This window comes from Megalopta genalis, chromosome 4 (genome assembly GCF_051020955.1).
Source record: "Megalopta genalis isolate 19385.01 chromosome 4, iyMegGena1_principal, whole genome shotgun sequence".
NCBI classification, from domain to species: Eukaryota; Metazoa; Arthropoda; class Insecta; order Hymenoptera; family Halictidae; genus Megalopta; species Megalopta genalis.
This window is the reverse complement of record NC_135016.1, coordinates 1795837-1867156: the sequence shown is the minus strand read 5'-3', so window position 1 is coordinate 1867156 and position 71320 is coordinate 1795837. Positions and strand designations below refer to the sequence as shown.

The following is a 71320-nucleotide window of genomic DNA, read 5'->3' as shown; positions in this document are numbered from 1 at the left end:
TAATGTTATAATCTGAATCAGAAATAGAAATTAATTCGATGAACCAGCGATTTTTCGAAATGTATATAACATTCCTTGAAAAGAAACCGTCCTGTAGGGATAAAATTTATATGCAAGAGCACGTTGCAATATATTTTAGCAATTTTAACGAAACAAACATTCGAACGATTCACTGAAATATGCACGCGCAGTTCCCATAACGTATGCTCGATCCTCTGAAATTAATACCTTCGAAAACACATGTCGCTGCTAACAAGTACAAGAAATAATGAACCGGACTTGCACCTGTGCGTCGAGTATATTCATTAGAAACGTTACTGCTTGGAAGGGACGTTCCAGCCCGATAAAACGTCTCCCGGAATATTGGAATTGACACGGGCTCGTGAATGCATGTTGGCTTGATGGCGTCGGTAGTGGGCAGCATAACCGTGGGACACGTTGTAACATCACACCGTTCGATAACAGGCTGAGAAGGCTCGCTCTCTTCGAGAGAGGTTTCTCTCGCCGGCGTCTTCGAGCCTGCATTTCGAATCGAAAAGTTTTCGCGCCCCGAGGAACGCGGCTCCGCGCGGTGCGGTGCGACGCGTCGTCGCGAACGATTCCCGCGTGTTTAACGCCATCGGTTCGGACGTAGCACGCGATTCCTCGATATTTACGCGAGATGATCGTAAAGTTAGGGTCGGCGCGGGTTTGGACGTGCGTGTAGGCAGGGCCAATTACACTGTCGCCTGGAAGGTGTACAATTCCGACACGAGACGCGAAACGCGAAACGCCGAACGCCGGACGCCGGACGTCGGATAATTTCCGTGCGAAGGATGCGGGCCTGTCGGGGTGGGAGGCTGTTAAGAAGGAGCGAAAAGAAGAGCGGGGGGGTGGAGGGGGAGAAGGAAGGGTGCCGTTCTCGCGAAGGGCTCGGCCAGGCGGTGGCTCGCCGACGTCAAACCGGACGATAAAAAAGTCTCGTATTTTATCGCGAGTTATGATTGCTGTTACAAGAAAATCGAGCCACAATTTATCGGGCCGGCCGAGACTGTCGAAGCTAAATCATTTTTGCCCGATCCCGTACGCTGCCGTTCTTTGCACAGCTGGACGTGAGAACCAGCATGCGAAATCACTGAATATATTCTCGCGGATACGAAAGATAAATTACGCCCGGCGTCACACTTGTATGTCCGAGTTATAGTTTATGGTTATCGATTAACGTAATTTCAATATCAGCTTTTCAATGCTGCACCCCCGTTACTCTCCCATGCCGCTCCTACGACCGTTTCCTCTCTCTCTCTCTCTCTCCTCCTACTCCTTCGCCTCCGCCGCCGCCGACGCCGCCACCCCTTTTTTTCTGCTCCTCTCTTTTTCGGTGGACCAAAAAGAGGAGGACGATGTATATTCGCGTGCTCTTATTGCCTACCATTCTTGATACTTCGGACAAAATGAATGCGATCCGGGCGAGGGACGCTCGCGTTTCATCGTAAACGGTTTCGTTTCGCTCGGTCCTGGCTGAATGGCGCGACAAGTGGCAGCTTTCTTGCGAAAGCTCGTCTTTTCGTTCGAGCAGCATAAATCCTGCGCGTAAAAATAATTCTCACGGAATCGTTGCGTCGGAAAAAAGTGATCGCGGCCGACCAGATGTTGCAATATTTTGTCGGACACCGGGCTCGAGTTAAGAATATTCGTTAAAGTGCCATCGAATTGTTTAAATTAGTTACCGAAGCGTCCATAAAATCAATGCCATTTCTCCCGTTAGATTTTCCAGATCCCGAAACCAAAATTCTCCAACGTTGAACTCCCGTTTCTTGCTAATTTCCGACCAAGAAAAATTCGTACAGACGAAAGATCCGAAGCGCTCGCGTAACGTTAAATATCGAGAAACAGAGCTGGTAGCCGGTAGCAATGATACTACTCCCCTTGCATTTCGAATTACACATCCATAAATTAGTCTCGGGCAAATTCCTGAGTGGTGCACGCATGTCGAAGTGCACACGGGCACCGGGCAGGACGGGACGCGACGGGACGCGACGGCGAGCAACGGCACGCTGACAATGACTGAGGGAACCGGGTTGCTCAATGGCGCTGGTCCATTGTCAGCGCGCTGGATGCTCGCCGAACAAGGGGTTACCATGTCCCGGAGACTGTCAGTTAATTGGTGAAAGTATAAGGCCGCAAGTCGAACCCTGTAGTTACACGAGATTATTATTTACAGCGTCGTCGATACGATTCCTTGTAAAGTAGAAGCCCTCGAAAAAGCAATAGCCAATGGAATGCCAGGCCGGGGCTGCGGCAGCAGCTGGCCGATGCGCCGCCAAAGTGCTCCCGTTATTGATTTACGTTGATAGCTTCTTGGATCTTCGGTACGCAACTCCTGGTGCTTCGTTGCGTACCGAGGCCAGTGTAAACAGTGCGTAAAATTACTTTTTCAGCCCGTCCATCCACGGGGCTTCGTACCGAGCCATTCCGAAGCAAATTAACCCGACCATCCGCCGAGCCACGCCGAGCCACGTCGTGTCACTAGAGAAAGAGAACTTTATGCTTGCCGATCCTCGTGATATTTTTATCGAAATTTAATGTTCCTATACGGCTCGCTCCTATAGCAGCGACGGAGATCGCGTGCTGCGAGCCTCGAATCCCCGATGACGACGTTTTAATTAGCCGGGGATTGCACGCGGCCCACACCTTGCCGGCTTCGTTAAGCGTCGGCGTTCGGATATCGGAACGGTTGCTAAATTGGCCAGATCGAACCTTCGTCGATTGTTTTTTAAATATATGTACAGCCTCGAGACTCGAGGAATCTATGGTTGGCTCGCGATTAATTGCAATTATCCTGAAAAACGACCGCACGTTCCTCCGCGATTTCCACAAAAAACGGCGAACCACTCTAACAGCTGGAATTAGCCGTTCCATCGGAATCCGACTGGTCGGAAGGAAGAATCGATATCAATTTGTACGGGGCAGCGTGCAATTATGCGAAGGAATGAAAAAACGCGGCGATCCGGAATGCACCCTGTGTGTCCCGCGGCATTATTCTCCCCTGATTCGGATTTCGCAACGCGGCGATACTCTCTTTCTCTTCGATCCGGCGTGGCGCGGCGGGGACGCTCGGGTTGCCGGATTTTTCGAGTTCCGGCTAATTACGCGTTGTAAACGCGAACATGGCCCTTGGACAATTTATGTAGCCGGTCCCGGCCGAGCGGGGATACCGCGCCGGCTCGGTCCGGTCCGGGTCCGAGTCCGATTCCGAGCCCGACGCAGTCCGCTCAGGTGCACGCGGCAATTATGCAACGTTTCCGGCCGCAGAATGCACCGGCGGCCACATGGTTACGTCTTCATGCGCGAATTTCGCAGCGCGGGCCACAAATTTTCTGAATCGAACACGACTCCTCCGGCCTGTCCGCCGCGATTCGTGAATTTACGGACGGAATTAAATCCCGCGTGTCCCGCGTAACCCGTGTTTACGTTTCCACGACGAAGATGGAAGGGTGCGCGAGAATAAAACGATCAACGAGCGTGGACACCGTGCGATCCCCTGGAAAATTATACGTTCCGGAGGGTCGCCCGAGACCCGAGTCCGTCGCGTCCGCCTCCTGCCGAATTTCACCTGGAAATCCATCCGATTAATTCGAGTTTGTCGCGCGAATATTATAATCGCCTCGCTCGAACGCCATTAATCATGATATATAGTAGCTGCCGCATCGATTAGTCGCGAGATTATATAGCGTTTTACAGGGCATTTACCGATCTGGCGAAATTTATTATTAGAATGTGCGAGCGCGCGTCCTCCGAATTTTTTCTTCGGTTTTCTGAGGCGTAGATTTGCTCGGGGAACGATATCCGGCGATTACGAATTATGCCGGAATATACAAGGACGATTAAAAGCTCCCGAGAGTCTGTCCAAGGGAATAATGAGACACCTGTCGTATAATATATGGGGGATAATGTTTCATAACTGCTACAGTTTAGTCGAAACGTTCGATAAATTAAAAATTGATTCTTAAGCGGAGATTTTGGCGTTGCAAATTTATCGGTCCGGCCCGGACAACTTTGCCACAGGTGCAACCTGCGGAGAGCAGTCGATTCATTTAAAAGCCGAGGATGCGTTGGTTAGATGTTTTCAAATTCGACCGCAAATGTACAAGAAGAAACGGTACAATATTGTCCACCGAAGAACGATGTCCAGCAAAGGCGAAAGAAATGTTCTATTTCAAAATATTTTATAAAATATTTTTTATAGTTTTAATCGAATTAAAATCAGTACAACGATTACTTATTAATTATACGGTAAATAATTTTAGATATTTACTGCGGCGAATGGATTGCGATTTTCGCAGGCTGTGTTCCTTTATTTTGCGAACGCCGAAAGAACTTTCGAAAAAAAAACGATCGCGAGCAACGCTCGGGCAAATACATATATCGTTGCGGAGCGTTCGCCTCTCGAGATCGAGGATAGAATGCAGAAACGCTGACCCATCGAAATGCTGAAAGCCTCGCGGGTAACTCGGCGAATCATAAAGTTTCCAGGCTGCCGAAGTTATGTGAAAAGGCGAGCACCGCCATATATCACGCGGCTTTAAATTAGATCACATAATAAATTCTTCCCTCCCGGCAGGTTGGTAGCAGCATTCTGTATGCATAGGGTAGCCAACATCTTGCCAGGTTACTTGTTGCTGCTGCTGCTGCTGCTGCCGCTGCAGGTTCTTGCTCCGGGCACCGACATACCACCTTTGATTCTATGAAGGCCTGCCTATTTCCGATATCGGAAACCTTGCCGTGGCATCAGCACTCCGAGTGATGATTATAGGCTCCGTCGTGTATTAGAAACGATTAGAAATTAGGATACCCGCATTTTCGGAGCATCGTTCCTGTTATTTATTAGGGTTATAAGCCGAATATTATCGAGCACCGGCGCATGGGAACACGATCTTCGAACACCGATCCTCCGATCTTCGATTACACGATGAAACGCGGAATGCTTAGGCTAGTCTTGTAGGAGAAATATGGCTTCCGCGAGTTGCTATGAAAAACATGCCGTCCTGGTCTGCTTCGGTGTACTAAATATTTAAACCGTCCTTTGGACGCTTGGTTTAATGTTCGATTTAATGTTGTTATCGTTGGACCGTCGATTTTTATGTAAAATAGAATGAATATGTGCATAAAGCTTAATAAAGATTTAGTTGAAATTCAAGCGTATCCTAATCTGGAAAATTAATTACATTCTTGCTCTGTAAGGAAAATCAATTGCAAAAATAAACAGCTAAATTCGAATGTCTTATAAAAATATTCGTATCGTTAAATTCTCTTAAACTCTTCGCTATTTTGTATTTTACCTATTCATTGTGTTCTCGCAAATGCGTAAAAATCTGCAGTCCAATAAAGTCAAAGGTAATAATTATCGAGATTCTTGACAAAACAACGAGACACTGCAACGTTGCGAGTATGCTCGATGTTTTTGTGGTGCAAATTTTTCAAATGCTCGAGATACAAGCTTTCTGGGAACGGCGTTCAGCATCCACGCATTCCTTTGTTCCGCGAGGATGTTCGTGAGCGGACCGGAATAAGGACCCGGAGCGATGGTTTCCGTGCGAGGAGCACAGCCTGCGACCGTCGAAAACGAGGGAACACGGAGCGCGAATTAAGTCCATTGTCCGGTCAGATATTCAACGGCTAAAGTGATAATTTGCGGGTCACGATTAAGACGTGGGATTATAAATCGTGTCGTGGCACGTCCGCGGTGCGTGACCAATCGCCCATTAAGCTAACCTCGGAATCACGCGAGAGGTGCCGGGTTAATTTGCGACTCGTGTTGCCCGCGAGAGCTTCTCGAAAATGATTTCCGAACGGACCCAGATTCGTAAACGCATGCCCAATCGTCGGGCCCAATTTCTCCCTTCCAGCTAAAACGGTCTCGGCCGATTTCCGGAATCGACCGTTCGCTTCGTCCACGAATCGAATCGGTGCTCTGGTATATACATATAGACAATCGTGTAATTTCCTTGATCATCTTGAACCTTAAGGGTTCTAATGATTTATAAAATAAATATAAATTAATAATAAATATAAATATAAAGTTCGAGTCGTGTTTTAACAAATTTGTACTGTAAAAATGTGGTCATCGAATTGCTTATCCTTTGTTTTTAACTACAAAATTGACAAATGTAACATAAAAGTTTGAATAAATGCAGCTAATACGATTAAATAAAATCCAGAAATATAACATTACGGTATAGAATTCGAATAAATAAACGATTAGAAACAAACGCGTACGCGTATGCATAATTCACGCTCTGTAAACAGCGGCAAGAATTCGTTCGGATTCGTCCGAACGTTTCGCGCGCGTTTAATTCTTTAGGAATCTGACTTTCTCGTGTGACAGATTACTCGTTCAAGGATACAGAAATGAGCGGGAATGCATCGGAGTAAAAAAATATTCGCGCGAGCACGTGCGTGACACGAGAAACACTCGAGGCCAGTATGCATCAAAGTTTCGCCGCCTCTTTCGCCCGATCGCCACGTTGTCCCGTGACATCTGGCACACGGCAACCTCGTTTGTCTCGTTATAAATCGGTTAAATTGGATAATCTGGCCAACTTTCGCGCCGCGCCTTGATCTTCCGCGCTAAAACTTTACATCCCATCAGTTTACATTGTTTCCTTGCCGCTTTCTCACGACTACAGAAACCGGCCGAATAACGCGCGCCGGCTAATAATTTGCAAATCTTCGCATATTGTGTAACGCCGGAATCTGTGATCTTCGAACGAGGCCGCTCGCCGCTCGCCGAGCTGTTATAACAGCTTTTGTTTGCTCGTTTCCATTCTCGTCTTGCGCATGGATTCGACCATTGTGCCACTGTTTCATACAATTCGTTCGGTAAAACATAGAAAGGCCCGTGTAATCGTTCTATTCCCATCGTACTGCAACTATGTTAATCGTTTCAGCTCCGTTGTAGATTTAATTGTGTCACGATTAATTTATTTCCGTCATACGTTTCACCGTCGCCGCTTCACGAATAATACGGCATTTTATAAAACTAATTTATCACATAAAGAGACGCGACGAGAGATTGCTGTAGACCTTGGATGCTGTGCTCAAGATGTCCTTTTTCGAGGCAATACTCTTATCTCGTTTCTCGAAATCCTCGCGTTCCCCTTAAAAATACGTCGCATATTCTTCTTCGACTTTCTCGTATTTTCATTTTGAAAATATGGTCGTCGTATATTCCGCGACGATAAACGAAATTGATGCACCAAAACGGAGCTCACTTTTCGAATCCATTTCAACTTCTCCTCGAAGATCGTCATCCGCAAACGCGTGTGCGCATAAAAATTTGTCTCGCGACACGCGGCCGCGCGCGAAGACCACGAAAGCGCAGGAAATAATTTCAGGGAATCACGGCCGTAAGCCGTGCGCGATCGCGGCAGAAAATTAAAAATACGCGCGAAGCCAGCAACAAAGTAGGAAGACAAAAATCAGACTTCCCCTCGACTTGGGCACCGACTCCAATTATAAAGCGTCCCGTAACGGCACGGCGGAGTTCTAGCAGCCGCATGGCAGCGGTCGTCGGTAGGAACCGCCGTGGCAATTTACGCCTCATTATGCGAGGTTACGCTAACAAGACACCGTGTCTCGTGGCAGAGAAGCAGCAGCAGCAGCAGCAGCATCTCGCTCGAAATTGCGGCCGCACGATGACAACGTAAACTCCCGACGAAAAAGGGTTCGGCCTGGTCCACGGTAAGATACGGTCGCGTACGTCCGCGATTAATTCGTCAGGTTATGGGCTCCCACCTCCGGCACCCATGGCGGCTGCGAGCATAATATCCGGCGAAGACGACTTCACTCCGCGAAGACAACCTCTGCCGAAGACAGCCTCGAAGACGTTATGGGCACGCAACGCGGAAAAAAGAAATCTCGTGCTTGAACGTTCGATCGTTCAGGTCCCCCCGAGTCCCGAGCAGTTTCGGACCTCGTTTCGGGCCCTTCCTTTATATATACATATATACGTATTCCCTTATATAACGCGACCCGTTGGTATATTGAAATTTTAGGGGTGAGCATATTTTCTGCGGAGACCGTTAGCTTCTTGCTCGTCTCTTTTGCCGATGGAGACCTTGTTGAAACGGGCGCGCGTGCGTGGGTCGCACGAATTTTTGAAGACCGCCGTTCGACCTATCGTAGAGCAAACCGACGCAGCAACCCCTTCAACGACAGCGAACGTTTAATAAACCAATCGCAAGGTCGCTCGTCGAACGCGATCAGCGAGATAACGAATCGACGACGACGAAGTTGAGCTGCCTGAAAAATTTATCGCGCTCGAGACGCTCGATAAGACGAACGCGTTCCGATAAGCTCGCGATTCCAGAAACGTTTAGCGCTTCCATCGGAGTCGAAATTTAAACGGTCGCTCGCAGAGCGCAAGATCGCGATTTTCTCAAAGAACCGAGCCGATTTGTCGGTGAACAATAAGTCGAAGTTTTCGCGAGCTGCAAGTCACGGCACGACACGGCGCGTCTCGGTCCGGCGAGCACGAGTGGGCAGCAGCAGTTGGTCCGGCGAGCAGGCGGGTGGCCCGAGGACTCGTGGACCCGTGGACGTGACTTTATGCGACGCAGGACTCGTTCGCTCGATACCGATGATATAACGTGGAAGAGACCGGATACAATAGAGTGCCATCCTCCGGGGCACAAAAAGGAACGAACGTTTCTCCGGCCGGCTGCTCGCAATTGATGATCGCGATCCGATTCTTAGAACGTCGCCGTCTTCCTTCCGCTGCAGTTCTCGCGTTCGCCTGTCACCGACGTTCGCTTTCGAAATGCACTGCACGGCGATCGCATGCCAATAGGATCTGCGTACAGCAAATTCTCCCAAATAGACCGTTCGAGAGGAGGAGACACGATTATTTGAGTCTTGCACTTCGTTTTTGTAATCGTTGACAATCGGAAACTATAAAAATCGAGGCTCGAACAATCGGGTCTCCTCTTTTCAAATTGTCCGTTTCTTTTTTTAAAGCTGAAGGACAATTCGGGAGAATTTTACTGCATTTCCAATTTAAATCCTACCGATATGTACGTTCCGATTGCTACAAGTTTCCCCCCTAATTTACCAATTTATTCGCAGGATTTCTCGTTTCGCCACGTCTTCTGAAAATTAAAAAATTTTACCGAAACGGCAATGTATTTTCTGGAACACGAATTTTAACAAAATCTATGAATCGTTGAGCTACATTTGAAAGCACAACGAGAAAGCGGTGGATGAGACAATAGTATTTATTTCGTCGTCGATGCATCTATGCTTTAATCCTTCTCTCGACTGCGCCAACCGATTCAAAAATGTCTAATCGTTGAACAGCAATTTTGCCAAAACCACGATCAACGAAATAAAACGATTAGAACCAGGTCTGTTCGACGGTTGACACTTCCAAGCGAGCCGATGTCGCGGAACAGTTCCTGCACGCGATGCTGCTCGCCTCAAGAGACGTACACGTACACGTACACGGGCGCAAACAAATTCCACGGGTGACGATATCATCGCGGCCCATTACCATTAACAGGATCACCTAAGCCCACCTCGATTTACGGTCGTGTTGGGGGTTCTCGGAAGTCGGGTCACCGTTTAAGCGTCCCAATTAAGGAAGCCGCAACGGGAGGATCGGACAGGGATCTCGACGGCACAGTTTGACGGTTCGAGAATCGAGAATCGAGAATCGAGAATCGCGATTGTCACGGCTCGCCGAGGCGTGGCGAGGCGAGGCGGCGCGACTCTGCGCCCGTGACGTTCGACTCGGTTTACCGATTCCGGAGAACGGAATCACGGCCGAGGGCAACCGATCCGGGACAATACCCGGCCGATTTCTCTCACGGTGTCAGCACGAGGTCCGTGAAAATCGCTCGGGGATGCCTCGAATCGATTCCGACAAGGAAACGAACGTAATCTCTCGGTGGTCCTTCCATGTTCATGCTCCGGCGGCCGCGGACAAGGCTAATCGGAACGTTAACAGTTTTTACTGGAAAATCTCGTAATTCATTTTACTCGTGTTTCATTCTTTCCTCCTTTTTTGGTGCCGCTGCTAAGTGATAGTGGCCTGGGAGATCGGGTTCGCCCAAGAGACGGCTCTGCCGAGTTTCGCGCGATCCAGCGTTCTTCTGAAATTTAACCCCTTGCACCCGTGCTTCTTTTTTCACGGCTGCGTTCGTCAACGCCCGTCGATGATAAAACTCTCGCGCCGCGAGACAGATAGTTTACGTTCCGTCGGAATAAAGACGCGAACAACGACGTCCTTCGTTATCCCTCTGTGCAGCATCTCCATTTCTTGTTGCGTGCGCGCGCTCGTATTTTCCAGGAGCGAAACAAGCGATGGAAATTGATTCGGGCGCCGCGGCGCGGCCCGATGAAGACGCGCGAATAAAATTACGATTTCTCGTTGCAGGGGCCGAACGAGTTAATTACCGACGCTAGCCGAAGTAATAAATCGGAGATCGAATCAACGTGTAGACCGGTCCGCGGCATCATGTTCCGGTCTGTGTCAACCACTCCCGCGTCTTGTCCATGTCGAAATTATAATTGCAGATCTATATGGCGTGCTCGTAATCCGTCGGCGTGGCGGGAGCCCCGCGGCGCCCCGCGGGCCCAAGATTTACAGACGGATCCCCGTGTTCTCCAGTTTCCTACGCCTATTGGCATTTACACCTGCGCCCCATCCTTCTTCGTTTTCCGCGAGGAACACGCGCGCCCGCAATTCATTCTCGCGCGGCGATCGAGTTCTCGCTTTATCGCCGGCTGTATCGGCGTTAATTTATCGTCCGGTTCCCGGCCGCGGCATTAGAAAACGAGGAGTCGGGCTCGGCCGCGGCCGCGGCCACGGCTAGCTGCCGCAAATCATCCCGCGGGGACAACGCGTTGTCCTCGTCGTCGTTGTCGTTGTCGTTGTCGTCGTCGCCGCGCCGGTGTTAAATGGATCAAATAACGCGCCCGCCATCCTTATCCGCCGATAAACGGAACGGAACGTCGGTATTTTCCCAAGAGATCTTCCTATTCTATGTGTGTGCGAAATAGTTCATTCATCTGCATAGAATGTTTCAAATATCAACCGAGAACCGAGCCGCCGATGTTTATGCAAAGTGGGAGTTTCTGCGAGTTCGTTTTGCTCGACGGAGTCAACTGGTAATCGAAACTTTTCTGCCGCGGTTTTGTCCGAGCTTGAACGGGATGCTGGATTTATAGGCCGCTCGTTCGGACCGCAGATTATACTCGATGCAATTGCGCGCGATGCGAGCGCATAGAATCTACGATTCGCTGGGGGAAATTTGGAGCCTGACTTCTTTCGATTTTTTTTTTTTTTTTTATTTAGGATGCGCGACGTCGATTTGTCTTGGATTTCAGAGTTTCTTTGAATTCTATGCGGAATTTGGCTTCTTTATCCATGCATTCAATCCTCGCATCGATAAATAGACGCTTCTGTCTCGAATATAAAGTTAGGTAATATAAATGCCACGGAAGAGTTAAGATCAAATTCAGGGATCCGAAATATAATTGAATCGAGTTGTATTATAGTTTATATTCTTGATTGTAAATAAAATGTCGCGACGCGAGAGAAACCGAGCGATTCGCAACAATATCATTAAATATTTCAAATTTTCGTTCGCTTCTAAATCGGATTTCTTCGAAGCGCGCCGCCGCACCGTCGAGAATCTTTTGTTCGCGAGAGGCAGAAGGCTGGATTTGCCGAAACGAAGAGGGAGGCCTCTGTGAAATCTGAAATTATGCAGATTTCCGGGCGGCCCGTGCGCCGGAATTTTGATGGCTGCGTGTGCTCCAGATTAATATTAATTTAATTCGTCACTCGCGGCTACGAAGGCGGTTGGGTTCCGCTGTACGTTCCTTCTTCCCGAAGGATTCCCTTCTTTTTACGGGGAAACTGATGATTAAGAAAGAGCACGAGCCCGCGTAACTCGAGCTTAGCCGCGCTTCTGTTATTAAAGTTTGCTCCTCGCGCGACTGTCTCGCCTTTGGAAATGTTCTCTCGCGTTCGAGAGAGCCCGGTGACTACCTCCTTATTAAAATTTACCGTCGTCGCGTTTGACGCGGTTCGCTCGTAATTAAAACGTTCCACGAAATTCGAGGATTCGCGCATCGCGATCGCTCGCCGGCCACCTGGCATAAATCTCCTCTGGTTGCTTTTTTTTCTCGCGTTGCTCCTACGTGTACGATGGTTGCGCGTTCGAAGGATTTAGAGCATCGTTGGGCGCGTCTTTTTCGCGCGACCGAAAGGAAACTAATCTCGGCGCTGCATTATCGAGAATCGCTATTACGAGAACCGCTTCGAACGCGAGGGGGTGCTCCGATAAATTTCCGCGATCGATTAACACGTTGCACCGAAGGCGCGGCTCGGGAATCCGTGCTAAAATTGCGGAACCGTGCGGTTGGTGGAATCGGAAGAGCGGATCGCGGCCCGATAAGCCGTGTTCGATGCGCGAGAGAATCGATGCAACGGTGCTGCACGGTCGATCGATTAATCGAAGCGTCCGCCATTCAGCCGAACGGTCTGGGAACGAGGAAGTGAAACTTATAGATCACAGAGCCATGACTAGCCGTCCGGTATTAACTTCGAGAGTACACCGTCGACTGTAAGTGAGCTGTCGACTCGGGTCAACTGCTCTCGAGCTTCCTAGTGCCGCGCCGGTTAACCGACGATTGATTAACCATCGGCCAATTGAATCGGTCGTTTCGCTCGGCGAACGAAGCCTCCGATCGTAAAACCAAGCGTTATTAGCCGGACACAGCTTCCTTGCATTTATAACATGTCATAATTGTCCGTGAACGCAAAAACCGTAGAATGGAAACGAAGACGAGCGACGGGTTCCTTCGGCTCGTCGCGCGAACCTACGAGATCCGTCGACGTTAACGGATTAACGATACTCGTGGAAAATAATTGCGCGAAACGGAGGCCATATTTCGCCTCCCTTCTTTTTTTTTAAATAGTTTTGCAATTCGATACCTGTGTAATCTCGAAACTATATTTGTCAAAGTCGTGTAAATAATATTTATACAGTTGCGTTCGACGTGCTTGCGAACCGTTCGCGTTAATTGCTGCGCTTGTTACTACCGAATAAACCACGGCACCCTCCTGTGCAGAAGGAGCACCTTAATGCAGTTCGCCCGACCATCACGCTTGCAATTTCGCGAGCCTTGGCCCCCTTTTTCGTCCACCGAGGGAACACACACATCTTAAATCTCGTTCACCGCGTGACTCTCTCGCTCGGGAAGAAACGGTCTCGCCCTCTAACTAATGCTTACAATTACCTCCGAGCAATGTAATTATTTCGTACAATTTTAATAAATAAGTCGATTTGTTTCCGAGAGTTATCCTGTCATTTACGATTTCGTGAATTCAAGGGTACGGTCGACGATCAATTTATATAATTAACAATGCTAAAGAATAATGAACGAAGAGAGAAACGTGATTGGATATCGATACCGATGTTCCTCGGCAGCCAATTCTTTTAGTAACGTTAACGAGGCATTGCTGTATGTACAGCGTATGCTGTACACAGTAATCTTGTAGCGTATGTATTACATTTACAAAAAATCGATCTACACTGGCACCCCAATCTATCAGGAAATCCATAAAATCGATCTACTCTGGCACCCCAATCTATCAGGAAATCCATCCTACTAGTTTCAGTAACTGGTCCAAAATTTTGCTACCGATCTAGGGGGACCAGTTACTGAGACTAGTAGGATGGATTTCTGGACAGATCCAAAAATCTCGAAAATCAATTCCACTAGTCTCGGTAATTGGTCCAAAATTTTGCTATGGACCTAGGCGGACCAGTTACTGAGACTAGTAGGATGGATTTCCGGACAGATCGCAAAAATCACGAATTGTCAACAACTATAAGAACGAATTAAAAGGGCTCAAATAATCGTATCTTCTCTTCCAAAATTATCCATTTTTGTGCACAATCTGAGCGTCAGTTAGGGAGACATTACTGTATACCGTGTTAAAAAAGAATTACTCTCCGAATGATCCTATAGGAAAATGATTTCTCCGAATGTTGAACGAAAGTTCATCCTTTGGTTTGCTTTCTCAATGCTGAGAAAGAAACGGACAGCGGAGTATTTCAACACCGAACGATCGCAAGCGAGCGTGGTCGGCCGTGTACGCGGAACGCGTGAAAGTGCCGAGTGCGTACGCGTCGACACGCGGCATGATATCCGCAACGTGACAGTGAATGTTGGTTGCATGACCCCACGGCACGCACCTGCCTGACCTCCGCTCCGAACGGCCACGTGCATTCGAGCTCGGTTCAACAGGATGCTCGGGCCGCTCGGGCCGCTCACGCTGCCCACGCGCCTCGACGCAACGCTTATGCAATTCCAGGAATCCTACGGGAGGGCACGAAAAGGGCGTTGCATCGGCGATGCAGTCAAATCATCGTAAACTTCGCGCACTTGCCGATGCACCGGCGAAACTACCAGCCGTCGTGCTGCGCCGCGCGCATCGTCGCGGCTCGGCGAGGAGTTACGCTACGAATGCGCGTTTTACGATCGCGATCGACGAGATAAAACGCTTCGCGTAACGTTTACACGGTTATTGCGAATTTGTATAAATTGAATGCGCCGGGGGAGGGATTTTACTGCGGGCCAAGCTCGTGCGTCGATCTCGCGTTAATTTCTTTCTTTGAACTTCGAGCACTTAGAAGTTCAAGGGAAATTGCTTTCGTGCTTCGTCACGGGTCGGGAGTTTAACTATGCAACCCGGTGGTCTTTGGATTTACGTGATCCTTTTTGCCTTGCCCTCGCCTGCTTCGATCCACGCTGTGGATCCTGGGATTGCTGGTGCTAACACGTTGTAACTCGCAAACGTTTCTGACACATTATTGTAAAGCAATATTATTTGCTAGTTCATTTTATTTCTCTTTCCGCACGCTTCGTTTTAATCATCGAATGATATATAACACGTGTTATTTAACGATACATCGAATTATCTCCTCGCTGATCGAACCGCGCGAACCGTGCTGAATTATTGATGGAAAATTGCCGAGTAAACGTCGATTTATCCGCCGAATGAATTCGGTACGCGAGAATTAACAAATAAGAAACTGTCGCGCGGATAAAGACGACAGATGGAACGAATGGCTAATGAGAAATTTTATCGATGTTTGAATCGAATTTCACCGATAGGCTGGTCGGTAAAGGAAATTACAATTTATCGTGGGTGTAGTGGTATTTGTGGGAAATAAATTAGCTTCCACGCCGCAGCATGTACCCGTACGAAACACGGAATGCATCGTTGTTCATTCATCGAGCCAGCGCAGCGGTGGTTACGCTACTCGAGTTACACCACCGCCTCGGCGCGGCGTTTCCGCATTTTTCATGAAACGAAGTTCCGAAGGACGAGTTTCTCTCCTTATACAGCAACTACCGAGCCGAATCCAATCACGGAAGTTCATTTGGGGAAAAATAATATTCATTAACGCGATCCACCTCGGCGCGGTCGCCGCGAACAATCGTTAAACCTCCATTCCTGTAATCGGTGTTCGCGTTTATTGCCAGTTCAATTTTCTCGCGGCGCTGCGCGGCGCGGCGAACCTTCTCCTTTTTCAATGGCCGAATCTGTTTGCGAAGCGATTCGATATTAATCAGCGCTACGTGCAACATCGCTTATGCTATAAATTACTTCGGTTTCACGGCTGGTTCGCTCCGAGCGCACGTCGCAGAATTAATTCGGCGAGATCAGATTCGCGCGGACGTTTCTTCGGCGCAATAATTCGACCGTGGATTTTTATGCGAAACGACTCGTTGAAACATCGAACGCCGTTTCAACTTTTTTCTTCCGAGTTATCGTAGCACGCGAATCAATCGGAGGGCGATTTTTTAGAAAAATCGTGCTCGCACCGATGAACCGAATAATTGGAAACGGCGAATATGAAAGTAAAATGAGCGTAAAATCGTCGGCGTAGGCTCGATCACCGACTGCCAATAAAGATCACGATCGGAATCCTGGTTCTCCTCGGTTTATCCGATACGTCTCGATCGGGGATCGACGAAATTAGGGGTAGCCGGGTTCAGGCCGGTCAAGATTCCGAAATAGTCGATTTCGAAAGATTACAGGGTCGATTAATCGCCGGTAGATTGCACGAGCATTACCGGGGGCTCGTAAAAATCCTGGAAAGCGACGATAATCCACGGCGAGGGCAAACACCAGAGTTTATGGTGATTGAAATTTTACGGAACGGGGCCTGGCTTGAAGTGTAAATCTCGGCGCGAAGCGATTATTAAACGTTTCATTGTAATTAACGGGTGGAGCAACGGCGTGGGATTAGGAAATCTTAATTAAAATTTTATGCCGGTTAATTTTCAGCTGGACGCGCGTGACGGGATGCGAGAGACGTCGACGAGACCTCTCCTTTTTCTTCGTCCTTTTCTTTCTTTTTTTTCTTCGACTCCGTAGATCCCTTCGGCAACAGGAGGCAAAACGTTTAGCAGAGTTTTAGACCGCGATACCATCGATCGACGCTTCTTGCGCTTCCGGCGCGCGTAACGCGATCCTCTCTGTCATTTTATGCTCGATACATTCTTTGGAAAAATTTACGAAATCCGACAGATACGCGGGAATTTAGTTGTCGATGTTTCAATTTGTTTGGCATTCTTTGAATCGTGGTCGAACAAAATTTCATCCCTTCGAGGTGCTTCCGTTCGTTAAATTCTGACAATTTTGATTTTCAGAAAATATTACTTATTCGTTCGGTTAAAGAAATCGATATCGCTATGATTAAAAATGAATTTTGGCATTCGGTAATTCCATTCTTGGTTAAAATTGTGTTTTCGTATGGAAAAATATCAAGCACACGATAAATATTCTTAAAATATGATAAAACAAAGATTCGACATCGTTTAAAATAAATGTACGAACTATCTTGGCGCGGATGTATCCTTAACGACTACGATAGACCGAGATTAATCGCGTCTGTCAGCCGCCGGCCATTGAAAAATACGCTTTTTCGAAACGACACGTCGCGCGACTTTAACGTGCACGGCATTCTTGTAAAATCCGAACGTAACTTCCGCCGGATCGTGGTTCGGACGACGACGCCTGAAACTACTTATGTATATGCACACTTATCGAAAACGAGTCCCGTAAATTCTGTTTCAAGCGGACAGCGTCGATTAAAAGCTTACAACTCGCCGGATCTTATCTAACCACCGTGGACACGTGGGCCCACGGGAGGCCACGGTTGCAGTCGACGTTCAATCGGGAATCTCCGGCATTCGAAATTCTATTAAAACTCTTGTAGCACGGAGAATACTTTCCTGTGTCGGCTTTTTTACAGCTCAGAGCCGAGGAAACTCTCCTTCGAACCCGCAACCGGCCGAACATGCGAGCATTCGTGCATCGCCGAGTTCCTGGGCTGCTCCTTCCAATCTTTTCAAAGGGAATCCTTGAAAATTCGAGTTTTTTTAACGAGCCGTTTCTATTTCTGCGCCCTTTTGTAGTAGGACAAAACTTTGTTACGGTCCAGAATCGTAACTGAACAGAAATATTAAAAGTAACCGCTTAAATCTGACGATAAATTATTTATTCGTCACAGTTTCGGTATTTAAAAGATTTAATTGCTAACTACAAAGTATAGAATAAATTGCAATAAATAAGAAGAGGTATCAATTACAGTGTAACAGATATATTGCAATCTTCAAATGTATCTCTGCTAAACTAATAGAAAGTACCATCTTATTTTATAAAACAATCTACGTTATTCGATTTCTTTTTATTCCCATTTGTATTCGACGATAACTCTCCGTTATTTGATCCTAGAACAGCCGAACGAAAACAGCAATATAACAAGTCGATGCTGGATCGCTTTTACGTCGAAAGTTTCGACTTTTGTCTACGCACGCTTCTCAGGGAGTTACGCCACAAATCAAAGTCCCGGGAAGAAAAGCGAGCACCGATCTTTATTACCGCGTTCCTTTGATACCACGCGATCCCGCACGATCGTTTGCAATACTGCGCGGAACGAATCGACTTCGTACTTCGTATTTCCGAGCGTTTCACCTGGCCCGCGACCCTGCGACCCTACACGTCAAGTACGTCGAGCTTGGCCCAGCCTCGAATCACGAAAATGAGCGGAGGCATGATTTATAATGGTGTAATGGGAGCGCGAGATGAACCGACCGCCATTGTTGCGCCCCGAGGCGTTATTACCGGCTGACCCCGGTCGCCCCGTGGCGTGGGCCAAATACAGGGTGATTGCGAAAAATCCGTGTCTATGTTGCGGCAACTTTATGGCTACGTTTTTTCTTACCAATAATTTACAGAGCATTCGTTCCTTCGTTCGAAGGATTCAACGTATAAAAAAAAGAAAACAGAGAAAAAGAATTAATTCTTTGCAATGCTCGCACGAAAGAACGATGGCCCCGTTCACCTTTCTCTCTGAAATCGCCGTGCCTAATCCAGCAGAATTAATGCAACAACTGTCCTTTGCCGCCTAAGCAAGAAAAATCGCTGATTAATGCAACCAGTGGCCTTTCGTCCGAATTAAACCGATCTCTCGGCCCTCCCATTGCTCGCGTCGTCGATTTATAATTATCGCGTCGCTCAAAGCGAACAGGCCTGCGCGCGCGTTTTCCTCTCTGAAATTGAAATCGGACTCGTCTCGACGCGCGCTCGCCAGAGGTTTATGGGAACGCGGGGAACTGCAACAAATTGGCAAACTACGGGGGAGCCAGCGGATTGAACATCGACGTTTACGGCGTCGCTTGACACGGGGGGGACCGAAGAAAAAGTAGCCGTGTGCGGTTTCGCGCCTCCGTCATCCACGATTCGAGCCTTTCCCATTGGGGTCGCGCGTAAATTTACGTTCGTGTGAACTCGTGGTGGCGCGACGCGACGCGACTCGACTCGACTCGGCGTTTCTTCCAGGCTCTCGGCGACTTCCTCATTGCCGTTTCGCGGTGTCGCACCACGGAAATTCGTTATCGACCGCAGTCCTGAAACCGCGGGCCGGCCGATTTATCGGCCGTTCGCAGGCTATGGGACCCGTTCACAATTTCCGGCTAATAAATTCTGGGCCCGGAGCTGTCTGCACATTGTAGCTGCTGCTGCTGCTAACCGAAATGGAAAAATTCGCGTGACCAAACCGATGGCAGAGGGAACGAAATTATTTTCCGATCGACCCGATTTACGGAACCATGTCGCGACGTTGATATGAAAGTACAGATTAAAGTACATATTGATCGATTCAATAGGAGGAAAGTCGCTTTTGACTGTTACTAGGCCGGCAATTATTTGCACTTGGAAAGTAATTTGTTGTACGATGCGTTTAAAACGATTATAAAAAAATAATCCAAAGCGTGGAGGATGTTGCTCGCCGATTCCTTTCACGAACAATTCTCAGGCAATTCTCGATGCTCTGTTTGAACAGCAGGCGCGTTCCAGGACCCGAGAAATCCATGGAATATCAGGAAAATTGAAGAGTAGGACGTCCGATTCGTCGCGCTCGTTCGTCTGGAGATCCAAGGACAGCTTCGGTTATTTATATCGAAAGTTTTTTTTAACAGAATATCCCGGTGTCCCTTGTCGCACAATGCTTTCGTGACGCGTGACAAGAGGCCGGGATATTTGCCGGGGAGGCGTACGATTCGCCTATCCCCGAAATTATGATTCTCCGGGTGACCGTAAAGGGAATTTAAACGGGACAATAATGGTTGTTTATGAAATCGTTGAATGCCGATTGGGCGGCGGTGTCTTCGGCGCGGAACATTGCTCAATATAGCGGAAAGGGAATAGAAACCGTCGCGAGGCAGTGGCCTCGAAAGAAAACTCGGGATCGTCGGGCCACGATCGAGCCCAGGAATGAAAATTGCAAACTTATGGCCGCGCGCCGGACTATTCACGCCGTTACCTGCGTGTCCCGGAGCTCGAAATGCAGCTGGTTTATTGAAAACTCGACGAATTCGACGGAACGGCCTCCCTCGGCTAAATTATCGGCCATTGTGATCGGAGAAGCAATTTTATTTAAATGGTAAATTATCGATTTTCTACGGGACCGTAGGAAACCTATCTTAGAAACGGGCTGCGGACTTCTAAAATACGGGAGAGCGCGCGCATGTCGGCCAAACATTGATAACATTTCATTTGCTTTTAGATAGAACGTATTTTCTGCCGACCATTTTTACAGCTTTTGTGAAATGGCAAATGGATATTTAACGATCCCCACCCCTAGTTTATGCATTCATTTCAACGATACGCCGATTAAATTGTCGCATAAATCGTCGAATAACGCGAGACTTTTCATCGAACGTCGTCCATTCGATTCGTAATTTAATTAGAAGATCGCAGATATTAATCGCCGGGTGAAATATGAATCGGCGAAAGCTTCGGAGAAGTTTAAGGATATTATAATAATTTACAAAAGATCGTGCGCAAGTTTTTAGCGAACGTTTACCTCGGAATATTTTATTTTGCGCAAAGATCGAGAGTTCGTTAAATATTGTAACGCGTAAAAGTACTCGGGCGTGTTCCGCGTTCCCAAGGAACGAAAGCAGAGAAGAACGTTTAAGGGTCGCGTCGAGAAATTTAACTGGCAACGATGCGCCACTTTGTTAACGTGTTCCGATCGGAATCGCGGCCGAAAAAAACGGTAATCTGGCTCGGAAGATTATTCACCGGTGGCAGACAATGAATTACAAGGTGCGTTAATACCGTGAGATCGATCTCGCGCCCTTTTTCACCAGACCGATCGTTACCGATCGAACTGGAGCACGGTCGGTCGGGCTCCGTGCATCTGCTTCGTCCGCGCTGCAACGTAATTAAATCATGCTACACGATGCCGGGCCACGAGAAATTATACAATATCCGTGTCCGTCCGTTCGTTCGTTCGTCCGGCCACCGACCACGTTCGACGTTCGCAAACTCGTTTTTTAATTGTCGCGTCAAAGATAGCTGGATTTATCGATTCGGCGCTGACGGAAGCGCCCGTTGTTTCGCTCCTCGATCCGATTGATCGATTCGCCTTAATGGCCGTGGACCCTCGATATTCCGGCGATACCTTATCACCGTCGGATCGCGCACCCTCGGCGAAATTATCCGCGAAATTACAGTCAACGGTTAATTTATTAAACGCGCAACTACAATCCGGACGTATTTCAATCGAACCGCGCATTATTTTATGAATTATTCGGGAAATTACAGCCCGAGCGTCCATTTTAAATGTAGCCTGAAACGGGAACAGCATTCCGGGATAATGATCATGACGATGATCATGATCATCATCATCGCGATGATCTTGATTGCCACCGATGCGCGTACTTAATTGTACATTGTACGTAATTATGGTAATAACAGAGGTCGCGGCGGCGCGCGCGCGTGCGCCCGTCGCCGACGGTATCCCCGATCGAACAATAGACGAGAACGTCGGGGAACCGTTGCAGAATCTCTTCGCGCAATTGCAATCGCCTTGCTGAATCATCGAGTCTAGGTAATCGGGCTTGATTAGGCGGACTCCGCGAGCTCCATTATGCAATTTCAACTGTGCCCGGTTCAAAGGGAACCGTTCGATCGTACCAGCGATTCTGCGATTAAATAATATTTCTCCTCGAGAGATCTTTTTCTTTCCGGAATCCGCCGAGCGGCCAAGAAAATTTCCATTATTTCGATCAACGGAGACAATCGCGAGACTATTTCCAGGGAAATACGAGCGAAGAACGGTCTCGATCGGCGAACGCGTCGATCTACCTGAAAATCACCTCGATCTAATCATCTTTCCTGAAAAAGTACGCGAAAATCCTTCTCGTTTCGTCGACTACAATCTAGAATCTACATCCCTCGAAACGAATTCGTTGCCCTCGAAATCTTCTCCGATCCTCTCTACCCTCCGGCTCACCCCGGTAACCTCTTCATTCCCTTTGCTCCTTTCAATTCCACCGGCGACTCCCTCCATTCCGTGTTCCCCGGTCTTCTCCGGCCTTATTCCCCTCGATCCGACTCGCTCGCTCGTTCCTCTGCCCTCGGCCTTCGTGCGCAAGAAGGGTACGGTAGGATACGTGATTACCAGCAGCCTCCGTGGCAGCAGACATTGGCCAGAGGTCAAGGGTCGTCCCGCCTCGGCTTACCGGGCAGGCTGCGAGTAATTGCAGCCGACTGCAATCCCGGGAAACCGCATCCTGCCTCGGTCCACGTCGAAAAATTACGCGCTCCACGTGAATGGGCGCAACCTCCCGTGCCGGACTTTCGCGAAGACGCGAGAAAGTCGGCGAAGAATCCGCGCGGAACCTATCTCCTCGGGGGATTATCGCGAATATTATCGAGCCGGTTACGAGGGACCCTGTCCGGATGTGCTCGAGGAACGCGACGGCAACGGTTAACGTTGTCGCAATCTGCGAAACGATGGCCCACGATGATCCACGTTCGATTTCGTCGGTAAAACATTCGGGAATTCAACGTTCGGTCGTACATTTTCGTTCGAACAGCTGCAAGACGCGTTTATAATTGAACATCCTAAGAAGCTGCGCGTAATTGCTTTAATCCGCGCGAGTCATCGCCAACCGATCGGTGTTCGATTACGTTCAAAATCAGTGTTTCGCTTCCGGAAAACGTGCTTCCTCGATTTCCATCGGTTTGGTCGCGAGAACGCGACGAGCTATCGCGGATAATTCCGTGAATTACGATTTCCTCCTGGCACTTTTGACACGCACGATCGAATCCCGACCCCTTCCGGCGGTCCGGCTTTCGTCGCGGGTGAAAGTGCCTTTATTTTACCGTCGATTAATCGAACCGACGGCAAAGAGCCGTTATCCACGGGGAACGCTTCGTCGAATTAATTGCCAGCCTGTTACAGCTTTGTTAATTCGCGGGAATAGCATTTCCTGTGTTCGAGAAAATTAAATTCCTCCTTCTCCGCTCCGTTTTCCCCCCTTTCTCCACGGTTCTTTTCGGGCTCGGCTGTTTCTATTATTTTTGGAGGCGTGTTTGTTGCGTTAAAGAAGAGAGTGGCAACGGTCGCGGCCGAGGTTTATGTTTTCGAACGCCCGCCACCTGGAACCGGAAGTTCAACCCTTAACTCCGAGGGTCAACAACGTTGTTTTCTCGGGGGAGGGTTGTAGCCGAATGGTTGTTGGCGTTTCGTGACTGGAATTTTACGAACCTTATCTCCTGTTTGCATGTTTTATCGAAAGGAAGATCGTGCACGCTCGCAGATCTTTATTGACACTTTACTCGGGTAGGTACACGTCCGATTACGATGCACCCAACACGGACCCTTCGTGCACCCCAAGTTCTTTTTATTTTTCTATCCAGGTGCTCGAAGCGTAACAAAAATTCGTTATATTTTAATAACGATTCGCCGACTTTCGATTAAGGTCGAATCGCTACCTTGTCTTGTACAGGTTGATCGCTGTAGCGCGCGGCTCGAAGTTACCATCTCGGGGCAGTGAACCAAGCGCTGAACGTGCACGCGCGCAACGAGGCGTTCTCTATGACGAAAGTTAGTAACCGGCGATTTAATTCAATCGATTTTCAATTACCCAATGAAGGGGCGTTTAATAAAGTCACACGATCGCGCGTGGATAATTCTCGCCCTTCGAGCAGACACCTGCGTCACCGTGCCCCCTATTTACGACGTATCGGGTGATGGCGAATTCAAGACCGTTTTACCGAAACCGGTAATTTTCCCTTGGGCGAAAACACGATGCAAATCTATTAAAATTTCCTGAGAACGAATGCGCAACCTTTCCCCGGCCACGTGAAAGCTGTCTCTCTCGCTGATCCAGAAAAAAAATGCGAGAACTTACGACGGGATCGCGATGGAAAGCGCTGCGAGCATTGTTCGGCTGATTTATGCGCATTCGTGGACCGCGAGCTTGTTATTTAACGAGTGGACAGCGTCCGTTCCATCTGCGATGCTTGATTTATTAGCCTGGGATGTCGACAATCGCGAAAACGACGGTGAACGTGGAAAAATTAATTTTTCGGCGAATATCTCACAGCGGAGAACAAGGGTTTCACCCTTGAAATTATTTAGATATAATAGCACGGTCCAAAATGGAAAATATAGTCACGAAGTATACGATATAAGTTATTTAGAGATAACAATTATTGCACTGACTTTTTTTTATATCAAATATTTTATATTTGCGTACATATCCGTTCCGACTATCGTCTGCCGATAAACAAAATAACGAGACGAATACCTCCCTTTACTTTCGTCGATCAGCGCGCGAACTAGTGGAACTAAAAAGTAGTTTCTCGACGGTGTTCCATCGAAGGAATCGGTAAACCGGACGGTTCTTTGTCACGGGACGAATAAAAATGTCCCTATTAAGGTAGAGCTCGCATGGCCGTAGCGTATCGAGCCAGGGGAATTCCATTTCACCCACCCTTTGGTCGCCACTTTCTCACAGAGAGCGGCTCTAATTGGCCGATGGCCGCAGCTGACCATTCCGCAGATGCGGCCGTTTGAATCTGGATCCGAGCGGAGCCGAGGCGAGCGAGGCGAGCAGAGGCGAGGCGACGACGAGGATCTAAGGAAAGTATAATTTTTCACTTTAACGACCGATGACCATCGGTGTCCTCTCCGTCCGTTCCGAGAGTGAATGCGCGACAGGCACCCTTTGAATCCTTCTTTCCTGCAACGGTCACACCTCCTCGGTGCTCCTCCTTTGCTGACGCACGTACGGGGCCCGCTAATGATGCGGCCGATTTGCATATCAATCGCGACTTACCATCCTGCTCGCGTTATGGCCCCGTAATGGCTCTCGGTATCGCCTCGTTGCGTCTCCGATCCCGCTTTCACCGCATTCGGCCGCCGCGCCGCGCAATATGGACGGGAACCTGGTCACTCTATTTTTGGCCCCAACAGCTCCCCGAGCTGTCCCGACCCGCGCTGAATAATTATTATTAGAGCGCAGACGTTCGCAGCGATCTCCTCTCGCCGAAAACTCGACTCGAAAGACCTTGCCGATGGTCCAACCTGTTGAACGGCCCCCGTTTTCTGACCGTCGACGTGCCATATATGGCCGCAATTAACCAACGCGCCGCGCCACGGCACCGTTGCGTTAATTTGGACGGATAGATGGCTACGGGGTTCCGGCTTAAAGACTTCATTTCAGACGGCTAACCGCGATGGACGCTAATGGACGATCCACTTAAAGAATACACGATTTAAAATATCCCCTAAAAATAGACAACGATCGCCACGTCCTGCGTTGATCGCACCGAATTTTCAGAATTCTATACGAAAAGCGTGCAAAATTGTCGGCATTCCGCCGTCAACTTTGTCGAGAATTTCCAAGGCATTCGAGAACGGTGGATTCGAGACGCGGGCACGGTGCGCAAGTTCGCAATTAGTTCCGCAACGGGTACGACGGATCGCGGGGCATTCTTCCCCGATGACTCGGCGCGGAAAATATTTTCCAAATATGTTTTGAATATTAAAGTTCGAGGGCGGGCTCGGGTCTGAACGGCGGATTGTTCGGCGCGGATCCTCTTTGGCTCCGATTGTCCCCGACGCATCCGAGCCGGCGACGGTCACAATAGCTTTACAAGAATATTTGCAAACGACGTCATCCATTGTCGGCGCGGTGCCGGCTCGTGGATTCTTCGGGATACATGGAAATCCGAGTCTCGAGCCTCGGGACGCGTGACGACACTCGCATAATGGCCGCTAACGACTCAACATCTGTCGCGTCGCGTCGCATAGTTATTCGAGGCGGATGACGTCGAGGCCGAGACGCCTCCCTGCAGAGACTAGACCGATCCGTCGAAATTCTGAAAGCTCTTCCGTCATGGTCCATCGCGAGACGCGGCCTTTCTGCTATTTTCGAGAGCGCCGGAAATCGACGAATAAACTTCCGTTCGACGTTTCGGCGTTCCAAGTAGCCCGCGAATTTTTACGGACACATTTGCACAGGTATTGTGCAACGTGCAATGTTTTTCAAGACCGAGCTCGCAGCTGCACAGTTATCGTTTCAAGACGTGAAACGATATCGAACGATATTCACCGTGTCTTTTGCACAGCTCGAATCGCAGTCCGACGAAACACAGTAATTAACTGACGCTAAGATTGTCCACATAAATGGACAATTTGGGAAGAGGAGATACGATTATTCGAGCCTTGCAACTCGTTTCTATAATTTTTGACAATCGATAACCATAAAAAAAGCGAGCCACAAGGCTCGAACAATCGCATCTCCTCTCCCTAAATTGTCCATTTTCGTGAACAAACCGAGCGTCAATTAGAGAGACATTACTGTACCTCGCAACGGACACGTTGGCAGCTAGAACACATTGTACCGCAAAAACGTCGCACCGGGCGCGATAAGATAAACGAACCTCGTCGCTTTAATCGCAAGATTCCACTCGATCGCGGGCACAGCAACATGGTAAACGTTGCGCGCGGTGCATAACTTAAGAGCGTTCACTCAAGGTGATCGAGTAATGTCCCGCGCCCGGTACGCAACGCGGCAATTATATAGCCCGCGAATAATTCCGCGGTAAACTCGCTAAGATTGTGTTTTTATTAAATTACCGGGCTCGCGTGTCTGGCTCGGCAAAAAGTCGATAAATCCTGGGGAACTGGGTATGCAAAGAAGATGAGGCCTGATCACAGTGATGAACGAATCACCTGCTTCAACCAGGCACAAATATCCCATGAACTCTCGCATTAAGCCGCGGCTTTCATCGATATTTCCCTCTAAGCACGCACCTGTCAGCGATACGACGCCGCGCCCCGGAAATTGATCCCGCTCGTAACTTACGCGGCGGCAAATCAGCGCTAATAATGACCATTAAATAATGACCGTTCGTCGGAGTAATCGATATCGTGTACAGGTGTGCGAACCTCGCGCGAGTGCGCGCGCGTTGTAATCAAGTGATTCGCGCCGATCGCGAATCGCGAATCGCCCACGGGACTCGCGGCGCGCCGGCGAGCCGGTTCGCCGGCAAAGTTGCCGAAGATTCACCGAGAATATCGAGATATCTCGGCCCCGCGCAACGCGGTATCGATCCTCGATCGCTATCTGCCCACGTAGACCCGATATCCGGCTACGCGTACACCCAGCCCGAGCTCGTATCGATTATCGATCGTTTCCGCGCCGCCGCGCCGCACTGGGGTCAAAGGTCGATTCAAAATCAACGACGATTCGCGCCGGAACACCGTCGCCTCTCGGTTCCACCGACGCTGCAGGATTTCCTGCTTCTAATCTGCGACAATGTCGGTCTCTATCCAGCTGGACATCGTCGGAATCAGCCGCGCCCTAAATCCGTCGGTCAAAAAGCAGCTCGATGCCCGGAGTATGGTGCTGCCAAGTATCTACAGTAATGTCTCCCTAATTGTTGGCAATTTGTAACTATAAAAATAAACCCAAGGATCGCATAATCGATTAATTAATAATCGTAAAACCGAACGTCGTCAATGAAAAGCATCGTGCAATTGGAAGCTGCAAATTGCGACGATTGGATCGTCGATGTCTCTGTACACTGTTTCAAGTTTCGCCTACCCATTTTCGTCATAAATCCATAAAATCCGCAGTCCAGGAATGACTTAAAAGAGTACTTTCTTCCTTGATCTTCGCAACTTTAGCTGCGCGTCCTCCTCGAAAAGGGATGTTTACTTATTGACGACGCTTTGCAGAAGATTCCCATTAAGCTTCGCCGAAAAGAGAAAATCGAAATCACTTTAGTCTCCCCCCCGGACGACGGTATCAATTTTTTAGGAGCGAGGGGAGAGCTCTGCCCGCGAAGCCAGCGTTTCATCGAGACCGTATTGTTCTTCGAGCGGTTTTTTGCAGACGTTCGCGTAGCTCCGCGGGGACGTTGAACTTTCGAGCGATAACCGCGGCTGCCAACGACAGTTCTTGCTCGGTAACAAATGTTCCTAATTATTCCCGCAGGATCTCTTACTTAGGAGTTCGTATTCTTCGCGTAATACACGACCACGGCCACCTGTGTTTTCGCCTCCGCAGTACTCCCTCCGCAATTTACGATAAAGTACCGCGGGAAACCGAGTTTATCCATCACGCTGACGTGCGCCATTCCTCACGCTAAATACCAGAAGTGCGTCTGTTCTTTTCTCGGTGGCACGGCGCGGTTCGCTTCGGATCCGGGATGGAGGCGGCGGGCACATTAATCGAGGCTGATCGCGCCGGTGATAATTATTTAACGACTTTGACGTCGGTTAACGACGACACGACTACCGGTCGCGAGACGTTACGCTCCTCCTTTTGTCAATTTCCTGTTACGCGCGACGCTGGACAGCCTGCCGTTCGTAAACGGTGTTGCGTCCAATAAAGTCGATTCGCACTCGCACCGTCGTTCTTCGTTTATTGCTCGACCATGAATGCTTGTGGGAATCCGAGATTTTATCGCTTCGTTTCTACCGGCGCTGCGAAAGTCTCGATTCTTTGTCAATGGTTTTCGTTGTTGAAGAGCCGAACGCTTCGCCGAACACTGCGAGAACGTTTAAATTAGACGTCGATGGTTCCTAGAGTTCGCAGAATTTCTAGAATTATTTTTATCTCGCGCGAAGATTCGAAGTTAAATCGTAGACGGTCGCTTTAAAAGTCTTGTGCACGGATACGGAAATTCGTATCGCCGCGGCACGATAATTCTCCCTAGACGAATCGAACGGGTGAAACGGAAGCAAATGCCCCAAATTCCCCGTGACGACAGAAATAGTCGAGCACGAGAGCACGGCTCAACCGAGACAGCTGGATCCCGTGCGTCGAGAGCCGCGGGAAAAAGACAGCCGTATCTCTCGACGAGTCAAAATGTTTCTTCTCTATCCCCGTCATTACGCTAATCCCCCGTATTTTAAATTTCGTGCCAGCTACGCGACCCACTTCCCGGGGAACCTGTCATTTTCCCCGCGGGTATCCTGACAGGATAATGAACCATTCCGCGCCGCATCGGATCACGTTCGGCGAAACCGGGGAAAAACGAGTTGTCACGGTAAAAAGTCGGTAGAGATAGGCAGAGACCCCATCGTTGAATAAATTGAATTCTACCTTGGCCCGCGATCCAGACGATAGCAAGAATTATCATTTTTCACTCGGCCAGATTGAAAAGAATCATTTTACCAGTTGCGAAATCTTTCTTTCCTCCTGCGCGTTATTCCAAGATTAATCTAACACGTCCGAAGATTTATGACAATAACGTGTACATACATTATTCAACGGAACACACACGTCGCCCGACTGATATTTCGCTGCGGATCGTGTAACGAAATTAAATGAAAAAATATACATATAAATAAATAAATAAATAAATATATATATATATATGACTAAATGAAAATATATATATTGCAACGAACAGAGACAATTTTTATTTTGTTCGTAAATACGCGGTTAAATTATTACTAGATAAAACTAATCGAGAAGCTTCAAAGTGTTACACACTGCTAATCTCTGGCCCTTGTTCCTCGCAACAAACCCACGAAATGTCCACTCCGCGCAAACGTCCACGATCTAATAACAACGAATTAATTTATAGATTACAATTAAGGCGACCGGTGCACGCTGGACACCCGACTGGCCGAGCAGCTAGGGCCCACAGGAAATCTCGTCTTCGTTAAATCGGTTCGCAGAAATGCGCATCAGAGGGGGGACGGTAAAAAATGAGTGCTCTTCGAATCGGATCACAGCGACGATCTCCCTCGAATAAAGCGAGAAAGGGAGAGGGAGAGAAAGAGAACAATGGTAAAAGCCATCGAAGGGAGCCGGATCGGGCCGGCGTGGCATGGCGAGGCTCGCGCAATGGATCGATAAACCACTCGATATCCGTGAATGGGGATAGTTCTCGGACGGTCCCGACGTCGCCTCGGGAGGAAGGCAGAAAAAAATTAGGCTGAAATGACCGGATGTGGATAATCCCCCCGGTTACCCACGGCTGGGTGCCGTAACGGCCTCCGCGGGAGAAGAAAAAAGGGGGAGGAGAAAGGCGGAGAGGCTGGGACGTCGCTGAAAAATGGACGATGCGCGTTTCGCAAGAGATACGGCGCTGAGATCCGGCCGAAGCGACGCCTAATCCTGTTTTGAAAACTCGGTCTCGCATGACCGTGACAAACTCGACACCTCGAGATGGTTTATGGCGACGCCCGGGCCCACGGACCATGCGTCGCCATTATATCGTTCACGCTGCGTTCGACTGTCCCGGTGTTTTCGTTACCAAGGCCCGAAAGCCTGTATCGCGGGCCCCCGGTCCATCTATCGCAGACTCGAACTCTCGCTTTCGTCCATTAATTGGATCCCTATCTGCGGCTTGCAATCGGACTTCGTGGCCCGCCGTTCAATGAACAGATATCGGTCGCTCGTTTCTTACGGCCTTCTCGCTGCTGCCGATATTAATCTGCGGAGCAGCAGGATTCGATGATCACTTTGTTGCCAATGGGATCCGCTGATCGATCTCGACTGACAAGCAGTTCACTTTGTTGCACAAAGACCGGTCTTTGGGGAACGCATCGATCGATCCAGCTCGGGTTAGACCTTGGACCTTCGCTCTTATTTTTAACAATTGTTTCGACGAAATCCGAAGAAGGCCGTTCCTCGTCCTGACCGCCGAAATAATAAACCAGAATTTAGTTTCGTCGATGTTGCACGATTCGTTTACAGTTCTCGAAATTGCGTGCACCGTGCACGCGCGAGGAGAAACAGACGATAGCTTCGTTCGGCTCGGAAAGGACGACTATGAACAAACCGAGCACGCTTTCCAGGTTGCATCGATTCTCGGCAGGAAAGTAAATCGGCGCGCATTAATTCGCGAGGCTTTCATCGGCGCGAGAATTACAGAGTCGACGTTGAGAGAGAACGATCTCCCATCCGAAATTCACCGATTCGAAATTGTTCTCGGTATATTATTTACGTCGACCGTTGGTCCACGAGCGCGAAATTACGGTCCGAGACGTGTTTACCGACGCGTCTTCGTGCAAGGATTTATTTTGGTCGCGTTGCGCCGACGAACCGTTCGTCGTCGATAAATCCCCTGTAATTTGCTGCGGAGACCGCTACCGGAACCCGTTCGCGCGTTCAAATTCGGTCGTCCCCTCGATTTGTGTCTCGTCTCGTCTCGTCTCGTCGCGTCGCGACGCGTCGGGAGAATTGAATTCCGGCTCGCGGAGGAACAAACAGCTGCGGAAGCTGACGGATGATTTAACGCAGTCCGTTCGTCGGCCCGTCGCGATGCGAGCCCACGACCACGCCAGAACGATTCGGGTCCTCCTCTTGGAAATCTGTCTAGTCGCGTGGCCCGTCGCGCGTCGCGGGCGTTGCCCAACGTGTCTTTCACGGATCCTATCGTTCCACGTCCCCCGGCTTCGTTCGTCGGGCTAATTAACTCCGCCGAATGAAATGAGAAACACGCTCTTCACGCTCGACCGACGCACGAAACTTTTCTGGCTGATACGGGCGAGGTTCGCTGGGCTTGGTTCAACACATTTTCGTGTAATTACTTCGGCCTTTTCAGGATTTTGACAGGATTTCTCTAAAACTCTCTTAATCTATTGACTGCCAACTACGAGATATCTCGTAGTGGGTGCTGCAAGTTTAGATTGGCTACAAATGGCTATTTGAGTTAGGAACTATTAGAGAACTGTAGAGAACATATTGATTATAAAAAAAATACTGTAAACGCCATTGAAATATTATATCAGTAACTTAATATTATTATATTTTGTAAAACTTCGTGTTTTCTTTCAAATAAAACCGTGGTACCCAGGGCAAGACGCGCTAAATTTGCGCGTCACCCCAATCAAAGGGGTTGCTGCTACAGTAATTGTTATCGTTGCCCTATCTCTCATTTTGATCTTTTTTAGAGAATCTCGATTCTTCGTCGAAGATTTTTACTCCGGTATAAGAGAATCGATAACTTCGACAGGCTCTACGAAATTTCGAACGTTTAATCCAGACGTTGACCCGCGCGAACGCCCGGAATGGATCGTTATCGACGCTAAATTCCAACGGCAAAGTTTCAAAACCATGTTGAAACCACAATCGCGCTCGAATCGTCGCTTTCGCGCGAAACGTGCAAATCGACCGATATTCGTTAGCACCTCGGCCGCCAGATTTCGCCGATTCCCACGAGTATCATTCGAGTTCCAGGGACAGAGACAAATGTAGCCAACAACAATGATTAATGGCTCCATAGTGCGCGCTCTCGGTTTTACGTTATTATGCAGTAACTCGTGGCGGCGGACGAAAAACTGTTGGCACTGGCCGGTCCTCGTCCACCGGCAGCCGCCGCGCCGACACGTACGGGTCGTTTGGTTTGTTCCCGATGCAAATCGCGCGCGCGTGGGGGTATAAAAGGCGGAAAAGCGAATTCGCAAATTTCTTTCGATCGCAATCGGCCCCGCGGTTTCGAACAGGTCCTCGAGCGGACTCGCCGGCTACTTCGAGATTCCAGGGAAACCGGCGATCGTAAAACTCGGCCGCGTTCATCGAGCGTTAATCATTGCCGCGGCGACACCTACGCGGTATCGCCGGTGATCGGCTGACCCGATAAATCAAGCATCCAGAAATTTATTATTCCGCGAATTCCAAGCGGCGGGGACCGGCGCGCCGCGAGGGGGGAAACGGGCGAAAGGTCGCTCCCCGCTCGGCCAATAAATTTAATTAACGGATAGGCGAAAGCGTCGGAAGCGTGGACCGCGCCGCGCCGCGCGGTTAGATCGCTTTTCCCGCGCGGAAAAATCCCCGTGCCGCTTTCGGTCCCGCCGCTGCCCCATAAATATCGATGCGGCCCGTTCTGCTCCAGCTGAGACGCTTGCGCAATGTTTCGCGCGCTCGACGAATGCCCGATGAACCGCCTCGCCGATGCAACACACCGGATAGAGATGCGCCGCGCGAGACGAACGAGTCGGCCGGTTTTCACCGCTTTTCTCGACGCGACCGAATGTTTTGAAACATTTCCTCCTCGAGGATGGCGCGGCGAGAGAGGCGCTGGTTACAAATGAGGCGGCGAGGGAGAACGCGAAGACTCGGAGTAATGGGACAGCCTGGGGCTAAAGTAATTATTTCTCCGTCTTTGGAACTGGGAATAGAAATTATTTCGATGGCTCTCCCGGAAACGACTAGGGAACGACAATTTGTTGACGGCGAGCGACGCGGGGATTCGCGTAACGAAACGTTGCGCAACGTTCGACGAAGAAACCGCGTCTTCGTTCCACAGTCTTGTTCGTCTTATTTTCAGTGCAAGCAACTTTTTAGTCGGATCAAAAATAGTTCCATTTTTGCCGGGAGCGCGGCAAATTGTACGAGCAGCGGTCGATGGAACGCCAAATAATTTCGAACGTATCGTGGACCCAAACGAATTAATTTCGTCCCCCGTGAAAGAAATGCTAATGAATCGGAGGTTCCGTTTAGAGGAAAAAGGAGTCGGTTGCCTTAACAGGAAAGGGACGAACGGCAGCACGTGGTCACCCGTTCGAACACGACACCGGCTTGTCGAAACAGCGGGATCTACCCCGACGTTCGGCCTCCCGGACAAATGGATTTAGGAAGATTCCGCTAACGAATCCGCTGATTTATCGCGGCCGAGGCTACGGTCCCCCGGTTTTCTCGGTATCGGTTCGGTTTCCACCGGCTACGGCCGACCGGCCAAGAATTATTACGTTTCGGTCGAAAGGGACGGAAATACGAGCGCGGGTTGTTCTGTAACAAGAATCACTGTATGGTAAATAATTACGGTGGCAGCTGGCAAAGCGGCTGTATCGAGGCTCGGGGTGCGAGTAATGGGCTATGCGTTAGCAGTTAGAGAAACGACCTGTTGAATTCCGGGCTCGATTCGCGGGGGTGGCTTCTGGATTCGGTTTCGCGAGCGTAGCGGTAATTAGACCGTGGATTTACGTGGCAATTTTAAACTCGGTGTTCTACTTCGATACACCGTTTTTGTGCCGGCGCTGCCAGGTCAATCGAGACGACAGGTTGTAGAGTTTTTATTTTACTGCTGCCGATGTTAAAAAATTGCTAAGAATGTTTTCTCCAACGTAAAAGTGTTCTCGCATTAGTAATCCTTTAGTAACGTCTACGATCGTTTTCGATTCGTTGTTTCATTCTCATTAAATTATTCGTCGCCGTCTACCGTTTTTATAATAGTCTCGTTATTACGAAATAAAATGGCATAATACAATTAAAAAGTATAATCTCATTTAAGACTAGGTTTAACGATCGGTTCTTTGACACGCGTACCTAACGAACGCGCGCGGTAATCGTCGAGATTACGCGAATAGTTCCCTGACATTTTGGCAAACAATGGACCGAAATAAAAATCGCGATTCACCGTATAATCCGAGTCCGATTGGAAACGGCTGGATATAGATTATGAGCCGCGCGAGATTATAATACTAACGGAGCAGGCGCGGCGGAGCGAGTACGATAATTAAAAGCGCTAAGCAGCCCACGCGAATGTCTGTATTCAATTTCAATCTCCGTTAAATTACACGCTTTGCCTGAATCGCGGCGTTCGTAAGGTCACCGGGTCACGTGTCGCGCGAAACAAGAAGCACGATTTTATTCGATCTTATTCGTCTCTTCTATGCTCCGGTCCTCGCCACCCCCGCACCCCTCGCCGTCGCGTATTTACGCGCGAATACGATCCACGAAACGCATTGGATTTCACGTGAATCGCGCCCCCACCACGAATTACCGGTTGGATTTATCGGCCGAGAAAGAGACTTGCCCCGGTGTGTTCTCGTAATCCTTTGCCGTCGACCACGGTGCCGGCGCTTTTGATGCGTGGGCGTGGGCCACGCAAATCGAATCGCTCGCCGTCTCATCACGTTCCGTCGAAATCACAACCATTCCGAGTAATCGAACCTGATTATTATTTATGCTTTTGCGCCACGGGTACTGCGGCGCTTCCGACCTGTGACGAATCCTTGTAACATACGATAGCTAAATTGCGCTCCGAGGGAAAGTTAATTGCAGCTGCAGCGCTCGCGCGATGTTTCGAGTCTCGCCGAAAGAAAGTCCTCAATTTGTCGGAAACGATCGCTGTGCAAACTTTTAATCGGACTGGACTGTGGTTATTTTACGAATTCATAATGTATACGTACACATACGAATTTAATAAACGTGAAACGCAGGCGTTTCGACGGATTAATATTGTTTCACCTTATTTTGCGGATCTTTATGCGAAAGAAATATTTGCGCTGAAAATACTCGTGTATCGACAGTTCTCTATTCTTTAAACTTTAGTAGTTCGAAGTTACGAGCACCCAATTTTGTCAGAAATCCATCAAATTCGTAGTCTACAGATTGCTTCGAGAGCTAGCTGTGCAGTTAGCGAGTACTGCGTCGACAATTTTCTGAGTGATCCGTAACGCTGTCCTCGAATTCTAACGTCAGTCCACCGGTCAAGGTGTGTTCCACGGTCTCAATCGACGCGGTGCACGTGGCCTGGTCTCGCCACCTACGAATTTACGAACATCCTGGACTACCACTATCTTTTCTTCCGCGGCGTTGTACACCGCATATCCACGGTCCCCGACACAAATACGAACATTTCGCTGTCGACACGCTACGGGCATGTTTTCTCAGCTGGTGCCCTAACTCTCGATCTCGACGATCCTCGGTCCCCCACCTCGGTTAGCTCCGGCTCCGGCTACGGGTCCGGCTCGACGCTACACGGCAGATCCTGGTGGATCCTTTCAAGACACGGTCGGCTACCCACAAAGGATCTGCCCTTTCATACGCACGTTATTATACTCTTTACAGAATATCGTTCCACCTTCTCCCTTTTGGAAGCGGAGGAACGGAAAAAAGGAGACAAGAAGGGAGAGAGAGAGAGAGAGAGAGAGAGAGAGAGAGAGAGAGAAAGAGAGGACTCTCGGAGCAGGTCGAGGCGGAACGCGCGTGTTGGTGTTACACGCCGTTGTACGTGTGCACGCCCACGCATTGTAGCTCGAGCCTCGGGCCAGGGTGGACGTTTCGACGAAAGCCTCGAGATTTTCTCGTTTAATTTGTTGTTATAGCTGCTTGAGACGCGGATCGGGCCAGTCGCTCGACCGTACCGATCCTCAAACATTCATTATGCTTTTTTGTAACGCATCTCCACCGACCCACACCGTTGCCTCGCACCGACGTCCCGCTATTGCGGCTTTTCCGCGGCTCCGTGTTTGCTCGGCACTCGCAATCTGTGTATACATATTTGCCCTATCCACCCCCGTCCACCCTATCCGGCTAACCGTCTCTATTAATCGAGACGGCTTTTGTGCCAGCCCGGCACCGAGCCCCATGAGAGATATTTAACAATGCGACAATGCCGTATCGTCGAATTGTTTTTCGTAATAGTCTATCAACGCTTTGACCGGCCCGTTTAATAGACGCGACGCCATTGGCGTTCGGCGGGCAGGAATTAATTCGCGTTCGGAGCGCGACGGAGATCTCGATGCGAATTTCCATTCAAATTCGTCGAGGTCTTCGGATCGGCGCGTCGACGCCGCGCGAAGTCTTGCGAAATCAAATTCATTCGAGCTTCGTGCGATTTCAATCGCGAGAAATATCTGCTCGGATAATGAAATTTCTCGGAAGAATTCTTACGCAATCGTTCCAACGATATCGGTAGCCACGAGAGAACAAAGGTCAAGAACCAATTCGACGATTACGGCGTTGAAATCGCGAATAAATCAAGAAGCGGTTGTCCGCCGAATCGCGATTTTCTGTAACCGACGCGGAAACGTTTCACCCTGCGACAAAGATCCACGGTCCAGATACGAATGTATAGCGTCGGTCGAGCGTTTAGGATCTGCTATACTGCTTTTTCTCGTAGCAAGCACTTCCTCGAGAGCCCCCGATACCCGGTGGTAAAAGCGATGCTCCAATAAAACGCACTCCCCGAGGAGATAATTTGCACTCACCGAGCTCGATCGAGCAGTTGATCGAGTCCCTTTCAACCATTGCGACGCGGATTGCGCCCGATGCGATTAGGGAATGGTATTATCGCGGTCCATTAACGATTGTTTGGGAGACGAGGCGAGTCAGTCGAGGACGTTCGATCGGTTTTAAGGGATGCAGCTCAGGCTCGACATGGAAAAGTTAGTGGAGCGTGGGACAGCGCCTAGTCGGATCTCTTCTGTCTGATTTGGCACATTTTCCTCCCCTGTTGGCGGCGTCGCTCTTGGCTTTCCGATCGGCGTTCCTCTTGAATTATTCTTTAGGAATCGTCGTCGGCACACTCCGGGAAGAGTACACATCGGAACAGTCGAAGTCGCTCGGCTGGCTCACACGGAACCACGGATTTCCTGGCGGCGGCTCGTCTTCCGATAACTGGATCCGCTGGATTCGGTCGAACGGGAAATAATTTCTCGAATTTACGATGCTGATAAATCTTTAGGCTTAACGGCCGTTCACATCCTTTATTATTATTATTATTATTATTATTATTATTATTACTATTATTATTGAGTAGGCGAACGCGTGAGAATCAGCGAAGACGTCGACGATGGTTCTTAATAACATCCAACACGATCAGTGAACGTCCTGTTGAAGACATGGCGAGCTTCTCGGGACGGAAAAACCGGGCCAAAGCATTCTAATAAGAGTCGATTCCTTTCTTTCACGGCTGTTTTAAAATCATCTTCCGATATCGAACCGTCGCGATCCACGTCGAGCTTCTTTAGCAAGAGATCTATGAGATCCTTCGAACAGAAAAAAGAATCTGTTTCCGAAGAGCCGTAACATTTTCATCATAGTAGATAGAAAATGTCTCAGAAAGATTTTGTTGAGCCAGTAAAATATATTAAACGCTATGCTATGTATATTGTACGCTGATGTTACTAAAAATATGCATAATTTTATGTCGATAGAGAGTTTACAACTATTCACGTTACTTTAACAGTTTCGTCCGGATTTTCGTCGTTCTGCAGTTTGATCAAACACCCGCGCATTATGGGAAATATTTGGTCCCTTTTCAGTCTATTAGTTTTCAGATTGTCGTACACCTAGTTCCACATAACGATTAAAATTTTATAATTACAGCATAATTGGTCAGGAATTTCCAAATATAGGTTAACACGAAGAAAGTATTTCTTTTAATGCTAAGATATTTAGGAATTAAACAATTTTGCTGGAAGAAGTAAACATTGAAAATAATATAGCGACATATAAATAATATAGAAATATTACTTTGTAAGTGAACTGTATCTTCTCATCCAAGGAACCGCGCAACGCCACCGAAAGTCCCTCGATCCATTGATCGACGTGTATCTACGACAATACGTTCCAACATCTGCCTCTTAATTAGCAGTTTCCGATCGTTCGTTGTGTTACCTGCAACGCGTTTTTCGTATCGAAGACACCGAACAACCTATCGATTAACAAATGGCGTATGTTCTCCGTAAAATCCAAACCCGATTGGAAAATGTCGCGGAATATTGATCGGCTCATGGGGCCCAACGTCTGCACGCATTTTCGATGAATTATCGCCAAAACTGTGAGAAAAGCGAGGTAGCGTGTAACAAATTTTACGATCGATGGAACAACGAAAATTGATTCAGGTATAACCTTCAACTTCTCTGAGATCGTAGTGCGTATGCCTTGACAATCTTTTGAACTTCTCCACATTTTTCGTTCTGTACACGATTTCTTTGAGCGTATTGTTTAGTTGGTCGATCGGCGTTTCAGCGGGCATTGTTGAAAGTTGTTGGTCGTCGAGTTACTTAACAATTTTGTACGGTCAAATTGGTTCCGAAAGTTTGTTTCTCCATTTCTAAATGGAACTGTCAATTGTTCGAATTTTAGATTTAGTAAATTTCCAAGTGTATTTTGGTATTTTAAAAGACGAATTTGCATTAATTGATCTTTCCGAGCCCGTGAAATTATGAAGCTGTGGATTAATATGCAAAGTAAAACGCTTCTTCGAGAAAACGCCAAAGATTGGAGCCATGTAAAAATTTCTCTCTCCGCTTAATAATTTCAATAACTGTAACAAATTGTATCCATATTCTTCCCACTGTTTTAAATAGCCTCTATTACTTTTTGTCATAAATGCATAAAAATTGCAATCTAATCTATGTTATATATTTTCTGTAATGTTATAACCAGTTCTACAAATATGTACATACAATTATATTACAACTTTTGCAGCATTACAGTTCGAGCGAACACTTTCCAGCATAAATAAACAATTGTTACAGAAATTTAGAAAAATAGAAGGGGTGAATGTCGGCCCATTAGCTCAGTTGGTTAGAGCGTCGTGCTAATAACGCGAAGGTCGCGGGTTCGACCCCCCCATGGGCCAGATTGATTTTTTTCTATCTCGAATATGTACTATTCGAGTGAAATATGCAGATGTAACAGCGGACTGCATCGGCCCATTAGCTCAGTTGGTTAGAGCGTCGTGCTAATAACGCGAAGGTCGCGGGTTCGATCCCCTCATGGGCCAGGTTTTTTTTTACCTAAACCCTGAAACAGCTATTTTGCAATAAATCGGCGATAACGTTAATTTTGGACATAGGTCCGTTAGTTTAGCAGAGACGTGGTCACGTTGGGGGGAAGATGAACCATGTTTTTGCGAGGAACACGGTCGCGGGGATGTTTATGAGAAAGGATACAGTGAAAATTGCTTTTTCTTGTCTTCGGAATCAGGACATTGTTCCCAAGGGACTGGCCACGAAGTGGATCGAAAATATTTTTTGATAAGGGGACTTTTTTCGACCTCTCGGCGCTTAGCCCAGAATCTCGGAAGTGAATATCGTGAAAATTAATTTAAAACACGATATAATAATTTTTAACGGTGCATAGGACGAGGACCCTAAACTAGCAACAACATTGTTTACGTTTCTATAGGTTTGCATACGACTTCAACCTTGCATCGACCTTCAAACGCAATGTTTATTTTGAAAGAAATCTGATTAGACCGCCCTGGCGATAACGCCAAGGTCATAGATTCTAGTGTAAACAAATATGTTTTGTCTAGAACACTGATATAATTATTTTGCAACAAATAAACAAGAACCGCAGCTACGGATATCGGCCCATTAGCTCAGTTGGTTAGAGCGTCGTGCTAATAACGCGAAGGTCGCGGGTTCGATCCCCCCATGGGCCAGATTTATTTTTCTATTTTGAATTTAACACTTTTTAAGAAGAATTACGCAGAAATAGCAACGGTCAGCGTCGGCCCATTAGCTCAGTTGGTTAGAGCGTCGTGCTAATAACGCGAAGGTCGCGGGTTCGATCCCCCCATGGGCCAGAATTTTTATTTCTAAGCACCGAGAAGGTCTTGTTGCAACAAATAAGCAACAACGGTAGCTCTAGATGTCGGCCCATTAGCTCAGTTGGTTAGAGCGTCGTGCTAATAACGCGAAGGTCGCGGGTTCGATCCCCCCATGGGCCAGATTTATTTTTGCAACATTTGACAATGTTTATCCGTTAAGAGATGCAACGAGTACGGCACTCGTCAACTAAATGTTTTTTATTTTTCAGAACTCGATTTTCTATTTGACGATCAAACTTTAAACGCGATACACTGTCGAGATATTTCTTGGCCTTTTGTGGATCGAGGAACTGTCTCACGAGGAGGGTGTCTAATTTTTGTTAATACTTGTTCCAATCAATCTACGCCTTTCGAGCTTCTGAAACGAAAAATCGCTAAAATAAACTCTAAATTCGACAAGATATCTGCGTTGAATTAATTTCTACAAAATTCTGCTGTTTAATCGCAAGATCTCAACTACCAAACGCGCACAGATCACGTTAGAAGGATCTAATAAATTGCAGAATTAATCGTAAGGTGAAAACAGTCGAGATCCGTGAAATTTGGTAAGAGACGCGCGATTCTCGGCGGATATCTGCTGCCAATAACGCCGTATCGAGCAAGCGGACTGTGATAGCGATAAAAAGACGATCACGTGGCGCATCGCGGTAACAACGCCCACGAGGCCTGATCCGCGCGTTTCGCAAACGGCTCGATACGATCTCTCATCTTTGAGGAGTTCACATCGTTCGGGAGATTATCATAAAGGCGTGTGTGCGCCCGCGGGGACGACGTATTTCGCAGGGAAAAAACTCCCGCGAAATGGCCCGTTCGTGTGAGCGGGCCAATAAAAAGATGGCCGGTTCTTACGTGGCCGCGAGATCCCGTTCGGCATCGAGAAGGAAACGAATTTCGGAGTAATAACCGATGAGTCGTGAACGTGAACGCGAACGCGAACGTGAACGCGAACGCGAACACGGATCCGTTCCACGGGAGCTGCTCGACCGGCGTAAAAGACGGCGATAAAGTCTCGCCTAAGTATATCTAATGACATCATTTGGGAGGCGAGCGTAATAAACAGGCACAAAGGCGCGGGGGTTTCGTCGAGAATGTAAAAACGTAGAAACGGCTTAAGAATAAGGAGAGGGAGAGCGCGACTTTAAAGCCGATAGCATCCGTTCTGGAATTCGTTTACCGAACACTGGGATCGATCGAGGGGAACTTCGCTCTAATCCGAGCCGTTCGATATACATACGAAACAGTTGATTATTTTCCTTCGCAGAAAATTCATTCCACGCAGCAACTTTGCGAGCCAACTAATTACATCGAGGAACAAAGCCTGGTATAATTCTTTTCGACGATTTCATGTAGGAAAAGAAAACATCCTTAGCTCCATTTTGGTACGTCGACGTTCTCGAAGCCATTCGATCTATCCACCCATTTTTGTCATGAACGCAGCAACGAGTGCAGAATTTTGCAGCATTTCGTAAAATCTGCAGCAACGAGTGCAGAATAAGTATTTCAGACCAACGGCATCGACCACGAAGACGTTTCTGAAATCCATTGCACGCTTCCGAATCGAACGATACGGCCGACACGAATCCAACGAATTCTTAGGTCTCCGATATCTGGCGATCCAATTCGCTCCTCCAGTGTCGAACGTACGGCCTGAAATGAATAGCCAACTAGCCCACACACACCGCGTCCACGATCAATCCGCAATCAGCCGGCGCAATTGTCACCGCGCGGTTTCAAATCCCGCCGGCAAGCCGAAGCCGAAGCCGAAGCCCAAGCCGAAGTCGAAGCCCACACACGTTTTCCATAGCCGCCCAGATAAATGGCCGCCGTTCGCAGAAACAATTACACGGCAGGAACAAGATGAAAATCCGCTGGCATCGAAGTCGACAGTGCCCCATACCAACGGCGTCCACATCGCATTACCGACAATCCGCGCGCAGCATTTCAATGATCTCTCCGGGCCCGACCCCTGTCACCGTTAAGCACTCAATCAAGCCCGACTGTCCGAGCGAAACAATACGCAAATGAAAACGCGAGGCAGGTGGGTGGGCGTCGCCGGCGATAATATGCATTCGAACCGGCGCGGCGCGGCGATCTTCTCTTCAACAGAGACACGACGACTCCTCGCATGCACCTCCGAGTCCCTATAATCATCGGCTCGTTAAGTAGGCAAATAGCCCCGCGACCTTTACCCTGTAAGAAGAATTACTTTGTTCCTATCGTACGATTAACCGTCTTTAATCTCCGAGGAATGCCTTTCACGATTTTACAACAGGTGGATTATTACGCGAGTCTCGATGCAACGATGTTCTCGTTCTCTGCACCGCGTTCCGTTATGTTAATGCGCGATCATCCGATTGAATTTATTATGTCAATTGTGCAGCAGCATTTACGTTCGAGTAACAGGGTTCTAAAAATATTCCCCTCCCGTCGAGGTTCCGGTTCGATAACGCCTCGTCGAAAGAAGAAGAAGTCGAGGCTCCGATCTCGAGCGATCGTCGGAAGGATTCGATATAGTTTTCGAGAAGGGCAGCAAGCCCGGTGCGAACTGTCCAGGAGGGGATGAGGCCGGATGGGATTCCTCGTCTCCTCTCAGGCTTGAAAACCGAACGACCGTAATCTTGGGCTATCTAACGTTGTAAATGTAGCGAGGTGATGATTTGCGACCTCCCTGCAGCGAGCCCGGGCCCTGGGGTGGCGAGAGGGGCCCCCAGAGCCCTTGGTCCCTTAGCCTTAGATTCAATTTCGCGGGGCGTCAACGGCTGACGCGACGTCCGCCCACCTCTTGCGGGACGTTGATGTACGACACGGTGCACCGGGCCGGCGGACGGACGCGTGAAACTCGGACGATTTGCGTGTGGATTGTTTCCGACCGGCCAAAACGATGGAAAGTAATACGTTCCTGGTAGTTTATTTGCCAGCCCGGCCACTCTTGTTTGCAGACTCCACGGGGAGAGTGAAGGACGTCTGGCGAATGAGACCGAGGGATAACTGTTGCGAAGGTGGTGCGGCATGGCGCGGCGTTGTGTGCTCGCCTCTTTCGCCGGATGTAATTGAATCTGTCGAAATGGAGCTGTGTGTTTTGTACACGGCCTGATTAAAGGGAACATCGGACGCCGCCGGCCGAGCCGGCCTTTAAACGCTCTCGCTTGCTCTCTACCGGTTAATGGCGAACAATCCGAAAGTAAATGCTATTACCCGCGATTATTATTTTGTAGTTGCTTGTTCCATTAAGCGGAGCTTCGAGCATGATTTCTGTAGGAGTTGCTCGTCGGCCGATGCCCGAGGAATACGCACCTATCTCGACGAGCGAATTCGTTCGTTTCGGACTCTATGAAATATGGAAAACAGACGTCGCGTTGTTTTCTCTGTGAAAATCGTGACAATATCTGCAAATTCGAAGCTACCCGCGGTCTATCCTTCTCCAAAATACAGTCGAGGAAAATTGTGCGTTCAAAAGTTCGATGCAACGATTGACTCGATGAAAATGGAACGGAAGAACCGCGACGCACCCTGCACGCTAATTTATTCAGCAATTTATTAATTCCTTATCAGTGGAAGCGATCGAGAAAGGATAACGAACCTGCTCGTTTCATGCTTTTGACAGTCTAGCATCAAGCGATTCGCTGTAATTACAAAATTGCATTGGTCGCAAAGAGCAGCAGTATCTCTCCTTAATAAGCACGAACGGATAATTTAACCATGGTACTCGTCCATCGGGTAAGAACGCCGGTATACAGGGTGATCCCGACAACCGAGACTGGCTGTCCAAGTTTCCAAGCTCCTCGAACGCGAATATTTTTCAAAAAGGTTTAACGATCTAACAATCGCTGCTCGAGTAAAGTACAAACCATCCTTTCAAACGGCTGCTGCAAGGAGTACTCTACGTGGATCGTTTCCTCGAATCGTTACAGTAAATCGTTAACTTTTCAACGATCTCGTCTCTAGGACCAATTACGATAACGATACCGGGAATCAATTTATGCGACAAGATGACGCGGTTCGTTTGAAAAATCCTGCAAATTACGATCCGCGGACAGACTTCCTCGAGACTCGAGTGCTTTCAACGCGTCGTTCGACGTTATTTTTACTCGATATTTTTCTTCGGACATTAACAAACACGTGTGTACGTAATATATGTTTAGATCGCAAGATCAACAACCAAAGAGTCATTCGTTTATCTAAATACAAGATTGACCGCCTACACGATGTATAATCGTTGTCATTTTTAGCTCCTCGTTTAGCTCCTATATCTTAGAATTGCCGCAGAAAATGTTTCGCGCGAGCAGAATCCAGCCCGTAACAGCGGAACAGTTTCACTTTTACCCTGGAACTCGTTCCGCGATCGATGCGAGCCGCCTCGCCGCGAAACGAGCAATTACGGCGCATCCATAATTACGTTGTTCCCATCGGCGCAACATCGGCAAGAAGTTGACGCGCTCGCGGTGCACGGATCGCTCGCGAATACGGAAAAGTAACGCGGATCGATCCGCGAATGGAGGCGAGAGCACTACGTCCGCTTGCGTGCCGTTCGCTCGCCGACGCTTGCGTAACGAACTCTGATCGATCCGCACCCTCTCGATGCGGCACCCAATCCACTGCTCTCGGGCTCGGGTGGATCTCTGGATCTTCCAGCAGCATCTCGCGCAACCCGGTGCATCGCGTGTATCGCTTCGGTCGATGCTTTACGCGCGTCCGCGCGATCGGCCGCGTACGCCGAGCCGAGCCGCGCCGATCCGCTCCCTTACACGTTATGAAATGTAAATTGTGAAACGTATTCCGGCTACGCGCGGGGCCAGAGGAGAGGATTTCTCACGGCTAGGTAGCCCGAAGAGCAGCCGTGAGTTATTGCACGTTTAAATCAACGCCGCGGCTCGCGGTGTCGGCGTCTTAATTAACGCACCGCCGCGCCGAGCAGAGTGGAGCAGAGCGGAGCGGAGCAGAGCAGACGAGAGCGGGCCGTGTTGCCTCGCGCTAGTTTACATTTCGCGCACGGCTGCCTGATCAACCATCGCTGAAATTAACAGACCTTTTCACTCGAGCGACGCAGATCCACCTGGCTAACACCGTGATCATCGCACGTGAGAACGGAAGCCGGGTTTCCGAGAGATAGCGGCGCGGCGCGGCCATGCTCTCTACGCACGGCGAGGCCCGAGATGAGATTTCGTTCGCGCGAGATGCGCGTTCGTGGTTGTTTTCTGGATTTTAGTCGACGGGGATTCAAGAGATATCTGCTACGGGTTTAATGGCGAGGCCGATTCGACGGTGGTAGGCTGCTGCTATTTCTCGGTATCGCGACGCGCCATCGGAATCACGTGTATTGGCTTCGTTCGAAGTTCTGTCGATGCAGGAGCTGCGAGGCACGCACTCGTGATCGAGGATCGCTCGGAACGGATCTTCGATTATTCGTTATTGGAGAAGGATTTCGCGCCAATGTTCCGTAGCGTCGGAGAGGATGCGCGCACCGTTTCGATTCCTAATCTTGAAATTAAGACGATCCCTTGGCTTTCGACGAAGCTCTCGAAAGGATTTCTCGCACGCTGCGTTTTAATATCTAAGCGTGTATCGCGGAGGAACGGGAAAGTATTGTCAACGTCGCGCAACGGAAAATGTTGTTTCTACTCTGACAAAAAATGCAGGTTCAACAAGGATTTCCTCGATGCCGGAGAAGACTGATTAATCGCATCAGGAAGTAAAGCATGGAATGTTTCTTTAGGCGTTCGGAGAAAAAAATTGACCTGTACCGCGTGTTAAGTCCATCAGTGGGAATTCACCCTTCTCAACGATTCACACTTCGTGCTCACCGGGAACGTGAAATGATTAATGATCATCGAACTCTCATTGTCAACGCGCCGTTGTGACAGCTGGTCTTGTTTTCACAATTGTTCGACATCCTCTGCTCCTCTTACGCCTTACTGTCATTAGCATTTGCTTTCATTGGAATCTACTGTGCTCGTTTCAAGCAACGAAGTCTTCGCTTTCAACAATTTTTTCTCTAAATTGCTAAAAAATAATGCGGGTTGTCCGAAGACAGGAGCGAGATTTCACCTTTTCTTAGGTACAAGCTATTCTGTACCAGGTGGTCCGTATTAAAGCGTCGGTTTCTAAATTAGCTTCGAGTTCGACGAGTTATTTCGCGGACCAGTTAACGGGCTAGATCTTTGCAAAACGAAAGGGTGCGAGCGACCTCGCCACCGTAAACGTCGGTCCGTTCGCAGACGCGGCTAAAAAGCCCGCATAGACGGCGGAGGGCCGGAGGAGGACGTCGAAACCGCGTTTATTCGAAGCCGGCCGCTCGACCCGGACCCCACGAATAGGAACACGTGCAGTCACACGGCAATAACTCTAAAATTTGATTGCACCGGGCGTCGGGGTAGTCCACCCCCCGAAGGCAGCTTTGGTAATAGGCGCGCTCTAACCCTTGCATCAACACCCACGCACCCGGAGGGTTTCGCGCGCGTGTGCGTCGGTCCACGGGCGCCCACCACGTCGTAAATAAAGGCGAAAATTGTTGACCGTTGCCTTTCGGCTTGGTTTAAGCGTTAAACAAAGGCCCACGGTGATGTCGGCCGCCGTATCTTTGATCTCTGTTTGCCGAGGCATGCATCACTCGCGAGATAATCGGGAATAATTATTTGTTAGATAAATACGATCCCAGCCGGCGATACGAGGTCGAATTTACGACGGGCCACTTGCCGCTTGTAAATGACGCGGAGAACGCACACCGCCGAAGCGGACCGAGCGGATGAACGAGCACGCCGAGCGTAGTCGCCGCGCCGAGAGCGGAGCGCGGAGTGCGGAGAGCGGAAAGCGAGCGTGTATGGTGTATTCGGTGTATCGTCGTATGGTGCACGCGCGAGCCTGCCGCTTCGATTTTGGATATTAGCGTTCACCAAAGGGCCCCCGAGCGAGACACGAATTGTTTATGGCGGTGCGGACGACGACGATTTGAAATTCTAATTAACCCGCGCCCTGTTAATGATTGTTACGGAACAGCTCCGACACAAGCAGCTGGGCCCCGACGGATCTTGTTCGGGGATCACGGCTCTCTTTGCTCGATTTTCTTTTATACGGCAAACGAAACTCCTGGCCAGAATCGTATCAATTCGCTCTACGCTCGGCCACTCTGCAATCTGCTTATCTGGATCGGATATAATTGATTTTGCTCGATCGGCCATCGATCTGCTCGATCGCGCGCACTCGAACACGTAATTAAAAGGTCGTGTATTTTTATTCGCTCGAATATAATTTTATTAACCCTTTGCGGTGGAACGACGGCTCCGAGGCGACGCTAAAAGTTGCTGTATCGTTTCTCGAAACGATGTTCAAAACCGTAGAAAGACGAAACTTTAATACGGACAACGATCATATTCCTCGACATATTTATATTTATATTCGATAAAACTAAAATGTTCTCGAATTGAAACGTAATCGCGAGCTGTCGTCGAACGATCCGCCATTGTGCGATGAAAAGAACGAGGCAGATATTTTTCTGAAAGACCACCTCTCGGATCGAGAAATTTAACGAGGCATGCTGCAACGTCGGGACGCCTTATTAGACCGGATTCCGAGTTTTCGTCCGTCGCGTGACTCCGCCACCCACGCATTCAATCTTCGAAAAGCAAAGATCCGCGCACCCCCGGCTCCCAGGTTCTCGCAGTTGCACAATGTCGCGGTATGAGGTCCGAGGCCAAGGTGTTCCGCGGACAATGGGAAAACGTTCGCCACCAGGAGGAAATCCTGACCGGGCGGCTCGCAAACTGTGATCCCATCGATTCACGGTTCACTTAGTTCGAGCCTTCGTTCGACATTTGTCGTACAACTTACTCCGAATGTTGTTACACAACGATCCTGGGCGACACGCGAACCTCGGACGTTCGTTTCGACGAAGATCAGCCTCGACACCCTGTCGCCGATGGTTCGCGGTCGGTTTCTTTCCGCTGCGTCATTTTTGCCGGCGTTTTCGAACGAATCGTGACATCGAACGAGTATGAACACGTTTTGGAAGTCTTTCGGTTTGTCGGACCCGAACGTTATTCAATATCTCGATTCGATGCTAGACTTACTCAGCACCCAAGTGTCCCATATGTGTCGCTGTGTAAGAATTTTACGAGACTTTCGCGTTCAGACAGTTTTCTACATTTTATCATAACCTGCGCTTGCACGAAGAGATTTATTCCGTCGTTCCTTGCAAGACTGCGACCCTTTGTAGTTTCTATAATTTTAAGATACAAACTATCGCTATATTCCTTCTTCCAAAAACAGCTGCATACAAGATCACAGGATATAACCTCGCACGATCTTGCTTCAGAATTTCCATCGACAAATTGTGAAACCTGTTTTGATAATTTTTTAGAATGAAGAAAGCAGACAGAAGGATACATTTGTACTCTCTGAATTAGGTTCTTCCCCTCGAACGAAAGCAGCAAGCTTTCCACGGTCAAGAAATCTGTAAACGTGAAAGAGGGAGAGGGAGACAGGAGGGTCCGCCTCGCACCTAAGGCGTTTTAAGGGGGCCCGGAATAATTTCCCCATTTTTCTCCGTGACTTAGGCAATTTATCCTTTGGATCCAGGGCCGAGCCTTTCCGGTGCACGACGACAGGCCGGCTCGACGCCACCGCGACGAGACAAACACGCGTTTCAACGGCAACCGCTTCGCACAGGGAACGCACGCTTGATTTAGTCGCGGCGGAGGCGTCGCGATAAAGCCGACGTGATTTTTCAGTTCGGGTATGCGTTGATAGGGGATGATAGCCGGGCGTCGCCTCGTGCGAACGAATATGCGAGCGAACACGCGCCAACCGCCGAGACACCCGACATCGACCACCCCATTTGTCGCGTCCGCCTTTAAGCAGCCCGAAACGAAGGATTGAGGGCACGTCGGAGATATAAATGCGCCGGAAATTGCCAGTCGTTTATCCGCACCCGCGACAGCCGCGCTCTCGTCGCAACCCTGTTAATGGAAGCGTTGTCTACCTTCGAAGGTGCACGGGATATTGCTCGGTAGATTGCGTATTTTCTGCGCTCGGGGTGGGACATTGTCTCGAGAAAGTTTTGCCGGCCTTTCGCGATGCTGATAGCAGATAGTCCAATAGCTGGTACAATTTTCAGCACATTGGATGCTTCATAAATCTAAACGAACAGTCCTGGAAATTGTTTTATTCGAGTTGAAATAGTCACGGTCTCTCGAGTGAAACTTCCTTCCAAGTCCCATTTGAACAATTAAACGAGTACCGGATCGCTGAACAAAAAAATAAAATTTCTAGAATCTAGAACCTTCCAAGTAGCAATATATTAACTGTTAAAATTACGACTTCGAAGAAAATCGAGATGGCCAAAGATTTAACTTCGTAAGAGTCTACGTAAAAGTCTATTCGATTTAAATAACAAAATATCCTCGAACATAATCCGAGCGAGTATCTCGCATGAAATTTCAAGAAGGAAGAACCTCGCGAACAGCGACAATTTGTCGCCTATCTATTCGAGAGCGGATAAAGGAACGATATTCTTTACACGGTTACGTAATCTACATCTGGCGGGGGCGGGAGCAGATGTGCCCCGGCGAACGACGCGACGGCACAAGAAATATTTAACATACAGAACTGAAAGGGCCGCATTCCTAATTTTCAGTCTGGCCGACGTCCAATCTGAGTCGTCGAGATCCACAATGCCGGTCTATTTCCTTGACGCGTATACAATCGCGTCATAGTAATCCTGTTAGGAGACGCTTCGCTGGCCAGAATACACCCCGCTGGGAGCAGAAAAAGGGGGTGCCATCTCTCGGTCGGGACCAACCAATCTCGGCCCACGTTCGAGCCAACTCGATTTATCGCAAAATAGATTCTCCGTTCGCTTCGCAGGTAACTAGCATCGAGTTGGCCCGACGTTTTATACAAAGGTGGCGACGGCACGCCTGAATCGCTGCGGTTCGCTCGAGGAACTTTGGAATTTCAATTGCGCGACGATCGACGCATTTTTATCGTTTTAATCGAGAAGCACACCGTCCGCCTTATCCGGCGGCGTCGAAGTAATTTCGGCGAACGGGCCAAGCGTTCGCGAACGAACGTTCGAGTCGCGGAGTAGAACGGGGCATCTTTCTGCTGCTCGGCGAACGTTTAGCGGTGACTGGTAAGTAGCTGCGACAGAATGTTAGTCGACGGTAGAATATGTTCGCGTCCCAGGATGTAGGATCATGGTAATGAAAGAGGCGCGACTTTCATTTTGTCCGAAGCTAATCAGACGGGCGAAAAAAACTTCTATCCTGAGGAACGAGGCATGCGCGTACGACGGGCCGCATTGAAATGCGACAATTTACGACGCAGTTGCTTAAAGAAATCCTATAAAACACGTATCTTTTGATTCGGCATCAACGCCGGCGTTTTAGCACCGAAAACGACGCTCACCGTAAAGGGATTAAAAAATTCCTTATTTCCATGGAAACGACGCGACACCTATACTACCACGGTGCGCGCATCCGTCGTGCACGTGGCGTTCCGCGAGCCACCGTCCCCGGTCCCCCGGGGGCCGATCCATCGCATTAGAATAATTCGCGCTTTGCGAGCTTGTAAAGAACGAGTTTGGCATACGCCCCGCGACAATGGCGTTTCCCCTGTCCGATCCCGACCCGGCGAATAATCCTTCCGCAGTAAATAACACTTTAAAGGAGGCTTTCGCGAAGATCGGCCACGAGTCCTGTTAAATCCCTTACACCCGGTATTGTGGAATTTGCTTGTAAACAAGATTTAAGGATTTGTCCCGCAGCCACGAAAATATGATAAGCCCTTTCGTTCCCTGTTCGCCTCCTCCGCTCTCCAACCCCGTCGAATCGGCCCGCGGACGTCGCGCCCCGCTAACGTGGCCGGCGTGGCCGGCGTCGCAGGGAACGGGGCGCGCGGTGCGTCGTGTTTATGAAACGTAAAACCGTGAAAAAGCTCGCAAAGAGGATTTCGAACTTAACCCGGGCCCGGGCTCCGAGGACTGCTGGCAAACTCTGGGACAGCCCGGCTAAGGCCGCCGCGCGGTATAATATCGCGGAACATAATATTTTTAATCCACTTTTTTCGTCGAATATCAAGCACATTCGGGCTCGCTCCGGGAAACTTAATATTCGATCGAGGCTCTCGTGTTCCACCGATTCCCGTATTATTTCTCCGCAAGAAGGGATTTAACCGTGAATGCCTATATAATTTTTAATCCCCGCCGTCGTAACCGGATAGCGCCGATAGATCGAGGTTTATCGATCTTAAATTACCGATACACCGCCGCTCCGCGCCGCGCCGCACCGTCCGGGAATTGGGTCGCGCACACCCACTCCCACGAGAACCCGCTCCTCTCTCTCCCCCCCTTTATTCTCCCCCTCTGTTCACCCCACGGATCTTCCTCCGCAACCGAAACCCCTGCGGGGATTACCTCGGACCAAGTGGATTCCCGATTAATCTCGGGGAATGAATTTTATTGCGAAAAGACGATCCCGTCGCCGTCTTCTTCCTATTCCAGGACTCGGATCTCCGCCGGGGATGCGATATCAACGACTAGATGTTCCCGAGTTTCTGCCGTTCGAACAGCCAATTATTACTCGATCGATTATTATTTCTGACGCAACTTTTCGTCTCGACGTTGTTGTAATCCGCTTCGCCACGCTTTATCGCGGTTTCTGAAATAATCGATAGATTCTATTTACCGCATTGGAAATTGCAAAAAATAATAGTTTTAATTGTAATTTGTCCCTCGACGATTCTAACCCGAGCACAGTCCTCTCAGCGGAACGCACCCTTGCCTTCCCCGCCCCGTAGCCGGACCTCTCGTGAAAACTGTCTTTGTTCGGGCCACCAATAATGCTTAACGATTCTCGACTTTCCAAACATGTGTCAACGAGTACGCCCCATCGAGACCCCGGGCAACTTCGAGCTGACAGACACCGCATCCGGGGTTATGTCCATCGACGGAACTACAGCCTCGAGGGGCTACGCGAACCCCTGACCCTGCCATAAATTAACCGAAAGCGGAGTAGCGTCCGGCCGTTGCCTTCGATTTCCCTCAAAATCAAGCTGTCGCTAACGTACCGTGTAATCGCCATCGAATATCGTATAATTAAAGGGAATAAATGTCGAGTAATTACAGACGAGAAATATCGCATAATTATAGTAAACATCGAACGATTACGTTGCAACGAATACATCGGTTTGCCAAGAAGTCTCCACTTTCTAAAGGAGTTCGTAAGTTCACCGCGCGAGTTCTCCCCGTAAAAATCTCGCAGCCAGCGAACGTAATCTCGAACGGAAGAATAAAAACGCCGTACGAGTGTCAGCGGGATCTTATTAAAACCGGAAGACAACTTTATTTCGCTGGCCGCTTTGTTCCGTGAAAAGTATACGCGATCCGACGTGGGTGTACGTTGCGCGCGGCGAGCGTACAGGCCGCGACCGTTCCGAAATAAAGATTACGGTTTAAGGGAAACTGTGGTCGAACGGAACGATCCACCTACCGCTGACATTTGCCACGAAATCGAACAATGGGTGCCGGGTTTCTTAAAACACGGTAAAGGTTAGGCCGGTCGGGACTTCGATGCCCGCAGTGGGCGTGCGTCGAACACAATGGACGCCCTCCTGGACCCGCGTGGCCGAACGAATAAAGTCGATACCGGGTGCTTTCACCTCGACGGCTGACACTTTCTATCGATTAAGAGATTCGATTAGGGTACCGGGAACGCCGGGTATCCTGGTTACGGGCGCGTGTAGCACACGGAGTGCCGTTGCCCTTATCGGACGCGATATTGTTATGCCGTGCCGGCACAATGACGGCGCGGCGGCGCCGAGCACCGGCCGTCGAGCGCCGGATCGGTGTTAACGAAGCAAACAGTGGAAGCGTAACGAGGGCACGTCCTTATCTCATCGAACCAATTACCGGGCCGAACAGAAACGAAATTAAAGATGCGTATCGATCGGACATCTGTTTAACGCCGCCGAATTAACACTTTCTCGCCGGGTCGAGGCGACGAGCGCCGGCCGAACGAGGCGTCGATTAAACGATCGCCGGATAAGTTGATTGGCGAATCGGGTCTGTCGACCCGGGCCAAGCTCGTGGCATTTTATCGGCGATGATTAGGTCGTCGCAATCATCGAAACACGATCGCCAGCCGGATAACCGGCGCGAGGAGATGCGGCCGCGTCGTGATTGCTGGGACCACTGTCAGCGACGACGGATAAGGGCGGCAGCGAATCATTGAAAGTTTGTTCTAGAGGGCTGATCAAATAGCCTGTCATGTTTCATAATTGTCGAATTGATTGGCTCCGATTTTACACGTCGCCGGTTTTATGTTTATCGCCTGTAGTCGTTTAGTTGAAAAATTGGGCCGGCTTATTATTAATACGAGGTGGGTCGTCGTTCGAACGTGATCGGAATCTGATTAGGGAACGGATCGAAATTGATTTCGTATCTTCGAAACGAATATCTCGAGAACGATGCTCGCTACAATATTTTATTCGATACGTTATCGGGGACGTTATAATATCGTCGCGAATATCGAAGTAAAAATGTTCATCGTTGACTGCTTGAAACTTAATTACTTGAAATTAAGTAAACTTCGATTTTATCGAAGATGCAACGAATACGATCGAATCAATCCCTAGCATTTCCGCCAACATTAAAATCTATTTAACAAATATTACCCGAGGTGAATACTATAACGAAGAATTTATAGAACCACTTCGTTCGGAGCGTAGAAAATTAAATTCGAGAATCGTCGCGAGCAAAAGAGAATAACGTCTGATTTAATGACAGGGATAATTGAAAGTATGCGGGCATAGAACGTTCGCGTTAATGAATATTGAAATGTCGTAAATGAAATTCGCTTCGCAATGCTGCTATTTACGCAAGATTTAATTATTGCCGAATGGAATCTCGTTAGATTCGTCCGGACTGTTCATTACACGTCCAAGGGCCCCGTACACCCTTCCGTGGCTAATTGTCCTGTATGCATAGGTTTAATTAAGGACTTGATCACGTATGCGCGCTTGATGAATAGTCCCGGTGGCAAAGGTCCAAGACCCCGTGCATCGATTCATCTCTGGCAGGCAACCATCGCGGAATAACCATTAATTTCAAAAAGTTTCCCCTCCCCGACGGTCGCAATTACACAAATTATCGAATCCCGAGGGTCGAATTTCGATGGAGGTCATCACCTCCGATCACGAAACCGTTGCGTTTAGCCGGTTCCGCCGATTTCGTGACTCTTTTCTGCAGGTGCCGGAGGATACGGTTACCGGTAACCGTGATTAAGCGACGATGCTGGCGATTTTTCATCGGCTTTCTTCTCCATCGAACGTGGATAGGCGATCGGGATACGTGAACCGCGGAACTGGACTGCGACGAAAAAATTGTTCTTGTCAAAAGGCTGCTTCTTCTTTAAATTTTGAACGAAATGAAATATTAGCCGAGCTCTCAAACTCTTTCGACGATCACTAATTAACATAATAATACACGTACACGTTGCCCGAGGAAATCACGGAAGATTCGAGGATATTCAAGACGGTTCGCGTCATTGATCATCTTGTAAATCGAAATGGTTTCGGATAAAGCTTATGAATTATTCAATGATACTCGCGTAACAAGTATACGATGCTATTTTTATCAATACTCATCGATCATTGATATTTATCGCATAGACAGACTTCCGTCTATTTTATCGTTTCTCAGAATTTCTCTGTTTTTGTCGTTAAATTAAACAGGCGTGTACGTTGTATGGGAATATAAACATCGAGTACTGTTCCTGAATTTGTATCTCATTGCTTGCTCGATCAAACGAATAAAGAAGAAATCGAAAGAACTCGAATTTGCATAAATCTAGGCTAACAATGACAAAGGTAATTGCCTCGAAAATGACTCGAGGGCAAAGATCGTAACGAACGAAACGAAGATGGGAAAGATCGAGTCCGGCAATCAAAAAGCCCATCAAAAGTCAATCGTAGGAATTGATCGCTGATTACTATCATTACTTTCTTTCTGCATATGCTAACATCATCGGCGAACCAATATATCCATTTTATAATTTCCTCTCGAGAATTGTACTCGATGACAGTGGTACACGCAGACCCACATCTGTATCAAATTGAGAATTATGCGGCCTGATTATTGTCCGTCTAATAGGCTACTTAATACCTTCATTATACCGCATCGTTGTACAATTTATGAACGGTAATATTGAAAATTGGAAGAAAGCCATAATCGCGCTGAAAAATTGTATCGAATTGAAAAATTAAAAATAAAATATGTACCCTATACTTTCATCGGATTCTCGTACAATATTCTATATTAATATTCCATTATTAAAATACAGGAAAGGAAATTCGTTGCTTTACAACTTGAGCGTTTCGTATTACGTGCGATAAAATAGAATTAGTAAAAGCTAGTGTACTGTAAAATAAAAAGGAGATTTTTTAACAAAGTAAAATATCCAATTTTCGAGAAGTCTTTCAACAATAAAAAAAGACACGAATAAAAGCGTAGCGGAGAAAGTCGTGCAGCTGCAAGAAACCGAATCCGAATAGCAGATAGGACGAAGGAGAAAATAAATGTTACTGTGTCGGATCTTCCGAGAACAGATTTTCCCGATGGACCACCAGGACCGAGCTACAACGAATCCGGAAACAAACACCGTGGTCACCAAGTGGCCACCGAAAAGATTTTCATAAGAATAGCCCTCATTGTTCCCTCGTTTGAAGTAACACAATGGTCTCGGGGGCACCACAATAGGATGCTTTAAAGCAGCTACAAAGAATGAATCCTGCGCTTGGTGATTGCACTTCCGTAGATCGGTGCTCCATGAAAGAAGAAGAAGAAGAAGAAGATCCATCTCCGTCGTACCATTTTGAAAACTTCGAGGCTATTGCTTGCATTTATCGACGATCTTCTTTGCGAACAATAACTGCGGGAGCATAGTCGGCTTATGCTACCCCAGTACGGCTTCGGAACCGCGCACGATTTCCTTGTTTTCCCGCTTTCGTGACGCGTGGCACGCGATGGCCGGCTCCATCCCAGGCTTTCCGCCATTGTTCTCTTAATCCGACCAGAAACTCCACATCGGAACGCAGAGTTTTTTGGTTGCAATGGTTCCAAAACCAGGCGAAGTTAAAGGAACATAAATTAATCAAGAAAAAAGTTAGAAAGCACCGAATCAGCTGAACAGCTTGTTAATAATTTATCTGGATCCGTTAACGGATACTGCGAAGACGAGAAAAATTAGCAATAAAATTACGTTATCTTCGGATGTAAAGAATACGCGTCTCGTACAATTAACCCTTTGCACTCGAAGCCATTTGAACTGTAAATTTAAAATAATTTTTCGGACTCACGGTATTTCCATTTTATGCGACAAAGTGCATTTTATACGTACGAAATCGAGTCTTCCGGTGACTCGTGCAACAGTTATGCTTTCAACAATTTTTTCAATCTGAACTTTCTTCGTATAAAAATGATCTTGGAACGCGGTATAACAATTTCAGCGGTGCCTCGGAGTCACCGCTCGAGCGCAAAGGGTTAATAAAAAATCCGTTTCCAATCCGTCCGAAGCTAACTACGATTACCAATCGGAATTTTACCTCTCTTGACAACTCGCAAGATCGAACGATACTGCCTGGAACAGGTACCGATAAACTAGCAAGAATTTCAAGCACAAAATGACACGCATTCTCAGAAAATTTCAATTTACACGAGGATCCGCGGTCCAACGATTACGCGGCCGTTCGATGACTTATGCCACTCACATTTCCGCGGTGTACCGAGCGACGAGAACCGCTCGAGCGATACGCGGCTCGCGTGTATTACAATAATCTACGGCCGCCTCTCATTTTACTTTACAACGAAGCGGCCGATAGCGATCGTTAATAGAAGGATTCGTTTAATTAAAGTACCTAGGATTCCGACTCCAGGGGGCAAGGGGTCAGCAGGCGGCTGCACACGCGGCAACACGCTCCGCGCCGCTCCATTCCGCTCGATCTCGCGGCGTCGCGTCGCGGAAAGAGGGAGCGCGTTGTTTCTATTCCACGGAGAACTGGTTCTGCCCATTGGAAGAGGCGAGCGCGAGCCGCGCGTGCCACTCGCGTGTGTCACGTGTCCCTCCGCCACAGGTAACAGGTAACAGGTAACAGGTAAACGGTGCGCGCCAGCAACCTCGAGTAAATACGGTCCGCCTCTTGGCCGCGGCGCGGCGGACCAATAAATCGCCGTTCCCCGCGGTTTATCGCGAAAGCGACATTGGCATCCGGGCACCATTGCTGTTACGTATTGTTACAACTGTGCAGGATTTCACGCGTTTATGACAGAAATATACAGGGTGTCCCAAGAATGTCTCGCAACCCGGAAACGACGGGTTCCTCAAATCATTTGAAGCAGCTTTTTCCTTTACAAAAATGTTCTCCGAGGCACCGTTAACCAGTTATTAACGAAAAACAGTGACCAATAAGAATGGAGTACGGCTGACGCGAGGCGGCCCAGGCTCATTGGCTCGGTCGCTACGCGCCAGCCGAGCTCGCCTCTCATTGGTCACTGTTTCTCGTTAATAACTCGTTAACGGCGCCTCGGAGAACATTTTTGTAAAGGGAAAAGTTGCTTCAAATGACCCGAGGAACCCGCCACTTTCGGATTGCGAGACATTTCTCAGACACCCTGTATACTCATTTCGAAAGCATCGTTCCGTTCTTATAAACTCGGTTAATTGGAAGACGAAACGCGATCAGCAGATTCGGAGCTCCGCGATCGAGGTTCCCACAAGCCCGCAAAGTTCGCATGCCTTAAAAAAACGCGTTGCATTCGAAAAGACCAACGATTCGATCGAAACAGCGGCGGCGTTAAAAATCGTTCGCGACTTTCACTCACGATCTCATTTCCGATAATTAATTTCCATCCCCGTTCGTTTCCAGCACCGGTCAATCTCGCTACCGTAAATCTGCCAGTCGGATCTGCGGCGAGCAACGTAACGAGAGCCTCGCCGCGGGTCTCGTTCGCAGGAGCGCGCGCTCCGCGCGCTCGACTTAGATTCGCGTACTCGATAGAGAGCCGCGAGCGTGGCCGCGGCGTACCGCTTCGCGCGCGGATCGCATAAATCGTTGAAATCGCGAGTCGGACGTCTCGCGATCGCTGTGCCGCGCCGGTCCGAAATTAAGCACCTGTCCATCCGCGATGGCGGCGTGTCACGCAGCGTCCTGTTGCGAGTCGCGAGCACCGGCGGCCGTTCTCACAATTATTGCCGGTTTTATTGCGTAACCACGTTCCGCGGCGCGGCGCGGGGAGCACCGGTGCACGCCGGTGCACGCCGGTGCACGCCGGGAATCGCATAAAATTAGCATTTCCATCGGCGTACGCCGCTTCCCACGGTGAGGTACCCGCGCCGCGTACGTATCGGGCCTGGCCTACGTGGAATAATGAGGAGCATCCGCGACGCCGAGTCGAACCGAGCCGAGCCGAGCCGAGCGGATCGCCGGATCGGCGAGGTGTGCATTCGCGAACCTGGAATCTGGAATTCCGCGGCGGCGGTGGCGGCGGAGGCCGCGGCCGCGGCCGCAGCCCTGTCAGCGCGCGGTGTACACGCACGCTCGCTCGCGCTTAATGGGCTCCGCCGCGCCGACTGATTAAAGGCCTCGCGAGTTCGGTAAGTGTCGGGTTCGTTTGCACATTCGTCGATACCCGTCAACTACACGTGTACGTTCGATTTTAATGACTCTTAATGCCGCGAGTACCGACCAGCCGCGGCCATTCTACCTACTCGATTTGATTCGATCGCGCTGGCCGACGATGATTTTGTCTTTCTTCTCCGAGCATTCGCAGCTGATTCCTCGAGGGTTGATTTTAAGGCGATATTTAACGGGTCTCGACGTCGTTGCGACCGGTCGCCTCCTAAGCGACCCGGTCGCGTACCGCGAGCTTGTTTCTCGAATAACATTTATTAGCTTAATCGTGTACATCTGAAATATTTTTCACCGAGACTGCGTTGCTCGGCGAACCATTTGTTACCGGCGAAACGACGGGCGTAGTACGCGGGTTGCTATAAAACAAACCGATTATACTTCTACCTTTCTCGTTCCGAAACAGAAAAAGGATATTCGATGTCAGAATTTTTCTCTGAAAAGTCGAACGTATCCAACGACGAAAACAGACGGTTAACACTTGAAAACACGAACTCCGCATTAACCATTAATGCTTTATTCGTTCCCATTAGCATGGAGGCACGGCACCGGCATAAATCAACATCCACGCAGGGACAACGGGCTACCAGCACGAAAACTTCGTCCGATTAATGTCGGTTCCTCGATGGTTTTAATATCGCCTGGAAATTCCGTGTGCCCACGTGTTTATTAAAAATAAGGAGCCGGGGCCTGGTTCGTTCGGCGGGCGCTCGCGTTCGAGTTACAGGATCGCGATATCGAGCGGCCTAAAAGAAAAGAGGGCCCGCGATGCGACGCCGTCGGGGCCCGGTGGGAATACGAGGGCGCCTCCCGACTCCCGGGCCCCGGAGTTTCGTAAAATAAACAGCGAATCGGTCCATGCTTCTAAGAATGTTTCCCGCGATATGAATATTCATGAGATCGGGCCGAGGCGGCTATAACGTGTCTCCCGCGGCCTCCACGACAGTTTTATTCTTCTATAATAATAGCGTCCCGGCATCACGAATCCCGGGCCACGGTGTTCGTCGCCGCTTAACCATTTTATCGGATCATTTATATCTCATGAGGAGCCATAAAGACACGCGCGGAGAGGGACGTTTTGCATGAGAAGTGGCCGAAAATACATAGGAATTAATTAGGCTGCCATAAATACCGGTCTCCCGGCCTTTTTTATGGGAACGCCGGTCTCTCCTCTCCTCCGGATCCACCGCCACGACCGGACAAGCTGCACCCGCGCGAAGGCGTGTTTGCTGAAAGGGGATTTTTGACACTTCCCGATGTAACGTAACGCGCGCTTTAATATATTTCAACGATGTCCGGAGCTGCAATGAATATATTATCCCCGCTCGGCCGTCGAGTCCCTCCATCGAACCGTCTTTCTTCGCCGAAACGCTGCCTGTCGTCGAAGAGGACGCGACGCCGGAACGCGTTCGAAATGCCTCTCGTTATCGTCCAAACATCGGCACGGTTCGTTTACGCGAACTGGATTCTCTCGGACGCCGTTCACGCGGTCTCGCGAGCTTTTACCATCCGAACGGCCTTGTTCTCGCAATCGAGATTCGCATAGGAGAGGCTGCTCTTTCGGCGATGCCGCTTCGCGTTCGGCCGGCGGATTTAGCGTTCGGGGATTTAAATAATTGGTCGTGAAAACGCGCGACACGAAAGTCCGAGCAAGAAATTCGCGCGCCGATTTCCCAGGCTCGGAGATCTCCGGATCGCGAGGCAAGGGAGAACGCGGTGGTCCGGCGATGCAGAGTTCGTTATGCGAAGGCACGCAGACCATGGTTCCCCCCTCGAGCAGCGCCCCTCGAGCCCCGGCTCGCGTTCGCAGCTCTCGGTTTCCACGGTGGTCACCTTTGCCCCGGCATAAATGCATATTCCGGCAAGCGTTCGCCGCAGCTGAATTCCGCGAGCCAATCAATTTAATTGCAGCTTATCACGTACGGTGGAAAGGCCTCGCGTGAACGCACAATGCACACAGCTGCCTGCGGGGCCCCGGACGAAAAATTCTTTCCTTAACGTCGTTAATTACAGACTACCGTTCGAGCACTTTCGTTATCGTGCCTTCGTATCGACTCGTTCGACCCAAATCAAAGCCGACACCGTGGCGAACACCGTTTCCATCTATTCGGGGGCTCGGGGGAGAGGAACGGGTCGAAGATCTCCATCTTTGCGATCGCGTGGAGGGGGCTGGGGGGCAGGGCGGTGCTGGTTCCTCGATCGAGGCCCGATCGCACGGAATCATCGTGACGCGGGCTTTCTCGGGAAAGCAACCAGTCTGTCGAAATTCTGCTTCCTTGTCTTTAATTACGGGCCACACCGTTCCAACGGCGACCGTAACGCTTTATTAAAACGTCAACCGGTTCGAGAGATACCGACCCAGTCACCGGAGGAAACCGATTCCACCGGCCGTTTTGCTTTTCCAGACGGATTGCCTGCTTTACATATTTATTGACCAGCCTGATTGGCTGTCGCGCGAAAAACGGACGGATCGATGATCCCGGAGGATGATCGCTGAATCAACGATCCCGGACTTTCGAATTTAGCACCTGGTCACTGCCGCATGGTTATGGATGAACCGGTCGACGCGACGTTGACGTCTCGAGCGATGGAGCTGTATCGTATGCGCTTCGATCGATTTAAACGTTGAAACACGAATTAAGTTCTCCCGGAGAAGAATTTGCACGGCGAAAGTATTCTAGATCTGCGAAGACCGATCTTCGCCCGCGCCTCCTCCGATCTCCGCGACGAGACTTTCGCACCCCAGCCAATAACGAAGCAAGAAACTGAGCAGCAGAAAGCCCAGGGAGCTAACCAAATACGAGAGACCCAGAATTTGCTGTCCCGGGGGAGCCGAAGGGGGAGAGCAAAAGAAAATCCGTGAGTTTAAATATACAGCGAGCCAGTCTAGACTCTCGCGCCGGGAGAAGAGAGGTGTCCGCCTAAAACCAGCTAACCCAGGCCTAAACCGGCGCGGTGCGGCGCGGCGGTTGCCGACGGAATCTATCCGGCCGCTAAACAAACGTGTTCCCGCCGGTGTTCGCGGCTACCGCCCGGGGTGATCGAGAAACGTGTCATTAGAGGAGCGTAAAAGGGAGCATCGATAAGGAAGGTGTTGAGAGCGCCGGACGAGAGATACGCAGCCGTCTCGGAGATAGCGACGATTGCGACGTGTTAACGCGGCGTTATGAATAGGCGTTCCTCGGCGAGCAAACGGAGCGGTAGGCGTCTGGCAACTGGCAACGCGCGCGGTTCCCTGTATCGGCCGGACACAAATCATCGCGATACGCGCGGATCCACAGGTTGCACGGGATCTCGAGATGATCTCGTCCGATCCGAGGATGTCGAGAGGTGCCGGTCTCCGCGTCGGACGCGGATAGAGCGGATGGGCTATGATTAGTTCGATGCCGGCAATCACGTAACACGGCCAGATACAGAAAATGGTAGAGCACCGTGATGGACGACGTGTTCCCGGCCGTCTTTAAATGATAGTTTAGCACTACGATGAATATCGGAGCTCGTTCGCTCCGAGGAATCCTGCGGGTGTGGCAAACCGGCGAGCCGCACTTTTCTGAACGCTCGGCAGGATTTCGGGATTTCGAGTTTGCGATACAGGATCGTTAGTCGAGACTCTAACCTCCGGAGGATTTAATGCGTCGGTTGTTGCTGCTGTTCGCAAGAGTCGTGGGAAACGGGAGCTACTTTGCCGAAGAAACTGGAGAAGCGATTCGATGCAACGATCATTCCAGTCTTCCAGGTCTTACGAACGTACTTCCGAAGATGCTTCCTGCGGACCTGTCGATCTGCTCCTAGCGTAACAGCGATTCGGTTAATTCGAAAGCCAACAATTTTGAGCGACAAAACATTCCTGGACCCGGCGGAGTATCTAAAGCCAGACGGAATCGAGCGAATCTAGAGGACCAGGGTCCGCGAAGGTGGGGGCCGCATGCGAATGAAAAAAGATCGCGATGACCCGAGCTAGGAGAGGCAGCGGGGTCTTTTGTCCGGGTCGCGAAGTGTGGAATTAACCGGTGCTTCCCCCTTTTCTAAAACCAACACGTAATTATCTCGCCGTTGGTTATTCGGTAATTTTCATTCAGGCGGACCTTTTTCCACCGACAGGTACCGGGGCCACGCCGATAACCGATATTTACATGGCAGGTGATATCAATTATCGTTCGGGAGGCGCCGCTAGCCCCGGGGGCCGAAATTGCAGCCGGGCTATGGCCCCCGTGGGTTCCCTAACAATTTACTCGATTCGCGCCTTCGTCAACCTTTTTTGCGGGCTTCTCCAGTCTCCGGGACCCGGGATCCGAGACTCGGAACCCGCTCCGGTGAATCACGGATGCGCACGGTCGATCGAATCGACCCGGACCTCTTCACGGGAAAGATACCTTCGCATTCGTCGACCATCGATGGTTTTAGAAAAATTTTAGATGGTTCTCCGATGCGCTTTTTAACAGTCTCCCTCGTGACCTGGTTCGCGGCGACGAGAGTTCTGCCGTTATCGATCGTACCGAATGCTGTACGCTCTGGGCGATAGTCCGTGAGACGGTCCATGCACGCGAATGGTCGTCGATTTTCTGGCATTCCAGGTTGCAGAAAAATCGAATCGGTCGACCGATAATTCTCTAGACTCTAGCCTCCAGACTCTAGAGGTCCGAACCTCTCGGGCACCCACGCGTTTTCGTGAAACAAGTTGCGCTCTCTTGTTTTTCCCCGAACGGATCGGGGCGTGACGATGTTCGCCGTTGCAGCCGAGGCGAACGGTGACTCGATAAGTACCGTGATAGTCGCCCGGGGCAAAAACAAATAATAACTCGGCCAGGAGGGGCCCGTTGGTTAACGGCGCAGCGCGGCGACGCGACGAGACCGGGATCGAACCAATCTCGCCTTATTTCGAGGCCGACTATCGCAATTTTCGGGACGGTTGTCTCATCACGAAACCAGGCTTCGGCGTGGACGCGGTGAATTACAGGGCGCCGGCCACCCCGTCGTATTACGGTGTTGGTTTTCGAGCCTTTTGTGTTAAAAAGACACGTATAATCATCGTCCCCCCGTCCCGACGCCTTTCCGGCCGGATGGACCGACCGGGATCCGCCAAACTGGCGTTTACCGTATCCTGGCTGTGCTTCTATTCTCCACCCATTTTTCGCCGCATCCCTTGCTCCCCCGTGGAGCGCAGATCGCCTATCTTCTTCTTTCTCTTCGTCATCGATTCGGTCTCTCGGGCATACCGAAGGTTGCACCGAACGACGCTAAGATCGGACTTTTTGCTACCTGAAGTTCCACGAGTTTGCACGAGAATCATAGATCCCGCCTCTGAACAGGTGCCAAGGTGGACCGGTCTTAAGCGTGGCCAAATTGCAGCTCCCGACCGTCTGGAGTATCGATCGCGTGATCGTACGCACCGACGTTTAACTCGCCGATTTCGATTGCGCAGAAATCCATCGAAGGCGGCTAACTTTCGGGTACTTGGCGCAATGAGTTTGTTTTTCGCCGGCGAAATCGATCGATTCCTGATTTACTGGATCCGATCTCCGACGGGATGCCGAGGTAAGAATTAAGGCTGAAATTAAGTCAACCCCTCTTAACCCGGTTTCCTTTTTTTTTCTCCCCCGATGAATTATGGCGGTTTGCGGAGAGTCGCGTCGGATGCAGGGTGAGAATTATAAATAAATTTCGGGTTACGAGGTAATCTAGAACGAATATCGTTCGCGAACGAAAGTTTTAGTTCCGTGCAGGATTTTACGAGGCGGTCGATGAACGGAGTACGCTTTCGTTCGTGCATAAAATAATTCTATCGTCGTTGCGATAGCAACGAAAAGAATTTAACATCGTCCGGTCACGTGCACCGATCTTCGGGCTCCAATAAAATGGTCGATTTCCCCATCAGCCGGTGCCCAGCTAACGATCTCCGCGGCTCCGTCCACACTTACCTTCTGATTTATAGAACTCATCTTTCGATGCCTGCACGCCTTATAAAAGAGGCACGCTAAACGCGGCAGGCTCGCAGAGCTCCCGAATCACAGGCGACTCTCTGCTCTCCGCACCCGAAATTCTCCACGCTTTTTCTGCCGGCGAGTATGTTTTTGAAAGATGCGATTTGTTTTCGCCGCGCAAATTGCCGGTCGCCGAATCGCCGCCGGTAGGCCCGATGCACCGCGCGGGCCAGGAAAAAGGGAAGCGCGGCTCGGAATCGGAATCGGCAAAAAGACGGCCTGGCCAGCGTCGCGAATTCATTTCGCGAGCAAAGTGGCAGCTGGATCTCGGTGATCGCGGTATTAATGGCGAGAAGAACGCGTCGTTATCGGGACCGAGCGAAAGAGAACTGTTCCCGGTCATTAATATTGATGAATCGTGTTTTCGGTGGTAATAGCCGATGACACGATAACGCGGAAGGACCGGTCGAATAATTTCGTTCCGAGGCAGGGACTGGCCGGAGAACGGGGAGAAGACCGAGGGGGCCAGGGCTCGCGAAATTCTCATGTAAATCACGAGAAATCCAGCGGTCGCGTATAATCGACTTCGATTATCACGTTAAAAAGATTGCGTAATAACAGTGTCGACGCTCGGTCTATGGTTCGACGCTTTTTCGATCACCCGGGGGCCGCGGTGCACCCGCAATGGGATGCACGATGCACGATGCGCGCGGCTCGTAATGCTGCAATCGGATCGGTGGATCGGCTGACGGAGAGCCCTCTCGCGGAATCACCCTTCGCAGGGGTTCCGATATCTGATGCACTAGCGAGCGACGACGGTGCTTACGGTCGATTGCATGTTATTAAGTCAATGTACAAACTGCTGCGAAATTATTGTTCTAAAATCCGAGGTGAGAATGCGCTCGATAATCTTGCAAGATGACGGGGAAAAGTGCGATCTTATGGGAAGATTGGAGGGAAGGCTGCTTTATTTAGACGTCGAATGTCAGCGGATGATGCTTTTTAACATTTTTTTAGGAACGTGCTCGTATTATGGAGATTTATCGAAGCTGAAAGAAGAGATTAGTGCAATAAATACGAGTATCTTAAAGTAGCGCATCTAATTAATACATTGAAATTGAGGATAAATTGACGGTATAGACTATTAATGAGACCATTTATAGGGAGATCGAAGAGTGCAGAATCATAGAATATTTTTAAAAAGAGGTCGAATAAACTGATCGTTTCTACAGGTTTGCCAGTGAAATGAAAATGTACCAAAGTTTCTCAAAGTTCATAATTTCTGTCTACGAGTATTAATGCATCGTCGAACGGTGGTTCAACAGGATCCAAGGCTAGATAGATCGTTCGCATCGCGAGGGATAATTGCGAGCCGAGAGATTGGCAACCCCGTAGTAACCATGGTCTACCTTTCTAGACAAAGATCGGATAATCTAAAAGAAACGCCGGTTCCCGGATTGACGGGTGATTGATGAAGGCTCGCGGCGCCAAAGTAACGCCTACGCGATTTTTATAATTAGAGGCCGGGATGCTAATAGTTAATTTGTCCGTCGTAACTTAGCGACGCGCGAGGGTTCGTTGGTTAACTGGTTCTCAGACTCCCCCTTTCGTAATTAAGACGGAGTAATTTTTAATCAATTTGAAGAACGTGTTGCGGATAATGAGAAACGATGTTGCACCGGTCGTTTCGTCGTTTGAAAAATATTGGTTCCCGCGAATCCGATTCGGGCTGTTCGAAAACGATTAATCGGTGTTCGTCGAATATAACCTGGCTTATTAAAAATTGCTCGGTATTACTTATCGCTTACCTGTCGCGGCATCGCAGAATCGGACGCGTGCGTTAAACTGAAATTTAACCACAGCATAGAAGGTACACATATTACAAATATTATTTCCTTGGAGTTTACAAAGCATAGAAAAAATTCACACAACTAAAATCAGAATTAATTTACAAATTACGATACACGCTATAATTTAATCGACGATACTTTTTCAATAACTTTACCTAGCACACGTAATTTCTACATTACACCAATAATATCTTTCGTAATTATTGTTCCTATCGCTTAAAATATATTTAAATTAGCAAGAACAATTTCCAGGACTAACCTGTGCTTATTCTCAACGTACGCTAAATAAATATCGATTAAATAATTCTCGCAGCAATCGCATTCCATCGATCATTTCCTGCCGTTGAAACAATGAAACCTTCGATCAATCGTGCTCTAACGAAATGATCGGGGCAATATCGAATCTGCTGCTAAGACAATCTCTGAAACTTCGATCTGAAACGCGAAACCAAGGGACACGGTGTACAAATTTCTGGCGCGGGCTCGTCACGATCGGGCGTCCGGTTAATAAGCTAAATGAGACACTTTACATACGCGCCGCCCGAATAATTTAATGTCCCCTTGGCGCAATTTAAAATGCAGATCATTGGCGGCGACCGATGAAGTTGCATCACCGATGTGCCGGGGATCGTGCGTACACGGACTTTCGAAACTCGATCGGCCGGCTCTCTGGACGTGGGTGAATCGGCCGCAGGCCGTGCTCCGGTTCATGCATTTTCGTCGTTTTCTCCCTCGTATGCTCGCCACTCGCCACTCGCCACGGCGAACACCTTGCGTACCAGCAGCCTCGGGTCGCTGCCAAGAATGGGAGCGTCGCGTCGCTTCTCGTCGCGTTGGCAGCCGAAAATTGTTATGCCCGGGCCCCGTTGTTTGATCGCGGCGGTGCTCTTGCTCTTGCCGTTTCGCGCTCGTGCTCGCGCTCGTGGCCGAGGGCCAGCCGATTCCCCACAGAAATTGGCGCGAAGATCGATTTTCTCTTTTCCGTGATTTATCGCGGCGATTTCGCGCGCCGCTGCGTCCTAAGATTTTAATCGACTGGACACCGGCACCGATTCTAAGCGATTCATCACGACCGCCGCGCCTCGCCGCGAGGATCTCCGTGGATTTAGCCGGGATTTTTCGAGATCCCGAGACAAATTTACGCCATTAGTAACGAGCCGATGGTCCCTGGTAGCGGCAGACATTTTTGCGAAATTGATAACGCCGCTGTGGAATACGAATCCGTCATTGGTAGCAAGCGGGCGTCGATTCGTCAGATTTTTACGCGCCGAGCGACAGATACGTGTCGAGCAGTGACTACAGCGTGGATGATATTAGCGTTTGTTGCGACAGTTTAAGTCATTTTGTAAGGTGCAGGATCTTTTTATGAGATATCGAAATTGCAAGAAACAGACATCGCGCGAAAACGTATCTTTTCCTCGAATAATTTTTGGTAGATCGAAGAGACGGTAGCAGCAACGTTCCGAAATGTTTCGAATGTTCACACTTTGATATTTTGTCTAGTCATATTTGTCATAAAAATATTTCACGAGACGCGCAAAATCGATTAAACTGTATGCGAAATACAAAACCGTGTCAAAAGAACCTGAATTTTTCCAAACAATTCCTCGAAAGCTCTGATAAAATCGAACAGGGACCGCCACCTACCCTTCCAGCAACGAATGCAGCCTATTTTTTTGCCGTCGACGACAACGAATGCAAGGAAGACGCGACAATACGTGCAAGATGAAAATGAAGAAAGCAATTTCAAAGAAATTTCATTGGAAACGATACGACCGCTTTACCTACCAACGTTTTACCCCCCATTTACAAGTTGCGCTTATTTCGTCGATTTCCTTACAGCTCGCGCAGTTTTTGGTATAGTACTCTGCACATAGGCGTATTTAGACTTTCTCGTGGAGATCGGTGATCTTACCATGGGTGCGACTACCGCCGACGGCGTGTTGCTAGTGGACGAGACGGCCGAGGACGGTTTCACCGCAGCGATGCTCCTGCGTCTCGTAGAGCTCGTCATCTTCTCAGCCTTGAGCGTCGAGGTTATTTTCGAGGACGTGGGTGTCCCCGGGACCGCGACGGATCTTCTCTGCTTGGAAGGCAGACCCGATCTCGACGTCGATGTCGAGGGCTGCTCGATCGTTACCGCGGCGGACGCGATGTTGGATAGTCGTCGCATAGGCTTCGTTGACTCTTCGTCCTGCGAATTTCAGTGTTCGATTTAGTACTCCTGGATAGAGTGGAATTTCGAATAACGAGGAAGCGCTACTTGTGACAAAATTTAGTGGACAAAATACAAAACTCTGAACAGATTGGAAGAATTAAAACCATTGTCGCAAAATTGTCGGCTTGCCGAACGAATTACCGATTTATAGATTTTTTTTCAGCTCAATTTCTGATTTTAAAGGTGTTCGGATGATGGATGCAGCGAAACTTTGGTACACCGTGGTGCATGACACAAAAATTACGCAACGCGATATCGAGTCGGTCTCAGAAACGCGAACGACGGTGTCAACCGGCGCGAAGTAACGAGCGTGTAAAGTAAATTTGTCAATCTTTTTCGTGTTATCGATTTTCGATGCGGCGGAGGGGCCTATCGCGCACCGTGTCTATCTTTTTTCAGGATTCTTTTCAGTCCGACCGTCGAATCCGTCGACTTTGCGACTCTGTGCGAATGGTTGGAATAAACCTACTTGCATGCTCGAACGAGTTAAATTCTACATCGTTACCGCAGACAGGAACGTCTGAACGATTAACCTAAATCGGATCGAGCCGACGAAATCGTTGAAACTAATTAAATCGAGCAGAAATATAAAAATTTAGACCGTTTGTCGCAAGAAATGAAACGACTTTCAGGTTTTAACGCGAAAAAAAAGTTCAGATGCTTCTTTCAGTCGACGAACAAATTCTAGAGAATTCTAAAACCGAATAGACGATAGCAAACGATATTCGTTAATAAACACCTTGTCCACGTGGACTACCGTTTCGTTCGCATCGAATTCTTCGCCTTGATCGTGGACTGTTATCACGTGCTCTTGATCTTCGGTCACCAGCGTGTCCAATGATCCATACCTGAAACAGTTACGTTCCGATGAGACACGATTGCGAGGAGAATCCAAGGAGATTTTAGTTGGTTAAGACTTGAATGAAACTGTTTCTAACAACCTTCCCAAAGACGTGCTCAATTGACTGCGGTTGAATTTCGGTGCCACAGGTGTATCGGGAGTGCGAATTTCGATACCCGTCACAGGTGTTCTCACCGGAGAGTAATCTGGAATATCTGGGTTCGTGTTCAACGTTAGTCGCAGCACGTTCCGCACAGCATCTATTATTTCTTGGTTCGTTAGACGCGGAGCTAAACCGCCGTTTCCCTGCAGCGATTCAAAATTAAAATAATTACTCGGCGTCGATTAATTTTTCAGTGCCGCTGGCGCCGAATGCGACGCGTTTGGCTGTCGCTGCGATCGTACGTTACTCGTTTTCTTCGTCGTTGCAGCGCGATTCGAAAAGAAAATTGACGAGCCGATCAGCGCGTAGAACGGTATCGCGTCGTCTTATCGCAAAATTTGTCTCGGAATCTTCGTAACTTCGTTAACGAAGCAACGCTACGGAGTATACGTACGATCGTTTCGTCGACGATATTATCGTTAAAAGTGTTTCTAACGAAACGTATACGTTACAGTTGGAACGAACTCCTTCCAGCGTCCAACCATCTTCGTAAATTCTTCGGAAAATGTTATAATGCTCATTTTCGAGTTCTTCCCAAAACGGTTCTGGTTCGCACGAAAATATTTGGTGGAACTGGCCGAGAACGCGTCGAATCGACCGTTGACATGTGACACTGGAAAGTCCTCAATTACGTAGGATGTTTACATCAGTGTCGTATGATGTGTAATCGAGATCCCTGGTCCTTAATTCTCATCCTTTGTGTCGCAACGAGCAAACGTTTCTACCGGGAACCGTCGAAAATAATAGAAATTTGCCAAATACGCTTTTATCGGAACAGACTCGCGTGTAGCAAATTTCGTTGAGTTTTCGCTAAGATCGAAAGCTCTCGAAGCAGTACCGACTGTTTGAAATTCTAATTTTTCATTCTAAATTTAACCGTGACGATAGTTCGGCGATCGACGCGCTAAGAAAACGTTCGGAGGAAGAGGAGAAGGCAACGGCAGAAAATTCGGTCCTTGTATATTCAACTGTGTTTGCACGGAGCGAACGTCGTGTCTAGTTTTGTTTCGAGGGCATTTTAGCAACCGGAACCCTGTTCCGGCTAATTCCCGCCTGTTTGGCGAATGGATAAAGCTTCCGTAAGTTAACACAGACTGCTATTTATCTTTCGGCCGGGCATTCCTCTGGAACGCGAGCAGCGTGCAAACGAAAAATGCGGGAGTTTCGCCTGCTTCGCCGGATCCTCGCGCGATCATTCTCCGTCAGGACATTGCAAATGCGATTAAAATCTTGAAACGATGACCGAAATTTCGTCTTTATATCGTTTAACCGTCGCAGAGATCCGACTTTGATCCATCGATCTGGCAAATAGGTGGATAATTTGGAAATGATTTTAGATGATCGAGTTTCGCGTGGACAGACGGTACGGATAATTACATTCTTCGAGGGAATAAACTGGACGAACTTCCGGGCAAAAAACTTTTACAATCAACTCGAAGCTGCTCGGGAAAGTTCTCGCGCTT

General features: G+C 49.0%; 2 protein-coding genes and 5 non-coding genes across 9 annotated transcripts; 5 read left to right on the top strand and 2 right to left on the bottom strand.

The window, feature by feature from the left end:
* Positions 1 to 31663: 31663 nt before the first annotated feature.
* Positions 31664 to 38682, bottom strand: LOC117227872 (calaxin). Of its 3 annotated transcripts, none has more exons than XM_076521047.1 (7): positions 38479 to 38682; positions 38245 to 38405; positions 38101 to 38181; positions 37806 to 37916; positions 37369 to 37613; positions 35478 to 37251; positions 31664 to 35386 (listed from the first exon to the last, which is right to left on the bottom strand). In XM_076521047.1, exons 1-5 carry the CDS (start codon positions 38603 to 38605, stop codon positions 37425 to 37427), a joined length of 669 nt encoding a protein of 222 aa, XP_076377162.1. In that variant the 5' UTR covers positions 38606 to 38682; the 3' UTR covers positions 31664 to 35386; positions 35478 to 37251; positions 37369 to 37424. The 3 variants fall into 3 exon arrangements, with proteins under 3 accessions (XP_076377162.1, XP_076377161.1, XP_033339310.1); XM_076521046.1 differs by having other exon boundaries at positions 31664 to 35654; positions 36834 to 37251; XM_033483419.2 differs by having other exon boundaries at positions 31664 to 37251.
* Positions 38683 to 39140: 458 nt separating this feature from the next.
* On the top strand, positions 39141 to 39214 carry TRNAI-AAU (transfer RNA isoleucine (anticodon AAU)). Its single transcript has one exon. It is a non-coding gene; the product is annotated as a tRNA-Ile (tRNA).
* A 70-nt stretch (positions 39215 to 39284) lies between these two features.
* TRNAI-AAU (transfer RNA isoleucine (anticodon AAU)) lies at positions 39285 to 39358 on the top strand. Its single transcript has one exon. It is a non-coding gene; the product is annotated as a tRNA-Ile (tRNA).
* Positions 39359 to 39947: 589 nt separating this feature from the next.
* Positions 39948 to 40021, top strand: TRNAI-AAU (transfer RNA isoleucine (anticodon AAU)). The gene has a single exon. It is a non-coding gene; the product is annotated as a tRNA-Ile (tRNA).
* A 70-nt stretch (positions 40022 to 40091) lies between these two features.
* Positions 40092 to 40165, top strand: TRNAI-AAU (transfer RNA isoleucine (anticodon AAU)). Its single transcript has one exon. It is a non-coding gene; the product is annotated as a tRNA-Ile (tRNA).
* Positions 40166 to 40235: 70 nt separating this feature from the next.
* On the top strand, positions 40236 to 40309 carry TRNAI-AAU (transfer RNA isoleucine (anticodon AAU)). Its single transcript has one exon. It is a non-coding gene; the product is annotated as a tRNA-Ile (tRNA).
* Positions 40310 to 66649: 26340 nt separating this feature from the next.
* Positions 66650 to 70474, bottom strand: LOC117227846 (uncharacterized). The gene is made up of 4 exons (XM_033483375.2): positions 70310 to 70474; positions 69795 to 70000; positions 69593 to 69701; positions 66650 to 68829 (listed from the first exon to the last, which is right to left on the bottom strand). Exons 1-4 carry the CDS (start codon positions 70376 to 70378, stop codon positions 68455 to 68457), a joined length of 759 nt encoding a protein of 252 aa, XP_033339266.2. The 5' UTR covers positions 70379 to 70474; the 3' UTR covers positions 66650 to 68454.
* Positions 70475 to 71320: the final 846 nt, after the last annotated feature.

What these genes read in the sequence shown, in the direction of transcription:
- LOC117227846 (XM_033483375.2), bottom strand. Translation starts at nt 70,378, where the DNA reads ATGAGCATTATAACATTTTCCGAAGAATTTACGAAGATGGTTGGACGC. An exon ending in GGAAGGAGTTCGTTCCAACT is followed by an intron (nt 70,001 to 70,309) that starts GTAACGTATACG and finishes GAATCGCTGCAG; the next exon opens with GGAAACGGCGGTTTAGCTCC. An exon ending in CGGTAGTCCACGTGGACAAG is followed by an intron (nt 68,830 to 69,592) that starts GTGTTTATTAAC and finishes TGAAATTCGCAG; the next exon opens with GACGAAGAGTCAACGAAGCC.
- LOC117227872 (XM_033483419.2), bottom strand. Translation starts at nt 38,605, where the DNA reads ATGCCCGCTGAAACGCCGATCGACCAACTAAACAATACGCTCAAAGAA. An exon ending in AGATACAGTTCACTTACAAA is followed by an intron (nt 37,917 to 38,100) that starts GTAATATTTCTA and finishes ATGTGGAACTAG; the next exon opens with GTGTACGACAATCTGAAAAC. An exon ending in ATCCGGACGAAACTGTTAAA is followed by an intron (nt 37,614 to 37,805) that starts GTAACGTGAATA and finishes TTCTGTTCGAAG; the next exon opens with GATCTCATAGATCTCTTGCT.